At 40.8% G+C, this 71,293-nt stretch overlaps 4 protein-coding genes across 4 annotated transcripts; 1 reads left to right on the top strand and 3 right to left on the bottom strand.

Moving 5' to 3' along the window:
* Positions 1-10,592: 10,592 nt before the first annotated feature.
* On the top strand, positions 10,593-12,599 carry DEFB135 (defensin beta 135). Its single transcript, XM_020282775.2, has 2 exons — positions 10,593-10,656; positions 12,344-12,599. Exons 1-2 carry the CDS (start codon positions 10,593-10,595, stop codon positions 12,511-12,513), a joined length of 234 nt encoding a protein of 77 aa, XP_020138364.1. The 3' UTR covers positions 12,514-12,599.
* A 2,524-nt stretch (positions 12,600-15,123) lies between these two features.
* Positions 15,124-17,395, bottom strand: DEFB134 (defensin beta 134). The gene is made up of 2 exons (XM_020282804.1): positions 17,338-17,395; positions 15,124-15,266 (listed from the first exon to the last, which is right to left on the bottom strand). Exons 1-2 carry the CDS (start codon positions 17,393-17,395, stop codon positions 15,124-15,126), a joined length of 201 nt encoding a protein of 66 aa, XP_020138393.1.
* A 14,659-nt stretch (positions 17,396-32,054) lies between these two features.
* On the bottom strand, positions 32,055-37,598 carry DEFB130B (defensin beta 130B). Its single transcript, XM_020282773.1, has 2 exons — positions 37,541-37,598; positions 32,055-32,236 (listed from the first exon to the last, which is right to left on the bottom strand). The coding sequence occupies exons 1-2, from the start codon at positions 37,596-37,598 to the stop codon at positions 32,055-32,057; spliced, it is 240 nt and encodes a 79-aa protein (XP_020138362.1).
* Positions 37,599-62,603: 25,005 nt separating this feature from the next.
* Positions 62,604-68,427, bottom strand: DEFB108B (defensin beta 108B). Its single transcript, XM_020282803.1, has 2 exons — positions 68,370-68,427; positions 62,604-62,767 (listed from the first exon to the last, which is right to left on the bottom strand). Exons 1-2 carry the CDS (start codon positions 68,425-68,427, stop codon positions 62,604-62,606), a joined length of 222 nt encoding a protein of 73 aa, XP_020138392.1.
* Between the last annotated feature and the right edge of the window lie 2,866 nt (positions 68,428-71,293).

The following is a 71,293-nucleotide window of genomic DNA, read 5'->3' on the forward strand; positions in this document are numbered from 1 at the left end:
CTCCTGTTTCTGGTGGTTGATTTATTTACCTGGCTGGAGGCAGATGCTGCAAAAATGTTCCCAGAAAAGTTCACGGACGGACTTCTTCTTTCAAATGGCTGGCATGAAATGCTGGCTAGGATTTGAAGACTTTGAAGGCTCCCTTTTTGGAGTTGCTGGGTTGGAACTCTCCTCTGGTCTCTCACAAGAAGAGCCAGTTTAGTGCTGTGTGCAAGGTTGGATGCCCAGTATCGGGATGGAGCCAGGCAGAGCTTCCCTGCGGCTACAATGAGCCAGCTCTGGGGAAGGGTCATTAGGTCTGTCCCCCCTTGGGGTAGTGATGGATGAGTGAGAGTGGAGAAGACACTAACTTTGGTTTTGTTCTGCCCCTTGAGGCAGGTTTGTACCCAAGGGGCCCACGACTATAGGAATCTGAGTCTGTAACGTGGCAGGAGAGCACAGTTTTGCTGGTTATGCTCTGTTGGCCGACTCACACCGTCAGATACATTGTTAAGTATCTCTGAGCCTCAGGTTCCTCTTCTCAAAAAGTGCAATGCAAGAGTTTTTTGAGGATGAAATGGGATAAAGCTTATAAAATGCTCTGCACTTAAGTCAGTATACATTAGGGTACTCATTATTGTTATTAATATTAAATTCCAACCCATTCTACTAAGTGAAGTATCCCAAGAATGGAAAAACAAGCACCACATGTACTCACCAGCAAATTGGTATTAATGGATCAACACCTAAGTGGACACATAGGAATAACATTTATCGGGTGTTGGGCAGGTGGGAGGGGAGGAGGGGACGGGTATATACAAACACAATGAGTGCGATGTGCACCGTCTGGGGGATGGTCATGCTTGAAGCTCTGACTCGAGGGGGGATGGGGGACATGGGCAATATATGTAACCTGAACATTTGTCCACCCATAATATGCTGAAATACAAAAAATATTAAATTCCACCACTATAGCTATATTCCTTTCTCCTTTGCGGACTCTCCCCAGATACTTTGTTAGTGAAGGCAAAATATTGCTGAGAGAGTTTTATCCTGGGTTCCAGGGATGCTTACAGAGCTGAGGGCACCTCTGTGGATTGGAACGGAGAGGGGCAGAGACAGTGGATTAGTGCAGTGGAAGTAGGTCGGTGCTGGGTCGGGGCTGGGGATTCCCTAGCAGGAGACCCTCTGTGGGACAGACAGTCCCTGCCCATAAAGTTCAGATCTTATCCTAACAATCTGCTGACAGGCGTGGCACAGGCTCAGGCCGCCCCATCCGTTTAGAGATGGAGAAATCAGGGCTCACAGAGAAAGGGTGCATGCTATGGCGGTGCCGGGTCAAGGATTCCGGTCTCTTGATTCTTGGTTCAGAACTCTGTCCTCGGCTGGGTGTGGTGGCTCATGCCTGTAATCCTAGCTCTGGGAGGCCAAGGTGGGAGGATTGCTTGAGCTCAGGAGTTTGAGACCAGACTGAGCAAGAGCGAGACCTCGTCTCTACTGTAAATAGAAAAAAATAGCCAGTCAACTAAAAATGAAATGAAAACATTAGCTGGGCATGGTGGTGAATGTCTGTAGTCCCAGCTACTCGAGAGGCTGAGGTAGGAGGATTGCTTGAGCCCAGGAGTTTGAGGTTGCTGTGAGCTAGGCTGATGCCACGGCGTTTATTCTAGCCTGGGCAACAAATCGAGACTTTGTCTCAAAAAAAAAAAAGAACAAAGAAGTCTGTGCTCCTTATAGTTTTAAGTTGTCCAATCACATGTGAGGGAATGTGGGAAGCCTGAACCTAACATTTTCTCACTACATCGGAGCCCCCTCCTAGACAGTTCTGGAAAAGCAGATCGGTATGTGTTCAGGACATGCCCTTTCCTTCATGCCCATGTGTGTCCTTGTCAATGAGTCGCTGATCTCACCTTGTGGCAGGTGGCTGTCCTGATGGTGCCGAGTGTGCCCCACCCCTGGCTGAGGTCTTGTTGGAAAACGTTGCCAGGGAAATAAAAACCATTCCCTTTTCTTCCCTTTGGGGTTGCTCTGTTGGTTGATATTTTCTTCCTTTATCTGTAGTCTGCTAGATTTCTCATGCTCTTTCTAGCGCACATCTAGTGAATTACCATGTGGGAGGAAGACCCTTCTCTACCCTTTCAACAGTCATTCGCCAGTCTGGTATTTCCTGAGTGCAGTGACTTCCCTGCTTGTTTTTCTCCCAGGTGCAAATTAATTTTTTCCATGGCTTTTGCTTTTAAACTTTTAAAATAAATCGTTGCTAAAAGATGACATTTAACATGCCTAAATAAAAACAAGCAAATTCTATCCATAGCTTAGCAATGTCACGTAACGTAAACACTGTGTCAACGCTGCTCGGATCAAGACGGCCGAACTTTCCAGCACCAGAAGGCCTGGGGTATTGCACCCTGTCCAGTCACGGCTGGCTTCCTCCCCGTAAGGGAGCCACTGCTTTGATTTGGAGAGTCCCCACACGTTTGCTCCGTTTTGTGGTTTTCCTTCTAAACTGATCAATGCTTTCCACGTGCACACATGAAAGTAACATTTGTCAGGTGTCAGGCAGGAGGGACGGGATGGGTATATTCACACCTAATGGGTGCACACCATTTGGGGGATGGACATGCTTGAAGTTCTGACTCGGACGAGGCAAAGACAATTATATTTAACCTAAACATTTGTACTCACATAATATTCTGGGAAAAAAAAGTAGCAATCAGTTTTCAAATCAGGAAAAAAAAATACATCTAATCTGTATTCAGTTATTGTTTACATAAACCAAAAAAAAAAAAACATTACTAAATAGTGTAGTTTAATTTGCCTGTTTTTTTGCCTATATAGAAATGGCAGCACAAATGTATTATTGGTGGCTGGCTTCTTTTCCTTCATTCTTTTCTTTTTTTTTTGAGACAGAGTCTTGCTTTGTTGCCCAGGCTAGAGTGAGTGCTGGGCGTCAGCCTAGCTCACAGCAACCTCAAACTCCTGGGCTCAAGCAATCCTCCTGCCTCAGCCTGGGACTACAGGCATGCGCCACCATGCCTGGCTAATTTTTTCTATATATATTAGTTGGCCAATTAATTTCTTTCTATTTTTAGTAGAGACAGGGTCTCGCTCTTGCTCAGGCTGGTCTCGATCTCCTAACCTCGAGCAATCTGCCCGCCTTGGCCTCCCGGAGTGCTAGGATTACAGGCGTGAGCCACCGCGCCCGGCCTTAACATGCTTTTAAATAAGATCTGTCTCTCTCATCTACTTATCCTGTTTACAGCAATTTTCTGTCAATCAGTCATCATCCTTATTAAGTCAAGTCCATACTTTATTCAGGTTCCCTTAGTTTTCACCTGGCGTCCTCTTTCTGTTCCAGTGTCCCATTCGGTATAGCTCACATTTACTTGTCATGTCTCTTTTGGTTCCTCTTGGCTGTGACAGTTTCTCAGATTTTCTCTGCTTTTGATGACTTTGACCATTTTTGTGGGAGTGCTGGTCCTGTACCTGGGAAAGTTCAGAAAGGGAAATAAGATCTGGTTGTCCCAAGTGATCAAGGAACGCACCTGGCTGGAAGGGGCTGTGTAACCAGGTGAATCAGTATATTATCCTCGGTGGGATTTGATTGTGTTAGGGCTCTTGGGACATTCTGTGACAGGAGATGGCTTGGAACTGATTCGTGGGCACTCACAGGGCAGAAAGACCTCAGCCCTTGCTTTCAAGACTGAGTGCCCTGTTGATACTGGGACTGTGCCCAGAAGTCCTCAGGGCTGGCTTGTGTTCTTCCTTGGCTTCTGCCACATTATCTACGGGACATGATTCATTCCTTTGGGCATTTTAGTGCCTTCTCCTTCCTCAAATTTTTTACCACAGTTCTAACAAGCAAGGCTGTCCTTACCTCCGTGGAATCCTGGGGATGACTGAGGGCTGCATGGGACAATCTCATAATGTTGGTCACAAATCTGGCTTGCGAAAAATATTTAGCCTTATTTATACCTGTGAGCAGATCCTCAGCTCCCTCTTCCCCTGTGCGGCCCTGGGGAAGGTCTAGGATACATTCCCAAGGCCCTGCTTATCTTAAACTTATCCCTATAGCTGGAATCACTGAAGTCAGAAGGCAGAGCAGAGTCAGTGCAAGGAGGTAGCCTCTCATATCTGATGTGGGGATCTCAGAGCCCAGAATTTCTGGGAGGCGGTGGGCATGCCTTCCCCACTGAGCAAGGGTGGGTGATTGGGGCTGCAGGATCACTTCATTCTGCCCTATAGAGCTGATGGGAGAACCCAGGAAAGTTAGTTATCTGCAATAAGTATGACACAGACCCAAAGGCTAGGATCACTATGGATGTGGGGGAGAAGTCCAGAGGGGAAATGGAAATAGAGAGCTCCAGAGATCAGGAGAAGGGCAGGAGATTTAGTTCAGTTTACTGTGACCAACATTTGTGGCACACTACTTTATGGTAGACCCTGTGCCAGGTTCCAGGGATGTAGAGAATAGAGTAGATTCTTTCTCTCACAGTCACCTGGAGCAGAGAGAGGCTGTAAGTCTATACTTTTAATATAAAGAGATAAGAACTAGAATAGTTTTGTGTACAGGATTCTATGGAGTGCCGAACTGAGCTTTGGAGAAAGCAGGAAGAGATTCCTGGAGATGACGCCCCAGGGTAGAATCTTTAAGGGTAAGTAAGAGTTATCTAGAAATCCAGGAAAGAGGGATCACAGGGGCCAGGCATGGTGGCTCACGCCTGTAATCCTAACACTCTGGGAGGCCGAGGCGGATCACTCAAGGCCAGGAGTTCGAAACCAGCCTGAGCAAGATCCAGATCCTGTCTCTACTAAACCTAGAAAGAAATTGATTGGCCAACTAAAATATATATATAAAAAATTAGCCAGGCATGGTGGCACATGCCTGTAGTCCCAGCTACTCAGGAGGCTGAGGCAGTAGGTTCGCTTGAGCCCAGGAGTTTGAGATTGCTGTAGTAAAAAAAAAAAAAAAAAAAAAAAAAGAGGGATCACAGGGATATTCAGTGGGTCCACAGAAGCAAAGGCACAGAGGCACTGACATCACTGAAATATTCTTATGTCAGCTTGTTTATAGCAAGGGAACTTTGTGTGAGCCCCTTATACCCTGTTGGAGGATAGAAATAATTGAAATATTCTATGCTTGTAATTACACTTTTTTTTTATGAATATGAGTTTGAAGTCTACATATCCTACATTGATTTTCCTTGGTTTGTGTTCTAGTTAATTTTGAGGCTTATGTGGTAGACAGAGTACATTTCCATACATTCTGTGATTCTTAAAGACAGAGGGCTCCTCACCGTGTCCAATAATTTGTTGGTCATAGAGTGCTGTGGAATGCAGATGGTCTCCTCCCAGGCTAAAAAGATCTAAGTATTTCCTGAAAAAGAATTCCAGTAATTATATAAAAGAAGCTCAATGAGATGCAAGAAAACAGAGCTATACAGCTAAACAAAATTAGAAAAATAATGCATGAACAAAGAGAGAGGTTTACTAAAGAAATAGAAATCATTAAAAACAAACAAACAAAAATCCTGGAACCAAAGAATACAATAACAGAATTGAAAAGTTCAGTAGAGAACTTTGACAGCAGACTCAATCATTCAGAAGAAAAAATTAGCAAACTCAAAACCAGGTCATTTGAAATTAGCCATTTAGGCTGGGTATAGTGGCTCATGCCTGTAATCTTAGCACTCTGGGAAGCCGAGGCAGGAGGATCACTTGTGCTCAGGAGTTCAAGACCAGCCTGAACAAGAGTGAGACCCTGGCCCTACTAAAAATATAAAAAATCAGCTGGGCATGTTTGTGTGTGCCTGTAGTCCCAGCTACTTGAGAGGCTGAGGCAAGAGGATTGCTGAAGACCAGGAGTTTGAGGTTGCTGTGAGCGAGGCTGACATCATGGTACTCTAGCCCATGCAACAGAGTGAGACTGTCTTAATAATAATAAAAAAAGAAATTAGCCATTTAGAGAGGAAAAAAGAAGAAAAAGAGTGAAGAAAGCACAGGGAAACTATAGGCCACCACAGAGTGTATGAACATATGAATTGTAGAAGTCTCAGAAGAAGAAAAAGGGGCAGAAAACTTATTTAAAGAAATACTGACTGAAAACTTCATGAATTCTGGACAGGATGTGGATATCCAATTTACTGAAGTTCAAGGATTCCAAGCTCCAAGCAAGATCAACCCAAAGAAGATTACTCTGAGGTACTTTATACTCAAATTGTCAAAAGTCAAAGACAAAGATAATTTTGAAAGCAGTGAGAGAAAAGAAACTCATCAAAAACAAAGGAATCCCCAAAGACCATTCATACTTCTTATATGATGGCTAAAAGACAAGCTTATCAAAAATAATAATGACTACAGCAATTTTTTAAAAGATAGGCAGTATTTTGATGTAAATTGAGACAACCAAAAGTCAAAATATGGAGGGTAGATGGAGTTAAAGTGTAAAGATTTTTAGTTTTTCATTTGTTTGTTTCTATTCTTTGTGGTAAAAGATAAGTTGTCATCTGTTTCAAATAACTTGTTATATCTCTAAGATTTCTTTTTATTTGCAAAATTAAGTCGATTTTCTTTGATAACACATAGCAGTTTACACTCTTTCATTTGGGGTTGATGGAGCCCTTGGCTTAGTCTTGGATTTAAGACTCCTACCCCACAGGAACAGTTAACACTTTATCCTGGCACACTCTCTTCTTCTATTTTTTTTTTAATTTCAGCATATTATGGGTGTAAGATGTTTTCTGTAAGCCTCATGGTAACCACAAGGCAAAAACCTATAATAGATAGACTAAAAATAAAAAGTAACAAGTCAAACCCAAAGAAAGTTACTTAACCACAAAGGGAAAAAGAAAGAAAGAACAAAGGAAGGAAGGAAAGAAGGAAGGAAGGATGGAAGGAGTTACAGAACAACCAAAGCAAGTTTCAAAATGGCAATAATAAGTCCATGTCTATTAATAACAACACTGAATATAAATGGACTAAATTCTCCAATTAAATGACATAGAGTGGCTGAACGGGTGAATAAAACAAGACCCAACTGTATGCTGCCTACAATAAACCCACTTTACCTGTAAAGATACACACACACACACACACACACACACACACACACACACAGACTGAAAGTGAAGAGATGAAAAAAGATATTCTGTGCAAATGGGGACCAAAAAAGAGGAGGAGGAGCCATATTTATATAAAATAAAATAGACTAAAAGTCAAAGAATTTAAAAAGAGATGAAAAAGGTTACCATAGAATAAGAAAGGGGTCAATTCAGCAAGATGATATAACAATCATAAATATACATACATTCAGCTCTGAAGCACCCAAATATATAAAGCAAATATTAATAGATCTAAAGGGAGAGCCAGACTGGTATATAATAATAGTAAGTGACTTCCACATCCCACTCTCAGTAACGGACAGAGCATCCAGACAGAAAAACAACAAAGAAACATAAGAGTTAAACTATACACTAGACCAAATGGACCTAGCTGACATCTATAGACCATTTTACCCAACTGCCACAGAATACACATTCTTCTCACCAGCACGTGGAACATTCTCCAGAATAGACCATATTTTAGGGCCCAAAAGAAGTCTCCACAAATTCAAAAAAGTCAAAATCATATCAAGTACCTTTTCTGAAGACAATGGAATAAAATTAGAAATCTATAAAAAGAGGAACCTTGTAAACTACACAAACACTTAGAAATTAAACAACACGCTCCTGAATGATCAATGGGTCAATGAAAAAAATGTAGAAACAAATTAAAAAATGTCTTGAACTATGGGATACAGAAAAAAAAACAATACTAAGAGAGAAGTTTATAGCAATAAATGCCTACATAAAAAAGGTAGAAAGGCATATTTAAACAACCTGATGATGCATCTCAAGAAATTAGTAAAGCAAGAACAAACCAAATCCAAAATTAGTAGAAGGAAAGAAATAATAAAATCCAGAGCAGAAATAATGAAATTGAGGGTTAAAAAATATAAAAGTTCAACAAAATGAGGCTGGGCTTGGTGGCTAACGCCTGTAATCCTAGCACTCTGGGAGGCCGAGGCGGGAGGATCACTCAAGGTCAGGAGTTCGAAACCAGCCTGAGCGAGACCTGTCTCTCCTAAAAATAGAAAGAAATTAGTTGACCAACTAAAAATATATATACAAAAAATTAGCTGGGCATGTTGGTGAATGCCTGTAGTCCCAGCTGCTTGGGAAGCTGAGGTAGTAGGACCTCTTGAGCCCAGGAGTTTGAGGTTGCTGTGAGCTAGGCTGACGCCACAGCACTCACTCTAGCCTGGGCAACAAAGTGATACTCTGTCTCAAAAAAAAAAAAAAAAAGTCCAACAAAATGAAAAGTTTGTTTTTCAAAACAATAAACAAAATTGACAAATATTTAGACTAACCAGGAAAAAAAGTAGTCACAAATAAATAAAATTAGAAATATCATAAAGGAGACATAAGAACTGATACCCTAGGCCAGGCATGGTGGCTCACGCCTGTAACCCTAGCACTCTGGGAGGCCAAGGCGGGAGGATCACTCAAGGTCAGGAGTTCAAGACCATCCTGAGCAAGAGTGAGACCCCTAAAAATATACAGAGAAAAAATTAGCCAGGCATGGTGGTGCATGCCTGTAGTACCAGCTACTTGGGAGGCTGAGGCAGGAGGATCGCTTGAGCCCAGGAGTTTGAGGTTGCTGTGAGCTAGGCTGATACCACGGCACTCTAGCTCAGGCAACAGAGCAAGACTCTGTCTCAAAACAAAACAAACAAAAATAAAAACTAAAAAACTGATTCCCTAGATATACAAAGGATCATTGCAGACTATTATAAACAGCTACACACTAACAAATTGAAAACCTAGAAGAAATGGGTAAATTCCTGGACACCTACCACCTACGAAGATTGAACCACCAGGAAGTAGAAAACCTAAACAGACCAATAACAAGTAGTGAGACTGAAGCAGTAATACAAAGTGTCTCATCAAAGAAAAGCTCAGGATCTGACTGCCTCACCACTGAGTTCTACCAAACATTTAAGGAAGAACTAGGGGGGGGGGGCGGGGCCTCGCGGCCCTGCAGCCTCGTCAGGCTCAGTCCCCTCCCGATAAAAAAATAAAAAAATAAAAAATAAAAAAAAAAAAAGGAAGAACTAATACGAATTTTACCCAAACTATTAACAAAAACCGAAGAGGAGGAAACACTTCCAAACTCGTTACCCTGATACCAAAATCAGGCAAGGACACAATGACAACAAAAAGGAAACTAAACACCAATATCCCTGATGAACATAGATGCAAAAATCTTCAGTAAGGCCGGGCGCTGTGGCTCACGCCTGTAATCCTAGCTCTTGGGAGGCCGAGGCGGGCGGATTGCTCAAGGTCAGGAGTTCAAAACCAGCCTGAGCAAGAGCAAGACCCTGTCTCTACTATAAATAGAAAGAAATCAATTGGCCAACTGATATATATATATATAAAAAAAAAATTAGCCGGGCATGGTGGCGCATGCCTGTAGTCCCAGCTACTCGGGAGGCTGAGGCAGAAGGATCACTCGAGCCCAGGAGTTTGAGGTTGCTGTGAGCTAGGCTGACGCCACGGCACTCACTCTAGCCTGGACAAAAGCGAGACTCTGTCTCAAAAAAAAAAAAAAAAAAAAAAATCTTCAGTAAAATACTAGTAAACCTGATTCAGCAACACATTAAAGAGATCATTCACCCTGATCAAGTGGGATTCATCCCCAGAATGCAAAAATGGTTCGACATATGCAATTAAATAAATGTAATATGTTACATTAACAACTTAGATAAAACAGAAAAATTCTTTTAAAGACACAGCTTAGCAAGATGGGCACAAGAAGATATAGCCTTGTATCAACTAACGAAATTCGCAATTAACCCTCTTCTCCTCAATGCCAGGCCCAGATGGCTTCATTAGGGAATCCTGCCAGATATTTAAGGAAGGAATAGTACCCACATTACACAAAATATTTCAGAAATTAAAGGAGGAGACATTTCTGAGATAATTTTTTGAGGCCAGCATAGTCTTGATACAAATCTGGAAGGATAATGCAAGAGAGGAAAAATACAGAGCAGTATCATTATATTATATTATATTATACTACATTATATTATTTAAGTAACTGCAAATAAATTTCTATTAAGGACTTTAGAATAGTCCTTTTCTTTTAAAAACTAAGCTGGAATTACTTAAGTCAATTTTTAATGCCATTCTGAAAGTATACATATGTAGGGAATTAGTATTGAAAACACTTTGTCAACTAAATCAGGCGGTCTTATGATTCTCCGCATGCCATATGCATCTGTTAAATGGCTGTACAATGAGGGTGCAAAGGCACCTACACAGTATCCTACCAGGGCCTAGAATAGGGCTGTTACACAGTGTGAATTCAGTTGCTAGCACACAAGTGGCCTCCAGGGAGTGTGCCTTAATGGTGCGATGCCATGTTCAAACAGACCTGTCGCTCATTGGACAGCTCAGTGGAGCAAGCAGATGTTCTTGTTCTGAAAGCTTCACTAGCCATGCAGCTCCCATCTCTGCAAAGCTACGCGGGGAGTGCCTCGCCCTTGCGCTTCAGCTGCGTCTTTGCTGCTGGGCATGGCCATGAGGAGCGTGCTCTTGGTCCTTGTGGTCCTTGTCTTGCTCTCCTATGTTCCACCAGGTAACACAGAAGCCCCTCCCCTGTAGAATTGGGAACAGCGACGGGAAAGGGGGTGTGAAGAAAAAAGCAGGGCTTGGAAAAGGAAGCTGAAAGAGGGAGGAACATGAGCAGAGGTGACACTCTGGGCTGTTTTGGAAATGGAGAAAAGACACTAAGGACATAGAATAGAAGGTGGCCTCTTCAGGGAAACAACCGGTTCTAGATTTGGTCTGTGAAGTCTGTGAAATTTGACAGGAAGGTTGGAGTGATGGTATTGCCAGAAGTGGGGCAGAGCAAAAAGATGATCTCTTAGAGGACACGGAGGACCTGGGCCTGAGAGGCAGGCTGTTCCTTAAGGAGTCTTAGAACTTGCCTCCCCACATTGGCCACCCATGTTATTTTACACTCATTTAGAAGCCAAGGCAGATTTTATGCTGAGCAGAATCCACAAACAGGGCTCATTGCTGAGATGTATTAAATCAACTTATAGCATAATGAGATTCTATGGATAATCAATTTGAGGGGTCAGAATTGATGTTCTCTGGACAGAAAGCAGCAAGTTGGTAACATTGAGAAGTGTCCACTTAAGTCACTAAAGTAGAGGTCCTCAAAATTGTTTGCTTGTTTTCTGAGGTCTGCAGAAAGCTCCCACCCTTTGGTTCAAACCTTCATATTTAAAAATGTATCCCTCAAGGGCCTCGTATGAAGGACTTAAAAGACAGATATGGATGAGGATCATTTTGAGACTATTGTTGCTATCCTGGCTGGTAGGACCTCCGGGTAGTTTGCACTGTCTCCACACTGGACCCCTCTGCCCCCAGAAAAGTGCCCAAGAGCTAGCAAGCATATGGCAGGAAAGTTTGCTTTCTAATGGCCCTTGGCCATTGGTATGACCATTGATTATTTTCATGCATTGATAATTTTCACACCACAAAGGCCCAACCCATGGTCTCATGGGGGCCGCGGGGTGGAGATGGTGATAGACTTAGCATGCAATCGTGGGTGATCAGCGGGTGACTCGGGGACATCCACCACCTCTTGAACCACTTTCCTTCTGCCCTTCCCCTACACCTTGGTGTCCAGAGGCACCTAGGTTTTAAGGTCTAGGAAAATCACTAGCAAGAGATCTAGGTCTATGTTCCAGGTATTTCAAACCATTTCATACTCATTATCCCACGGGATGCTCTTAAGTACCAGGCAATTAAGCACCTGCCAAAAAAGTCATGCAGAAGGTTATTGGGTGAATACGGGGTTAGAACCTTAGGCTTCTGAAATTCCAGTTTGGTGATCTTTTCTTCTCCTTCATGCTGGTGCTTTGATAATTACAAGCTGCCTTGAATAGCTATTCCAGACCCTGCATATCTCCTGATATGGGGCCTCTGCAGATTCCTGAGACTCCTCCGGTGTCTGAATGTCCTTTCTATAGCAAATAGTTCCAAGACAAATCTGTTGCACCCCGGTAATGGCACATAGTGGATGTGTGATTTGTGTAATTGTGGATTCATGTCATGGCTTATAATAAAGCCTCTGGAAAGTAAGGTAAGTGCAGGTGAAAAGGGAGCTTCTAGCCGTGAAACGTTTTGGCTATCTTAGGTTATGTCCAATGTAGCATTGAAAAATTAAAAGTATAGCTTTAAGTCTCACTTCTCCCTGGCAACGTGATACTGCAGGACATTAACTATGCATTTTCCTCTGTTTCTGTTGGCAGTTAGAAGTGGACCCAATGTATACTTAAGACGTGCTTTTGCTTCATGTTGGCGATTGAAAGGTTCTTGCAAGACAAAGTGTGGAACAAAAGAGCTGTATCATATTATGTGTGATACCAGAACTTTGTGCTGTATAAATAAAAAGGATTTGCCGATATTGGTTGGGAAATAGTTGGGATTATCTGAAATCTCCTGCTGTTTTCTCTTTATTGCCTCTCCTATGGAAATACTCCTCTAATTAAACTCCTTGTGTTCAGTATTCTCTCTTCTTATTAATTTATTACTCACCCAAAGTCTCAAGGACTTTTTTGAACTATAATATACAATTAGAAAAAATGTACAAATCCTAAGTGAGCATCTTGATGCATTGCACAAATCTAATGCACTGTATAACCAGCAAGTAGATCAGAAAGAAAGACAATCCCAACATCCCGGGTACTGCCAGTCACTGTGCCACACAGGGTAATCCCTGGCCCAGGTGTTTTTTATTTCTATAGTTTTAGGTAGTACAAGTGGTTTTGTGTTACATATATGTATTGTATGGTGGTGAAGCCTGGCTTTTTAGTGTACACATGACCCGAATAGCATACATTGTACTTAATAGGTAGTTCTTCATCCCTTACCCCCTCACCGTCTCCCCTTCTGAGTGTCCAATGTCCTTTACACCACTCTGTGGGACCATGCATACCCATAGCTTAGCTCCCCCTTATAAAATCGTCTAATTTATCTAGACAATTGTCTTCCAAACTGGTTGTACCAGTTTATACTCCCAACTACAGTGCTGCAAGTTCTTGTTGCTCTACCTTCTCATCCACGACTAGTATTTTCTGCCTTTCCCCCCCATTTCTAGAGAGTACAGAAAGATGAAATGTGGTGGTTTAATTTGTGCTTTGCTGATGACTAATGCAGCTGAGCACCTTTTCAGAGATGTTCATTGGCCAATTAGTTACCCTTATTTGTGATGCACCTGCTTGAGACTTTCATCCATTTTTCTACTGGGTCGTCTAACTTTTTCTACTCGGGAACCTACTAAGGAATACTCATTATTTGACATTGAAAACAATGAAAGATAAATTGATATTAAAAATATTTAAGTTGAAATTTTGAGTATGTTACAGTTTATAATGCATGGTTAAAGACATTTTGTACTGTTTTCTATGACCAGGCCATAAACATGTTTCTTTCTTTCTTTTTTTTTTTTTTTAGACAGAGTCTTACTCTGTTGCCAGGGCAAGAGTGCCATGGCATCAGCCTAGCTTGCAGCAACCTCAAACTCCTGGGCTCAAGTGATCCTCCTGCCTCAGCCTCCCAAGTAGCTGGGACTATAGGCACACACCACTGTGCCTGGCTAATTTTTTTCTACATATTTTTAGTTGGCCAATTAATTTATTTCTATTTTTAGTAGAGACTCATTCTTGCTCAGGCTGGCATAAACATGTTTCTATTCTTAAGTATTAAAATTTCTCATCATAAGCAAGGTAAAATAGTTAAGTTAATAAAGATTTAGCCTCCTTCTTTTTGAAAAGATTTCAGAAAGAATAAGGCAGTGAGAGAGAAGCAATGCTTCCACTATAACAAGGAGAAGAAGAATAGATTTGCTTTTGATTGGCACACTCCTAGAAGGTGACGCTATCAAAGTTTGGAGCTTTAAATAAACAGCAGCTGCTGTGATGGGTGAAATAGCCATCCTGTGCAGATTAAATCCTGAGACCTAACTCAACTCTTTTGACTCTTCCCAGGAAGGGACAAAGGCGATTATGCACATAGCCAAGTCATGTTCTCTATTTGATTTATTTCTGCTCTGATCTTTATTATTTCCTTCCTTCTGCCAACTTGGGGCTTACTTTGGTCTACATTTTCTAGTTCCTTGTGGTATAAAGTCAGGTTGTTGATTTGAGATCTTTCTTCTTTTTCAATGGAGGCATTTATTGCTATAAACTTCCCTCTTAGAACTGTTTTTTGCTCCATCCTCGTGTTTTCCTGTTACACCTTCATAAGGTTGGCTGGTAATGAAAACAGGGAGTCCAAATGGATTGAGACAGTTTATTAGTAACACATATGGAGAAGCCAGATCAGCATGTTGTTAGCTTCTTGACCCATGGGGTGACACCCAACCAGTGGGGTCAGACAATGGGCAGCCACGGTGGTCGTTACTTCGTGTCTGAGGGTCCAACATGAAACCCCAGCCAAGCAGTCTTATGGCCCGCAGCTGAGCCCTAGGGACTGACATGGACAGTCCCATTGCTCAACTGAAACCAGGGAGGCAGATGAGGAGTTACCCGTGACAGCCCGTCACACGGTGGCCTCTCTCCTTCTGTTTCAAGAAGAACTTCTGGGTCAGGCCCAGTCAAAACTCAGGCCGGCCTGCTGGTACACCCTGCAGGAGAGATGTGCAAGGTGGTCTGCAGGCCAGGGCAGACCTGCTCCTCTGCAGATGGGAGGTTCATAGAAGAGATAAACAGGGAGCTGAAGGTTTGGTGGGGCAGGAAGATGTTTCTGTTGAAGCCTCTCTGAACAATTACGATATCCTTTCTGTGATTAGAGGGAGAAATAGGCACTGAAGAGGGCATTGGATAGTATTTTGAAGGGAGAAAATATATTCTAAGTTGTTTTCGTGAAAAGCCTAGCTCTCTTTAAAGAAGGCTACGGTTCAGCTCTTCAAATCTGAGGTTGTAAGACTCTGGTGCCTTATAAGAAATGCTGAAAAATGATCTGAATTCGTGGCTTGGTGGAAGATGGGAGGGTTGGGGGCCTTCAGGTTCGGTGACACGAGTCTCCCACATCAGGGCTCAGGATTTCCTGTGATGCAACATTCCAGCTGAAAGGTGCAGTAGGCAACTAACATTTCACTGGAGTAGCACTCGAGTCTGCAGGTGCCCCCTTTGTAGCATTCCTTGTGCATTTCTGATGATAGCGGGTTTAAACCTGGAAGGAAAGTGAATAACTCACTACAGCTCTTTTTTGGCTATCGAATGACTAGGCCTTTGAGTTTTATCCAGTTGGATTCCAAGGGGACTTGGTCAGAAGGATTGATTCTGTAATTAAAAAAAAAAAAAAGAAAAAGAACTAGTGCTATAGGCCGAATTGTGTCACCTCAAAATTCGTATGCTGAAACCCTAACCTCGATGTGACTATGTTTGGGCAAAGGGCCTTTAGGAGACAATTGAAGTTAAACAAGGTCATAAGGGTGGAACCCTAGTCTAGTAAGATGGGTAGACTAACCCCATAGGATTGATGGCCTCATTGGTGGAGGACACAGCAGGTAGATGGCCTCCACAAGACAGGAAGAGAGGCCTCACCTGAAACTGAATCGGCCAGCACCTTGATCTTGGACTTTCCACTTCCAGAACCATGAGAAAACATTTTGTTTAAGCCACACAGTCTGTAGTATTTTGTTATGGCAGCCTGAGCTAATACAACTAATAACTAAGGAGTCTGTCTGAGTTGGTCAGTTAATATAATCCAAACAATCAACTTAGCTACTATGCTCATAGTCATTGATTCATTATTAATTATTCAAATATTTAATTGTTTAATCATTATTATTTATTCATTTCTAAAACAGTTTTTATGAATCCTGTGAATTAGGTACTGTTGAGGTACAGATCTAAGTATGACACAGACCCTTCTGTCCAGACAAAAAGAGAAGAAACACAAAATATCTCTGAAAAAAGACAAAAATGTGACAAGTGCAGTGAAGTATTTACAACGTGGAAAGGTCTTATGAGTTTGGAGGAGGATGAAATCAATTCTGAAGAACTGGGAAGTCTTACTGGAGCTCAAGGCATTTGAGCAACGCTTACAATTTTGTAGACAGGCTACTCCTCACAATGATCAAACATGGTTGTTTCTCTATTTTTATATGCAAGAAGGTAAGAGTGCCAATATTTGGTCATCCATAGAAATTTTGAGCCCATACACCCGCTATCCAAGTCATCATGCCCTGGAGGATAATTATTCTACAGGAAAAAGAAGGGACCAAGTCTAGTTAGTTGGCAAGATGGAAGCCCAAGAGGATAATCTGTGACACTTTTGGGAAGATGAGATACAATGCAATGCTGTATGCAATGAGACAATAAATGCCTATGGAAATGACATGCTGTGGGAACTAGAAGGCACTCTAGGGAATGTGGTAGACTAGATAGGGTTGCTGAGTGTCTGGGGGCCATAAATGCTTCACCATAAGCCATAGCAGAGCTGGTCCCACCCACAGCTTCAAGAGGCCTGGGACCTACGCATCCTTAAATTCGGGTCGCATGGCTCACCCAGCCCTGAGGCTTATGCTCACGGCATGAACACTGGGGCTCAGTCAGTAATATCAGGTGAAGAGAACATTCAAGATGAGACTTTGAAAGTCAGAAAGAACATGGTCAAGCTAGAGGGCAAGGCCAGTCCTGTTTCCCTGGCTGCCACCTCATCAGATCAGCCATTTCTCCTACTGCAGAAAGCTCAGTAATTCCCTTGAAACAAGCGGTTCCAAATCTGTTTCTCATGTAACTAAGGGACTCCTAAACAATACATTGACTGTAAGCAATCTGGTATATTAGAAAGCCTAGCAAATTGTCTTATCACTATTTACTGGTTTTAACTATTATACCGGGAAACATTCTTGAACTAGAGGTAGAACCGCAGTGGCAAAACAGGACAGGTATTAATAATGAGAATATAATGATCATCATCACGAGCCCGGTACTTTTCATATTACGTATAGGCCTGTTCTGTGCATTATCCCATTTGATCCTTGCAAGACTCTTAATTTCCATTTTGTAAATGAGGAAACTAAGGCTCAGAGAGGCTCAGACCTTTTCCCTAAGTTGCACAACTCAAGGGCTGGATAACCAAGATTCAAACTTAGGTCTTGCTGACGTCAAAGCTGGTGGATGCTTTTTCTACTTTGGAAATTAAAAGGCCCGGGGCAGGAGTACATGTAGAGGGTTGTTTAGTGGCATTGTTCTTCCCGATGAAGCACCCCTCCGCCAGGAAGATTCCCATTTACCTGCTGTCACTGGATCCCAAAGGAAGAGCCAGGCAATCACAACCAGGAGAGGTTTCATGGCCGGGAGCGTCTGTGGAGGAGGTGGCTGGCAGGGTCTGAGACCCGCCTCCAGGGAACAGACAGAAGGGCAGGTTGAGCACCCTCCTGTGTGCACCTCTCAGGTCTGGGGAACGCACTGCTCAAGGTAGATACGCTACACTGAGCACGCCCAGCAGCTGTGAACCTGACAGCCCTTTCCTGTTTGACAGCTTTTGCCATCCACAAAGGCGCTGCTACCCGACCTGGGCTTTCCAAAAGTATTCACGGATGCCTGAGAACTATATGCTTTTTCTTTTTTAAGTGAATAGAATTAAATTGTGTTCAGTTTTTATTTTACAATAAAAATTAAAATGCTAACTTTAGAAAATTTGCAAAATATTAACAAGAATAAGGAAGGAAAAGTTATACTAGGACATCATCTCTCAGAGACAACCTGTGCATTTCTTAGAGTTTCATCTACACCTAGCTTGTTGTTTAATATTTTGTTTTGCATAGTTACAAACTTATTATTCTTGTAATTAGGTATCTTTCTTTTGTAACTTGATATATACTATGTATCAGTGTCTCTAGAAACTCTTCATAAATAGTAATTTTAAATGAACAAAATTTCATCAAGGTCATCCTTAAATAATTGTCACTATTTTAAAGAAACATCTTTATTGAAGTGTAAATGACATACAATAAACAATATAAAATATTTTAAAAGTATACAATTTGATACATATTGACATATGTATAATTTTGTGAAACCATCATCATATTCAAGATGATGAATATATCCATTCCCCCCAACATTTCTTCATGCCTTCTGTAATACTTCTCTCCTGAGCCACCTCCTTCACCCACCCCTTTCTCCAGGCAACCACTTTTTATGTGGACACTATAGATTAGTTTGCATTTTCTTGAAATTTTACGTGAATGAAATCATACATTATGTACTCTTTCTTGTTGGGTTTCTTTCACTCAGCATAATTATCTGAGATTCATCCATTCTATAAAATGTATCAGTTGTTCATTGTCATTGCTGAGAACTGTTGTATGGCTATACATTGGTGTGTTTATTCAGTCACCCAGCGATAGGACATTTGATTGTTCCCAGTTTTTGGCTGATTTCCCTCTTGGCTAATTTCCCCCTGTGGGAGGTGGTCCTGAGTGAGTAGTAACCTAAATAAATGCAAGCACTCATTTTAAGGAACTGTCAGCCTTTGGTCTTGCAAGCTAAAGCCTTCCACAGTTAGGAAAAGGAAAACTTCAGGGTCTGGGCTTTTAGAAGGACCAGAAGGGCAGAAAATCTCCAGGAAAGTGGGGCCCATTATAAAGGACACCATTTGCACTTCATTTTTACAATTATGACATTGTTTGGTGGGCTGCTTTGTTTATGCATGTTTCTTACATTAGCAATTGAGCTCGTACAGGATAAGGGTTCTTCTGTGTAAGTCACTTTTGTAATCTTTAGTGCTGGACATCTTCTGTTTGCCCTTCACACCTGCCCTCCTGCCTCCCCTACCCTGCTCCCTAAAGGTACAATTTGGCCTCTCATCTGCCTCTATCCCCCCCCCCCCGCCCACTAGCAAATGCTTGTAAATAAAATCATCTTGATGTCAGAGCTTAATGCTGTGCATTGTTCTTATCTTTTTGAATTAACACCTATTGCTCTGTAGCAAGGTAGCCGCAAAATTTAGCAGCTTAAAACACTAAACACTGGCTGGGTGTGGTGGCTCACATCTATAATCCTAGCACTCCCTAGCACTCTTGGAGGCTGAGGCAGGATTGCTCAAGGTCAGGAGTTCAAGACCAGTCTGAGCAAGAGCAAGATCCCATCTCTACTAAAAATAGAAATTAATTGGCCAACTAAAAAAATATAGAAAAAATTAGCCAGGCATGGTGGCGCATGCCTGTAGTCCCAGCTACTTGGGAGGCTGAGGCAGTAAGATCACTTGAGCCCAGGAGTTTGAGGTTGCTGTGAGCGAGGCTGACGCCATGACACTCTAGCCCGGGCAACAGAATGAGACTCTGTCTCCAAAAAAAAAAAGACACTAAACATTTATTATTTCATGGATTTTTTGGGTCTAGGGAATCCAGATTAAGTGGGTGCCTCCGCCTCAAGTTCTCTCACCTGCTGTGGGCCGGGTCTTGCGTTTCATCTGCAAACTTGGCCAGGGGAGGATTCGCTTCCAACCTCACTCACGTGCTTGTTGGGAAGACTCAGTCCTTTGTGAGCAGTTAGACCAAGGTCTGTATTTCCTCACTGTCAGCTGGAGGCCTCCTTCTCTTCCCTACCGAGTTTACCTTTGCATGGGGCAGACCACAGCATGGCAGCTGGCTTCTGTCAGTGCCAGGGAAGAGAGAGTGAGAAGGGGTGAGCACCACAAGAGTCATTGTCTTTTTGTAATCTAATCTTGAAGATGACGTCCCATCGCTCTTGCTATGCTTTATCCATTAGATGTGAGTCGCTGTGTTGGCCTCCATTCCTGGGGAGAGGGTTACCTACAGGCATAAATCCCAAGAGGCAGAGATCATTGGAGGCTCTCCTAGAAGCAAACTAAGCCACATCTGGATTTCTTTTGGGAAATTTCTCACTAACTTTTTAGACCCCCATTGCTTTTAGAAACATTCTGAAACATTTCTTCTGCTTTATTTTTTTCCTATTTTCAAAAGTCTAAAAACTTAGTTCATCATTCCTGTATTCTAAATGTCGTGTACTTCTTGCCCTCCACAATAAAGAAGGAAACAGAGGGCTTCTGCCTTTCCAGAGACTATGTTTTCATTGGGTACTGGAAGGAACTCTTGTATTCAGATTTTATGATATATTTTGGAGAATGCAGATGAATTAAGAGGGCAGTTCAGTCCTTAAACCATGTCTTTTTTTTTTTTTTTTAGTTATCAGATGGAAGTTTTTATAATGTAATTTTCCAAAATTTTTACTTACATAAGGTTTCAAGCATACAGACTATCTCTGCTCAGTGAACATGCATTTGTACGTACATACATGTCACACAGACACACACATCGTTACCATTACCACGAAAGGTAATTGCTATCTGGAAAATAGTACATATATTTTCTGTACATGTTTTTGTACTTTCTAGCTTGCATGCATTCATACACATACATGCAATACAAACACATAAAAGCACAAATCTATGTATATATATGCATAAGCAGTATATCATATTACTTTTTATGTAAGATGCATATTCATATTATATATTGAAATATGTGCATTACCAGTATATCATATTACTTTGTGTTTTATTTATTTATTTTTTATTTATTTTTTTTTAATTTTTTAATTTTTTTTTATTTTGGCATATTATGGGGGTACAGATTTTAAGGTTTCAATAAATGCCCATTTCCCCCCTCCCCCCAAAAGTCTGAGTCTCCATCATGACCATCCCCCAGATGGTGCACATCTCACTCATTATGTATGTATATACCCGCCCCCCTCCCCCCTCCCACCTCCCTAATACCCTATTACTGTAGCACCTATGTGTCCACTTAGGTGCTACTCAGTTAATACCAGTTTGCTGGAGAATATATCTGGTGCTTGTTTTTCCATTCTTGGGATACTTCACTTAGTTGTATGGGTTCCAGCTCTAACCAGGAAAATATAAGATGTGCTATATCACCATTGTTTCTTAGAGCTGAATAGTACTCCATGGTATACATATACCACATTTTATTAATCCATTCTTGGATTGCTGGGCACTTGGGCTGTTTCCACAGCCTTGCAATTATGAATTGTGCTGCTATAAACATTCGAGTGCAGGTGTCTTTTTTGTAGAGTGTCACTGGATCATTTGGGTAGATGCCCAGCAATGGGATTGCTGGATCAAATGGTAGATTCACTTGTATCGCTTTAAGGTATCTCCATATTGCTTTCCACAGAGGTTGAACTAGTTTGCAGTCCCACCAGCAGTGTGGGATTGTTCCTCTCTCTCCGCAACCACGCCAGCATTTATTGTTTGGAGATTTTTTGATAAAGGCCATTCTCACTGGGGTTAAGTGATATCTCATTGTGGTTTTGATTTGCATTTCCCTGATGATTAGCGATGTTGAGCATTTCTTCATATGTTTGTTGGCCATTCTTCTGTCTTCTTTAGAAAAATTTCTGTTCAAGTCCTTTGCCCACTTTTTAATAGGGTTATTTGATTTTTTCTTCCTAATTTTCGTGAGTTCTAAGTATACTCTAGTTATCAGTCCCTTATCGGATGCATAGGATGCAAACATTTTCTCCCATTCTGTAGGTTGTCTGTTTACTTTCATGACTGTTTCTTTGGCTGTGCAGAAGCTTTTTAGTTTGATCATGTCCCATTTATTTATTTTTGTTGCTGCTGTGATTGCCTTTGGGGACTTCTTCATAAACTCTTTGCCCAGGCCGATGTCTAGGAGAGTGTTTCCAACTTTTTCCTCTAGAGTTCTAATAGTTTCATATCTTAGGTTTAAGTCTGTTATCCAGCGTGAGTTGGTTTTTGTGAGAGGTGAAAGGTGTGGGTCCTGTTTTAGCCTTCTACAGGTGGCCATCCAGTTTTCCTAGCACCATTTATTGAAGAGGGATTCTTTTCGACAGCGTATGTTTTTGTCTGCTTTGTCAAAGATTAGATGGCTATATGAGGATGGTTTTATATCAGGATTCTCACATCTGTTCCACTGGTCAATATTCCTGTTTTTGTGCCAATACCATATTGTTTTAATTACTACAGCTTTGTAGTATAGTTTGATATCTGGCATATTAATGCCTCCCATTTTGTTTTTGTTGCCTAGAATTGCTCTTGATATTAGGGTCTTCTTTGGTTCCATACGAAGCGTAAAATTATTTTTTCTATATCTGTGAAGAATGCTGATGGGATTTTAATAGGTATTGCATTGAATCTGTAGATCAGTTTGGGTAGTATAGACATTTTGATGATATTGAGTCTGCCGATCCACGAGCATGGTATGGATTTCCATCTGTTTACATCCTCTGCTATTTCCTTCCTCAATGTTTCATAGTTCTCCCTGTAGAGGTCTTTTACCTCCTTGGTTAAGTAAATTCCTAGGTACTTTAATTTCTTTGTTGCTATTGTGAAAGGAATTGAGTCTTTGATTTGGTTCTCAATTAGATTGTTGTTGGCGTATATGAATGCCTCTGATTTCTGTGTATTGATTTTGTATCCTGAGACTTTACTAAATTCATTGATCAGTTCCAGGAGTTTCCTGGTTGAATCCTTGGGGTTTTCTAGATACAATATCATATCATCAGCAAACAGTGAAAGTTTGATCTCTTCTGCCCCTATTTGGATACCTTTGATTCCATTTTCCTGTCTGATTGCTGTAGCCAAGACTTCCAGCACTATGTTGAACAGAAGTGGAGATAGTGGGCAGCCTTGTCTGGTTCCAGTTCTAAGTGGGAATGATTTCAATTTTTCCCCATTCAGTATGATGTTGGCTATGGGTCTGTCATATATGGCTTGTATCATTTTTAGATATGTCCTTTCTATGCCTATTTTCTTAAGTGTTCGTATCATGAAAGGGTGTTGAATTTTGTCAAAAGCTTTTTCTGCATCTATTGAAAGAATCATGTGGTCTTTGTTTTTGCTTCTGTTTATGTGGTGAATTGCATTTATAGATTTACGTATGTTGAACCATCCCTGCATCCCTGGGATGAAGCCCACTTGGTCGTGGTGGATTATTTTTTTGATAAGTGTCTGGATTCGGTTAGCTAAGATTTTGTTGAAAATTTTTGCATCTATATTCATTAGGGATATTGGTCTGTGGTTTTCTTTTTTTTGTTGCATCCTTTCCTGGTTTTGGTATCAGAGTAATATTCGCTTCATAAAAGGTGTCAGGGAGGTTTCCGTTCTTCTCGATGTTGTGGAATAGTTTCTGCAAGATAGGTACTAGTTCTTCTTTGTAAGTATGGTAAAATTCAGGTGTGAAGCCATCTGGACCGGGACTTTTCTTTTTAGGGAGATTTTTAATTGCTGTTTCTATTTCAGCTGTTGAGATTGGTCTGTTCAGGGAATCTATTTCTTCCTGGTTGAGCCTAGCGAGGGTGTGTGTTTCTAGAAATTTGTCCATTTCCTCCACATTTTTCAGTTTGTGTGCATAAAGATTTTTGTAGTATTCATAAATTGTATCTTGTATCTCTTTGGGATCAGTTGTGATATCTCCTTTTTTATTCCTGATGGAGCTTATTAGAGATTTCTCTTTTCTGCTTTTCGTTAGCTTAGCCAACGGCGTGTCAATCTTGTTTATTTTTTCAAAGAACCAACTTTTTGTTTTATTAATCTCCTGAATAGCTTTCCTGTTTTCAATTTTGTTTAGTTCTGATTTGATCTTGTTGATTTCACTTCTTCTGCTGGGTTTGGGGTTGGTCTGTTCTTCTTTTTCCAGCTCTTTGAGTCGTTTCATTAGATTGTCTATTTGTGATCTTCTTGCCTTTTGGTTATAGTCATTTATGGAGATAAACTTTCCTCTCAGAACTGCTTTAGCTTTGTCCCAGAGGAGTTGATAACTTGTCTCTCCATTGTCGTTTTCTTCATAGAACTTTTTTATTTCCGTCTTGATTTCTTCATTTATGAAGTAATCATTTAGTAGGAGGTTGTTTAATTTCCACGTTTTTATGTAGAAATGTGTGTTTCTGTTAGGGTTGATTTCTAGTTTTATTCCACTGTGATCTGAGAAGGTACATGGTATAATTTCTATTTTTTTAAAGATCTTGAGATTTTCTTTGTGTCCTAGGATATGGTCAATCTTAGAGAATGTCCCGTGAGCTTATGAGAAGAACGTATATTCAGTGGATTTTGGGTAGAATGTTCTGTAGATGTCTGTCAGACCCAATTGTTCTAGAGTTTTGTTTAAGTCCATTATTTCTTTGTTAATTTTCTGTTTGGAGGATCTGTCTCGTGCCGTCAGTGGGGTGTTGAAATCTCCGGCGATGATGGAGTTGCTATTAATCCATTTGCTTAGCTCCAGTAAGGTTTGCTTTATGAATCTGGGTGCACCTAAGTTGGGTGCATATATATTTAAAATTGTTATCTCTTCTTGTTGGACTGTGCCCTTCACCATTATATAATGACCCTCTTTGTCTTTCACTACTTTTGTGGGTTTAAAAACTAAATCGTCTGAAATTAGAACTGCCACACCAGCCTTGTTTTGGCTTCCATTTGCTTGTAATATTGATCTCCACCCTTTTATTTTTAGTCTAGATGCATCCTTGCAGGTTAGATGTGTTTCCTGAAGACAGCATATACTTGGCCTGTATTTTCTTATCCATTCAGCCAGCCTATGTCTCTTGAGAGGAGAGTTTAAGCCATTCACATTTATTGAGAGAACTGATAGGTAAGGTAGATTACTGATCATTCTGTTGGGTTGGATGTTGTTGCTATGATTTCTGTCTTGAGCCATTGTAATATGTGGCCTTTAACATCTTTGGGTTTTGGTTGTTTTTATATTCGTGGGTTATTATTATGATGTTCCGTGCATAACGCTGTTGTAAGTACTTCTTGTAGGGCTGGTCTTGTCTTGGTGAATTCTCTGAGCCTTTGCTTGTCTGAGAATGTTTTTATTTCTCCTTCATATACGAAGCTTAGTTTTGCAGGGAATAATATTCTAGGCTGGGCATTGTTTTGTTTCAAAAGAGTGAGAATGGGGGCCCAGTCTCTCCTTGCTTGTAAAGTCTCATTAGAGAAGTCTGATGTTATTCGAATTGGCTTTCCCTTGTATGTTACTTGCTTCTTTTGTCTTACAGCTCTTAGAAGGGCCTCTTTAGTTGATACTTTGGTCAGTCTGATGACTGCATGTCGTGACGTCTTCCTGTTAGCGTTGAATCTCCCAGGGGTCCTCTGAGCTTCTTGAACTTGTATATCAAGATTTTTAGCAAGGCCTGGGAAATTTTCCTCTATTATATCTTCAAACAGCTTGTCCAACCCTTGAGTGTTGTCTTCTTCCCCTTCTTGTAACCCTATGACCCTCACATTAGGTTTCTTCACATAATCCCACATCTCTTGTAGGCTTTGCTCTTTTCTCTTGTTTCTCTGCTCTATTTCTGTGACTGATTTATTTAATTGGAGGGTGTTATCTTCAAGCTCTGAGATTCTTTCTTCTGTTTCATCTACCTTGTTCTTGAGACTTTCCACTGTATTTTGTAGTTCCTTGAATTGATTCTTCATTTCCAGGAGTTCGGTTACACTTTTCTTCAATGTGTCTATTTCTTTTCCCATATCCTGGAGACTTTTTGTGGCTCCTTTGTGTTGGTTATTGAGTTGTTGTTGCAGCTGGGTGAGTGTTCTTATGATCCACATACGAAATTCCTCTTCTGTCATATTGGTTGCCTGATTTTGGCCGGTGTCCGTTTCTAGGGGGCTGGTGCTCCTCTTTGGGGGTGTGTTTTCCGTTTGGTTCTTCATATTTCCTGAGTTCTTTCGCTGATTTCTTCCCATGTCGATCAGTTGTTGTTTCTTTCCTTAGGTTATTGTTTGGGTATTCATACACCTTGTTTAGTTTCTGAGGCGTTAGGTGGTGCCTGTGGGTGAAATTGGACCACTCCCTGTAGATTGAGTCAGTGGGTGCCGTGGAAAGGCTGTGCAAGATGCCGTCCCTGTCAGTAGGTGGCGTTCGCTTGGAGGAACAGGCTATGGTGTTGATTTTGAGTCCTGTTATCAGCTCTCGTTCTGGGCGGAGCTGGGTTGGGTAAGCCTGCCCTCAGGCCGTTAGCAGGGATCAAAGTTCTGTTCTTTGCTTCCAGGGAAAGCTGTCAGGGCGGGGCTGGAATGGTCCCGCTCAGCCAGAAAATCTGTGTGTGGGGGTGGGGCTGTCTGAGACCCGCAGTCTGGAGCGGGCCTTGCTTCTTTCCACCCTCCCCAACTCCGCAGCTACTCCTGGGCCTCTGCCAGCAGGCCAGACCACAAGCCACCAGGCCTCCCCGGACTGTGATGCCGGTGGGGAGGTTCCCTGCACAGGAACGCCACCTGGGTTGGGCGCACGGCCTCCTCCTGGAAGGAGGGTTGCCCTCTAGGACACCGATCCACCCCTGGAGGCACACACACCTCAGTAGGCTGTTCACGTATAACCCTTCTGTGCCCCGGGCAATGCTATCCCTCGGTGCAGGGGATCTGGTCTGCAGGTCTGACCTCTGGGTCCCAGAGTTCAAACTGTATTCCCACCAGGGAGAGGATTTCCGGTCCTAATTCACCCACAGGGAGCCCAAGCTGGGTCTATGTCTCTCAGCCTCTGAGTTGGCACCGTTTTCCTGGGAACACGGTGCCAGCAGCACCTGGGAGTGCGGGCGGGGTCCCAAATGGGAAGGTCCCATTCCCTGGAGGTGCCTCTGGCTGGTGGCTGTATTGTCTCTCTGGGCAGCCGCGGGTAGGGTCGGCAGAGGGGAGGAGGAGGCAATATGGCGCCTGTCGCGCGGCTCGGGTCTGTGCACACGGAGGTGCCCGGAGGAAGTTGGGAACCTGGTGCCACGTCTGCTACAGGCTCACCGTTGGCAGGCGGCGGCGGTATCTGGGCTGGTGTCCGCAGGTCTCTCCACCCGCTGGGGAGCCCACCAGCAGTCCCAAATACAGGGGAGGGGAAACAGCAAATCCACCTACCCTTGCCGCTGGTCTCCGGGCTGCTCCGGTGGTCTCAGTCTCCATTTCTCCTCCGCAGCCTCCTCCCTTGGAGTCTCCCGGGGTCTCAGGTACCCCTCCTTCTGGCCCTTGTCTGCTGTATGCTCGTCTTCTTGCTTCTTTCCTCTAATTTCTGCTAGAATCTGTCTTTTATGCAGAGACACTCTGTCTGGTGGTGTTATTCGTACGCCATCTTGCTCTGCCAGGGGGTTGTTTAATTTCCACGTTTTTTTGTGTAGAAATGTGAGTTTCTGTTACGGTTGATTTCTACTTTTATTCCACTGTGATCCGAGAAGGTACATGGTATGATTTCTATTTTTTTAAATTTCTTGAGATTTACTTTGTGTCCTAGGATATGATCAATCTTAGAAAATGTCCCATGAGCTGATGAGAAGAATGTATATTCAGTGGATTTGGGGTAGAATGTCCTGTAAATGTCTGTCAGACCCAATTGTTCTAGAGTTTAGTTTAAGTCCATTATTTCTTTATTCATGTTCTGTTTGTAGGATCTGTCTTGTTCCGTCAGTGGGATGTTGAAATCTCCGGTGATTATGGAGTTGCTGTGAATCAATTTGCTTAGATCCAGTAAGGTTTGCTTTATGAAACTTGGTGCACCTCAGTTGGTTGCCTATATATTTAAAATTGATATCTCTTCTTGTTGAAGTGTGCCCTTCACCATTATATAAAGACCCTCTTTGTCTTTCACTACTTTTGTTAGTTTAAAAACTAAGTCGTCTGAAATTAGAACTGCCACGCCAGCCTTCTTTTGGTTTCCCCTTGCCTGGAATACTGATCTCTCTTTTACTTTTAGCCTAGATGCATCCTTGCAGGTTAGATGTGTTTCCTGAAGACAGCATAGACTTGGCCTGTATTTTCTTATCCATTCAGCCAGCCTGTGCCTCTTGAGTGAAGAGTTCAAGCCATTCACATTTATTGAGAGAACTGATAGGTAAGGTAGATTACTGTTCATTCTGTCGGTTGGATGTTGTTGCTTTAATTTCTCTCTTGAGCCATTGTATTATCTGGCCTTTAATCTTTGGGTTTTGGTTGTTTTTATATTCGTGAATTTTTATTATGGTCTTCCGTGCGTAACACTGTTTTGAGTACTTCTTGTAGGGCTGGTCTTGTCTTGATGAATTCTCTGAGCCTTTGCTTATCTGAGAATGTCTTTATTTCTCTTTCATATACGAAGCTTAGTTTTGCAGGGAATAAGATTCTAGGCTGATCATTGTTTTGTTTCAGAAGAGTGAGAATGGGGCCCCAGTCTCTCCTTGCTTGTAAAGTCTCATTAGAGAAGTCTGGTGTTATTCGAATTGGCTTTCACTTGTATGTTACTTGCTTCTTTTGTCTTACAGCTCTTAGAAGGGCCTCTTGAGTTGATATTTTGGTCATTCTGATGACTGCATGTTGTGACATCTTCCTGTTTGTATTGAATCTTTCAGGGGTCGTCTTTGCTTCTTGAACATGTATATCGAGATTTTTAGCAAGGCCTGGGAAATTTTCCTCTATTATATCTTCAAATAGCTTGTCCAACCCTTGAGTGTTGTCTTCTTCCCCTTCTTGTAACCCTATGACCCTCACATTAGGTTTCTTCACATAATCCTACATCTCTTGTAGGCTTTGCTCTTTTATCTTGTTTCTCTGCTCTGTCTCTGTGACAGTTTTATTTAGTTTGAGGGTGTTATCTTCAATCTCTGAGATTCTTTCTTCTGTTTGATGTACCCTGTTGTTGAGACTTTCCACTGTATTTTGTAGTTCCCTGAATTGATTCTTCATTTCCAGGAGTTCAGTTAAACTTTTCTTCATTGTGTCTATTTCTTTAGTGAACTTTTGTTCTAGGTCCTGGAGGCTTTTTGTGGTTTCTTTGTGTTGGTTATTGAGTTGTTCTTGCAGGTCGGTAAGTGCTCTTATGATCCATATACGAAAATCCTCTTCTGTCATTTTCGTTGCCTGATTTTGGTTGGTTTCTGTTACTAGGGGGCTAGTGTGGAGCATAGTTATTCTTTGAATTGCTGCAGCTCATGGGTAAGGGGCATAGAGTTGGGAAATTTGTTGTAGGCTTCATGAATCTGGTAATCCATTTCTCTTCCTAGGTTTGAGAAGTTTTCAGTTATTATTTCTCCAAATATGCTTTTTGCCTCATTCTCTTTCTCTGTTCCTTTGGGAGTCCTATATGCATATACTTGTTTATTTGATAGTGTCTCATAACTCTTGTAAGCTTTATTCATCCTTTTATCCACCTCCAACTAAAATTTCAAATGTCATGTCTTTTGAGTTCACTGGTTCTTTCTTCTGCTTGATCAGGGCTGCTATTGAAACTTGCTATTGAATTTTTCAGTTTAATCAATGTATTTTTCAGCCTTAAAATTTCTCTGTGCTTCTTATTTTACGGTTTCTGTGTCTTTATTGAACCTCTTTTTTGTTCATGAATTAATTTCCTGATTTTTTTGTTTAGTTGTCAATTTTTATTCTCTTTTAGTCAATGAGCTTTTTCAGGATGATTATTTTGGATTCTTAGTCAAGCAGTTCATGAATTTTTATTTCTCTAGAGTCTGTTATTGGTGCTTTTTTAGTTTTCTTGTGTAGTGTCCCATTTGCCTGATTCTTCATAATCCCTATAACCTTGCATTCGTATCTGTGCATTTGAAGGAGCAGTCGAGTCTTCCAGTCTTTCCAGGATGATTTCAGTGGGTATAGACCTTCATCAGTCAGCCCAGTCAGAGATTCTTGGCTGGTTGCCTGGCATAGTCTGAAGAATCAACAGCTGGTGTGTCATAGGGTAGGCCTACTGCTGAGATTTTTGTGTGGGGCCATTAGATCCATGAGCAAGTGGAGCTGGAACTATATTTGTGGGTGTATGTGTTTGGAGTCTATACTGAGAATAGTTGGGCCTACCTCCTAGATCACAAACCAACAGGTCTAAAGCCAGTCCTGTGGGTGAGCTGGGCTGGACCTGGGTGCATGGGCAGTTGGCATTGTCTCTAAGTCTGTAATTAAGTTTGTGGTTGGTGGACATTTTATTGAGGGCCACGGCAAGTGTGGTTTCTCCATGGTTCCTGGGCATATGGGGCCACATCTGGGACCATGTCTAAGCAGGGATGAAGTGGGTAAATGGAAGGTGGTGTTTCTGTGTTCACAGTCAAATTTGTGATTGGCTGACCAGCTACCAGGGTCATGGACCTGCTTTCTCAAAGCAGCTTTCCTTGGTCTTGGGCTCTAGTGGGGTGTCATAACCTCCTAACTGGGTCCTAAAATTCGCACAAAGACATTTCTGTCTGTGGATGGTTGCCAAAACAGTGCTCTATAGAAGGATAAGATCTGGGGACTCCCCCCCCCCATTTAGCCATCTTACCTGATGTCCTATCCTATGTGTTCTTTGTTTCCTTTTTCTTCTTTTTATTTATTTATTTAATTTTATTTTTTTGAGGCAGAGTCTCACTCCATCACCCTGGCTAAAGTGACATGGCATCAGCCTAGCTCATAGCAACCTCAAACTCCTGGGTTCAAGCAATCCTCCTGCCTCAGCCTCCGTAGTAGCTGGGACTACAGGCGTGCACTACCACGCCCAGCTAATTTTTCCTATTTTTAGTAGAGATGGGGTGTTGCTCTTGCTCAGGCTGGTCTTGAACTCCTGAGCTCCAGCAATCCTCCCATCTCAGCCTCCCAGAGTGCTAGGATTTATAAGGTAGTCTTGATGATTTCATTTTATCTCTTTTTTTGTTATTGGATATCAATATTGTTATGCTATGTTATGTTATTTTCATGATTACTTTAGCATTCATAGTATTCCTCTTTAATTTCTCACAGTTTATTACTGGGTATTATAATCCTTTACATGTAATATAAAAACCTTACAAAAGTATATGAGATGTGACTTGGTGTAGTTTTCTTCATGATTTTTTCTACTTAAAGTTCACTAGATCTGTGCATTTATTTTAAAATTATATTTGAATTTTTTGGCCATAATTTCTTCAAATATATTTTCTTCTCTGCCTCTTCTCCTTCAGTACTTCAAATAAACATGTACTAAGCTGTTTAAAGTGGTTCCACAGGGCTGGGCGTGGTGGCTCACGCCTATAATCCTAGCACCCTGAGAGGCTGAGGCAGGTGGCTCCCTCAAGGTCAGGAGTTCGAAACCAGCTTGAGCAAGAGATCTCACTTTACTAAAATAGAAAGAAAATTAATTGGCCGACTAAAAAATATATAGAAAAAATTAGCCGGGCATGGTGGCGCATGCCTGTAGTCCCAGCTACTCTGGAGGCTGAGACAGAAGGATTGCTTGAGCCCAGGAGTTTGAGGTTGCTGGGAGCTAGGCTGATGCCATGATACTCTAGCCCAGGCAACAGAGTGAGACTCTGTCTCAAAATAAATAAATAAAATAAAAATAAAGTGGTTCCACAGTTCACTGATGCTTTCTTGCTCTTTAATTTTCTTAGCCCCAGAAAGTCAAGTTATGAAATGGTGATTTTGGAAAGAGTTAACTGGGCATGCTGAATTAGCTCCTCAGCTCTCCAAGTAGGTGATCCTACTTGTAGCAAGCAGGTATTCTACTTATCAAGGAGCAGGGTGCTGCAGAAGGGAGACCTACTTGAGTTTTATGTCGAAATGACTGGGTCAGTAGTGTGCCTAATTCTCAGCTGCAATGTTAGCAAGGCCACATGATTCGCAGACTTTAACCCATATTCTCCAAGTAGGTCTCTATTAGTAACAAAAATGACCTATTTTTTCAGAACCAGAGAAAGAAGAGTGTTGATGCTCTAAAATCACACACTACTTACTGCTATTGTGTACACTTATTTGAAAGTTTTAACTGTATCTTTTCCCCAGAAAATCAAATTTTATATTAATACCTCTAGGGCATGAGATTTCTCTATTATTTTGTTTATTCATGTAGTTCTTAAGTGGCTTGCATGTGCAACAAGAAGAAATGCCCCAGAGATCAGTACATGTGGAATTAAGACAACATTTATTTCCAATCAAGGGAGAAGAACATGTTGGGTTAAACAGGAGCCCACAAAATTTATCCATTCATTCTGGAGTCCGAAGTGCTTACATCTTTTGTGATTATATCTTTCATCCCATCTAAGGAGATTTTCCTTTGGGAATCGGCGTTGGATAAGGATTCAATATCCACCACTTTCTACAACATTTTTTTTCATAATTACACACACCAAGGGTATCATCTACGCTGGTACATCCTCCAGTTTTGCACACTCCTTTCAAAGTAATACACTGTTTTAGCCCTGGGATAACGCCAGCCTTTCCTGTACAGGAAGATATTTGATAACATAATCAATTCACCATCAAATTATTGGAAATGCACATAAAGCAATAAACCCCCAGAAGGATGGTTTTGGGATAGGACAGATAATATTATCAGACACTTAGATGAAAGTAATGCCTTTTTTAGGGAGGGAGGCCAAGAGTGTGGACTACACGCATCTTGGAGAGGACAAGCTGATTTCTAAAAGCCTTTAGAGAACTTTTTCTCAACTGGAGCTTTTTCCCAGATTTTGAAATGTGAGTGACTGTTGTTGCCACCACGACTGGGGAGGGTATCTCTGGTATTTAGTGAGTAAGGCACAGGATTGCTAGATTTTCCACCTGATGGATTGTCCTGCACCAAATGTCCACAATGCCCTCACTAAGAAGCTTTGTTTCAAAGGAAGTACCTGTCATTCCACCTTCCCATCTGTGCTTACATCATCCTCATCATAGGGTACATGTTCTCATCTTCATCTTTTTTAGAAAGCCCATCAAGCCTTCAGTTTTTATCTTAACTGATTTCCCCACTTCAAGACTAAGTAAGAAATACCCTTCCTATGTTGTTCCATGCTCCTTGTATATAGATATAGGGAGGGGATTCCTCTGAGATCTGAGAGGTATTTTCTCTTAAATGGGTCCATATGTTTTCTTAATTTGTTTGGCTGCTGAGATGCACGTGGCTAAGTGTGTGCTCAATAGAGTAGCCTCCTTTATGCTCAGTACTTTTCCTCTTACCTTCTCTGCACAACTGAGGTTCATTCTTTCCACAGTGAATTACAGTCAGTGTTACATCACGGAGACACTTCTGCTTATGTTCGTTAATAAGATTTTCCTTCCTCGCCATCCTATTTACCTGCCTTGTGTCATTTTGCTTTTACCATCCTGTAATATACTAACCCTGACTGGCACTTTTTTGCTGCCTAACTACTACAGTTTGACTCACAGTTTGATGCCTTTGTGGCTCTGAATCTTTTTGTTGTTGTTATAATCACTTTGCATTTAAACTAGGCTCTCATTGTAGAAAAATATCCATAGCCAGATAAGCCAATGCAGCGTTTTGCAGTGTTTGCTCGCAGCCTGTGCAAGACTGTGTCATACCCTTATTGGAAGGTTTCAACTGGTTCAGTCTGCTATTACACTCTGCTCTCCAGCTAGTGGTGCATAAACTCAGTCTTTGTGTAGCCAGAAAATGGTACAATGGAGGAGATGGAGGAGCATATCTTGTAATACTACCTCTGCTTTGCCAAGACTATTCTGGAAGAGAAAGTGGCTGTCTTTCAGTGAGAGAATTGAAATCTCCACAGCCATTTGTGGAAGGCACTGGCCCAGCTTCACTGTCTACACAGAGCGCAGGCTTCACGCTCAGCAGCACGGCAGTCCTGTTGCCAGCTGTTGGTCTTTCCTCTAATAACTTCATCCATGCATCCAGTGTAACATCTGGTAAGATCGTCAGGTTTTTTTTTAAATGAGGCTAAAATTGAAGGTTATCAGTATTGGGAGAGACACAGTAAGTGGCAAGAGTGTGGTGTCAAGGATGCTTCTGTGTATGAACTTAGACGAGGCATCCTGTGCAGAGGGAGGTGGAATGTGTGAGTCTTCAACTGAAACCAAGAGAGCTAACTTCTGCCTGCAGGGTAGAGAACCATAACCTACTACACTGTAAAGTTCGGCCTCCTGGTACTAGTCTGGGATAGTCTTGTTTTCTCTGCTTGGAAGATGCTTCTTGCATCAATCAAAAGGAATGGGACAATTCATTCCACCAGTGCTGTGCTTCCTGCTAAATGAAGCTTAATTTAAGGAGATGTTCTCTGAGCAGGAAGCCAAGAGTTATAATCTCTGTTATGCCAATGGTTGTGACATAGCTTCATGCCCAGGGCACTAGTTCAGGTCAAGAAGATAATATTAAAATTGCCAGGCTCATAAAGATTGGCATTTCGTCCCAGATATTGGCATTTATTTTTAGACTTATTGGTAAAAGGATACATATCTAGAGCAATAAAAGAGAATGGCTCTCTAATACACTTCAAAATTGACATGATATTAATATGTTATAAGGGTTATATCACAGGGCATTTGGAGAAAGGATACATATTTAATAATTGCTGCTAAAAAAGAAACAAAATAGATGAGCAATTCATATTCTAACATAAATTTCTGTGGATAAAGTGAGAAGAACTTAGAATCACACTAAAATAAAAGACCTTATAGTGATACATTCATTTAATCTTTAAAAGGATATGACTTGCTCAGTATTAGAGCTCATTGAATTATTAACTTTTCAATGTTTCTGGTGATGGTAGTGGATAGAATTTGGATGAAATAGGCTCTTCTTGGAATTTTATCAATCAAACAATAAAATGGCAGTTTTCTATACATAATGTAGACTTCAAGTTGTCTTTTGCACCTGTCCAATGTGATCTATTTAAATGTTATGATGTCCAAAGTCTACCCAAAGTTATTGTTAGAAGAATGCTATCATTGTCCTAATTCTCAGATCAGGGGGCTAATGAATCAATTGAAGATTTATGCCATTTTAGCCCATATTTATGCCTATATTCTCAGCATATATATGTATGCATATATAAATATGTATATAAATGTTTCCAATCTTTTCCAGGATACCACAGATTCTTTTTTGGAGAAATTTAAGGATATATGAAGATACATATTCAAGTATTGATTATTTAACATCTTAGACTGTAGGTTAATAAACCAATATTTTTGATTATGTAGTTTCTTTGGAGAAATTTCTTCATGAAAACAGTGATTTTTTCCCACCTGATTATATATTTCTTTTGATAAATGCCTTTAATCAAACTATGATCCAGCCACTCAATTCTCCTGAAAACAAATTTTGTGAATTGAAATTCATACAGCATTAAAAAAGTTTCTAAGATTATCAGATTGATTCCAGACAACTGATAGGTTCCAAACACCCAAAGGTCATAGCAGGGATTAAAATCAGGATTTTGAGGATTGTAATGTTATTAAACTCTGCAGATAGCTTGGACATTAACTATCTAGTACTAAGAGACAACATACAGCTGTTAACAAAGAAATTCCTCTTCTTTTACCCACAGAGTGTTCTGGATCTAATTTCATAATATGTTCTAAGAACAACTCAGTATGCAAAAGTAAGGCATTCTGACCTTTTCCACATGGCTTTAATATCCTCTGATTACAAGAGACCTGGGCTTTTGAAAATGATTCCCTTCTGCACAGAATTATAGGACATTTTTACAATCCATCCTCCAGGTACAGTTGATTTGGGAGGAACAAAGGAGGGACTATCTTGCCTGTTTTGGAGGAAGGAGATGTCATGCCTTGAAAGGCTGGTCTCTGGAAGATTCTTTTCATATTTGTGGGGTGACTAACTCTGCTTCCAACCTCTGATAACCTCCTGTTGTTTGCCTTTATTTTATTGTGGTAAGAGCACCTAACACGAGGTCTATCCTCTTAAAAAAAGTTTTTTTTTTTTTTTTTTTTTTTTTTTGAGACAGAGTCTCACTTTTGTTGCCCAGGCTAGAGTGAGTGCCGTGGCGTCAGCCTAGCTCACAGCAACCTCAAACTCCTGGGCTCAAGCGATCCTCCTGCCTCAGCCTCCCAAGTAGCTGGGACTACAGGCATGCGCCACCATGCCCGGCTAATTTTTTGTATATATATTTTTAGTTGGTCAATTAATTTCTTTCTATTTTTAGTAGAGACGGGGTCTCGCTCAGGATGGTTTCGAACTCCCAACCTCAAGCAATCCGCCCGCCTCGGCCTCCCAGAGTGCTAGGATTACAGGCGTGAGAAAAAAAAGTTTTAAGTGCTACAGACACAATGCCGTACAGTGAGTTGATCTCTTCATCTTGTGTAACTGACACTTACACCCATTGAATAGCAACTGCCCTTTTCCTCCTACCCTTAGCCCCTGGCAACAACCATTCTACTATCTGTTTGTATGACTTTGACTATTTTAGGTACCTCGCATAGGTGGAACCAGACAGTTTTTGTCTTCTGTGATTGGCTTATTTCACAGAGCATAATATCCTCCAGGTATAAAATCTCCTTACTTTACTCAATAGGAGATTTTGAGACAAAATGTCTGAGAAAAATCAGGGTGGCCATTTTTATGTGCATACTCACACCTGGGGACTGATGAAAACAATATTGACCCTGATTAAAAATACTTGGTTCTAGCTGCAGTGCGGCCACTACCTGTGTGGCCATAGTAAAATCATATTCTTTATGTGGACGTGGTGGGTTCTATGATCTGCAATGAAAAAAATTGAGCATTCAATTGCTATATAATTTTAAAGTATTAACACCATATAATTTTACATTATATGTCACTACACAGTTGTCTCACTTCAGCTGTGTCTTCTGACTGAAGCTTAGCACCAAATGAGAATTAATTACATGAACTCCTTCAGGAGGAGACAACCATATTTCAGGTAGATTCTGACATGTCCACAGATTGGGCGACAGTTAAGCAATTGAGTAACTTTATATGTAAAAGAATCTCAGAGATGAACCAAGGAAGAAATCTATGTTCAATGATCATTGACATTATTTTGACGGATATGAACATTATGCCATTATCTATGGAGAGAAGAATTTCTCAGATCTTTCTAGTATCTGGATGAAACAATCTGAATATGACTATATTCTTTTCACTTTGATTCTACATTTTGATATTCAAACCTCTGAATCATGGACTCTAAGGCTACAACTAAGATTGTTAAAATGCTTCCTATATTATTTTCTTATGCTTAAAATTTTGCCAGTGAAGCTTCTTCATACCACTGTTTATACTTTTTCCAAATTCCTCTGCTCCCAGATTTCTCTATTGCTCTTTTATAACTTGATGTAGTCCTTTCTTCCTGAGCTCTGTCTTATTTACCTAACTTTTACCATTTACAAATATTCCTCACCAATAGACTCTGTATCACTTACATTCTCTACCCAAGTCTGAACTAACAGCTGGCATCTTCACTCTCCTTATTGCAGAGTGGGGCCCTGATGGCCATTTGCCTTATTTGCTAAGCTGTAAGTCACATTTCAAAGCTTCTATACCTCTATCTCTTTCATGGGGACCCATTTTCTAGCTATGGAGGCTTTAGATCCCATTTTCTGTTGATGGAACTGCTAGTCTTGTTTCTCAATTTCGACTTCATCAGTTCCAAAAGGAGATGATCATGTTGGACTTCTGAATTCCTAAGGATGTGCACTGGAGTCTCTGTTAGGATGACCACAGTATAACTGAGCACCCTAATAGGGCCTCCTAAGAAACCTACCTCTACAATCATTCCCAGTCTTACCTTCTGATATTATAGTCACAAAGAGGAGGAAAACAGAAAGGAGGGAATGGAGTCTCATGGTTGAGTGCCCAGTAGAGAGATGAGTGAGCAGTGTTGGTGAAACATGGGGCCTTTTATTTGCTTCTGGGGGCCTGAGGTTCCTCTTGGTCAATGAAGCTTAACAAATAAGGAAATAAAACAGCTTCCATTGGAATATTTCCAAACCACAGAGTGTCTAAATTTGGTAACAAATTAACCTAATTACAGGAAACCAGATGGCTAACGCTTTTTTTTATGGGTTCCCAATTTGACCACAGGATAATACTGGAGCCAAACTTCTTTTTGAAGGGGGCCAAGGAGTAAGGTCATGTGAGTATGTAAAGTTCTATCACTCCAAGTCCTCTGACTGACAAAGGAACTCTTCCACAAGATATTCTTTTCCACAGTAGGGACAAGAGAATTGCCTAAGATCCATTTGTAAAAGAATGTCTTTCATTGAGTTATTACTTAAAAAAGAGGCTGCTGTCATGTGTCTACAATGGTCTTAATGACATCAGAAAGGTGGATACACTTAGTTCACGTTGAAAACTAATATTTTCTCATCTGCTACTGATCCTCTATAACTACCTCACTTAAGAAGGGTAGTGAGGCCGGGCGCGGTGGCTCACGCCTGTAATCCTAGCTCTCTGGGAGGCCGAGGCGGGCGGATTGCTCGAGGTCAGGAGTTCGAAACCAGCCTGAGCAAGAGGGAGACCCTGTCTCTACTATAAATAAAAAGAAATTAATTGGCCAACTGATATATATATATCTTAAAAAAATTAGCCGGGCATGGTGGCGCATGCCTGTAGTCCCAGCTACTTGGGAGGCTGAGGCAGTAGGATTGCTTGAGCCCAGGAGTTTGAGGTTGCTGTGAGCTAGGCTGACGCCAGGGCACTCACTCTAGCCTGGGGCAACAAAGTGAGACCCTGTCTCCAAAAAAAAAAAAAAAAGAAAAAAAGAAGGGTAGTGAGATCAGGAAAGCTAAAAGATCAAAGACAGTGCAAAATGCTCATTATTTTCTCAAAAACCATGTCTTGTTAAAAGACCCTATTAAAGAGATTCTCTAACTTTTATCCCATCCCACCATATATCAACAAAGTATTGAGAGCCTAAGAGTGTGCCTTTTTTTTTCTTTTTTTTTCCTACTTTCTTTCTTTCTTTTTTTTTTTATTTCGGCGTATTATGGGGGTACAGATTTTAAGGTTTCAATGAATGCCCTTTCCCTCCCTCCCCCCACAAGTCTGAGTCTCCAGCATGACCATCCCCCAGATGGTGCACATCTCACTCATTATGTATGTATATACCCGCCCCCCTCCCCCCTCCCACCTGTCCAATATCCTATTACTGTAGTACCTATATGTCCACTTAGGTGCTGCTCAGTTAATATCAGTTTGCTGGTGAGTATATGTGGTGCTTGTTTTTCCATTCTTGGGATACTTCACTTAGTTGTATGGGTTCCAGCTCTAACCAGGAAAATATAAGATGTGCTATATTACCGTTGTTTCTTAGAGCTGAATAGTACTCCATGGTATACATATACCACATTTTATTAATCCATTCTTGGATTGATGGGCACTTGGGCTGTTTCCACAGCCTTGCAATTATGAATTGTGCTGCTATAAACATTCGAGTGCAGGTGTCTTTTTTTGTAGAGTGTCATTGGATCATTTGGGTAGATGCCCAGCAATGGGATTGCTGGATCAAATGGTAGATCCACTTGTATAGCTTTAAGGTATCTCCATATTGCTTTCCACAGAGGTTGAACTAGTTTGTAGTCCCACCAGCAGTGTAGGAGTGTTCCTCTCTCTCTGCATCCACGCCAGCATCTATTGTTTGGAGACTTTTATTTATTTATTTATTTATTTTCCCCAAATTCTGTGGGTACAAATATTGTTAGGGTTACATATCTTGCCCCTGCCCCCCTCCCCATACCACTCTGCCAGAGCTTCAAGCGTGTCCAATCTTCAAGTGGTGCGCCCTGTACCCACCATGAAAGTGTGTACCCTTCCCCTTCTCCCCCCTTCCACCTGTTCACCTCCCATTAACAAAATTTCTTTCTTTTTTTTTTTTTTGACATTTTGGTTACAGTGTGTTTCTTTTTGATAAAGGCCATTCTTACTGGAGTTAAGTGATACCTCATTGTGGTTTTGATTTGCATTTCCCTGATGATTAGAGATGTTGAGCGTTTTTTCATATATTTATTGGCTATTCTTCTGTCTTCTTTAGAAAAGTTTCTGTTCAAGTCCTTTGCCCACTTTTTAATAGGGTTATTGGATTTTTTCTTGCTGATTTTCATGAGTTCTAAGAATCAGTTGACCATAATTCCAATTTACCTAAAACTAATTTGCCTACTGATCAATTGCTTAATGGCATATTTCCCTTAATTGATATATTTTTAATTGGTAATACAGTTTGAGTCAATGTTATAAGTGTGCCCATCACCAAGATAGTGTGCATAGTACCTGTTAGGTGTGAAATTGCCTGTCCTCTCTTCCCCCTTCCCACATGCTTGGTTTTTGCTGAGTTTTATTATCATATGCGCATGTGAGTGTTGGTCGATTAGTTCCAATTTAATAGTGAGTACATGTGGTATTTATTTTTTCATTCTTGCAATTCGCTTAGAAGAATGGTCTCCAGTTCTATCCAGGTTGTTACAAAAGGTAACATACAAAAGGTTCACCATTTTTTATGACTGGATAGTACTCCATACTATACATATACCACATTTTATTAATCCACTATTAATCCATAGTGTACATATACTGCATTTTATTAATCTATTATTGATGGGCACTTTGATTATTTACACATCTTTGTGATTGTTAATTGTGCTGCAATAAACATTCAAGTACATGACTTTTTTTTCTTTGGGTAAATAGCCAATAGTGGGATTGCTGGATCAAATGGTAGGTCCTCTTTTAGTACTTTGAGGTATCTTCATACTATTTTCCATAGAGTTTGTGCTAGTTTGCAGTCCCAGATAGGGTTGCCCACTATCACCACTTCTATTCAACATTTTTCTGGAAGTCCTAGCCAGAGCAATCAGACAAGAGAAGGAAATCAAGGGTATCCAAATAGGGAAAGAAGGGGTCAAACTATTACTCTTGGCTGATGATATGATCTTATATCTAGAAAACCCCAAAGATTCTGCCAAGAGTCCCCTGGAATGGATAAACAAATTCATCAAAGTCTCAGGCTACAAAATCAATGTATGCAAATCATAGTATTCATATATGTCAGCAACAGTCAAGCTGAGAATCAAATCAAAGACTCAATACCTTTCATAATAGCAAGAAATAAAATAAAATACCTAGGAATATATTTAACTAACAATGTGAAAGACCTCTACAGGGAGAACTACAAAACACTGAGGAAGGAAATTGCAGAGGATGTAAACAGATGGAAAGACATATCATGCTCATGGTTCGGCAGAGTCAACATTGTTAAAATATCTATACTACCCAAAGTGATTTACAGATTCAATGCAATCCCTATTAAAATACCAATGGTATTTTTTGCAGATCTAGGAAAAATAGCTGTATGCTTCATATGGAATCAGAAAAGACCCCCAATAGACAAAACAATGTTAAGTAATAAGAACAAATTGGGAGGTATCACTTTACCATACCTCAAGCTATACTACAAGGCTATAGTAACCAAAACAGCATGGAAATGGCACAAAAACAGACATAGATTTGTGGATAAGAACAGAGAACCCAGATATAAAACTATCTTCATATTGACATTTGATCTTTGACAAAGCAGACAAAAACATACATTGGGAAGAAGAATTCCTATTCAATAAATGGTCCTGGGAAAATTGGATAGCCACATGTAGAAGACTGAAACTTGATCCACACCTCCCACCACTCACAAAAATTAATTCATGATGGATAACAGACTCAAATCTAAGATATGAAACTATAAGAATTCTAGAAAAAAGGTTGAAAAAACTCTTCTAGATATCAGCAAAGAATTTACAAAGAAGATCCCAAAAGCAACCACAGCAACAGCAAGAATAAATACATGAGACCTGATCAAATTAAAAAGCTTCTTCACAGCCAAGGGCACAATCAATAGAGCAAATAGCCTACGGAAGGGGAGAAAATATTTGCATGTTATACATCCGATAAAGGGATGATAACTAGAATCTACAACGAACTCAAGCCAATCAGCAAGAACAAGTCACACAACCCCATTAGAAAGTGATCAAAAGACATGAACAGAAACTTTTCAAAAGAAGATAGACTAATGGCCAACGAATACATGAAAAATGCTCAACATCTCTAATCACCAGGGAAATGCAAATCAAAAACTAGAATGAGAAATCATTTTATCCCAGTGTGAATGGCTTTTATCAAAAAGTCCCAAAACAACAAATGTTGGCATTTATGTGGAGAGTAGGAACACTGATACACTGCTGGTGGGATTGTAAGCCAGTAAACCTCTGCAGAAAGCAGTGTAAAGATACCTCAAAGAACTAAGCAGAACTACCATTTGATCCACCAATCCCACTACTGGGTATTTACTCAAAGGAAAAAAAGACATTCTATCAAAAAGACACCTACCTGAACTCAACTGTTTATAACAGCACAATTCACAATTGCAAAGATGTGGAAACACCCAAATGTCCATCTATACATGAGTGGATTAATAAAATGTGGTCTGTGTATACCATGAAGTACCACTCAGCCACAAAAACTATGGTGAACTAATACCTCTATTATTATCCTGCATGGAATTGGGAGACCATTCTTCTAAGTGAAGTATCACAAGAGTGGAAAAACAAATACCACATGTACACACCATTAAATTGGAACTAATTAATCAACACTCATGTGCATATATGGAAATAACATTAATTGGAAATCAAGCAAGTGGGAGAGGAGGAAGGGATGGGTAAAATCACACCTAACGGTACAGTGCACACTCTCTGGGGGATGGGCACGGTACAAAAGCAATTTATGTGACCAAATCATTTGTACCCCTGTAATATCCTGAAATAATAATAAAAAAACAATAAGAGGATAAACAACCCAACTAAAAATAGGCAAAAGAGTTGAACAGACATTTTACCAAGGAATGTGTACAGATGGCTAATAAACACATGAAAATATTTTAAAATGTTATATAATGTAGGATTCCATTTATATGACATTATGGAAAAGGCAAAAATTGAGAGAAATAGCAGATCAATGCTATCTAGCACTTGGTGGAGTGGGGAGGGATTGACCTCAAAGGAGCATAAGGGAACTTTGTTGGAAGATGCAAATGTTTTGATTATTTTGGTGGCTCCATTTCTATACACATTTGTCAAAATTTGTTGAAATGTATGTCTACAAACAATGAATTTTACTAGATGTAAATTCTAACTCATCATTCTTTTAGCTAGCTTGGCATAGAATAACATCTTCCAAATCTTTAATTTCAAATTTTCTGTATCCTTCCTTCTTTATCTTAAAACAACATAGAGTTTGATTTTGTTTTATTTTATTTATTCACATCTAGTATCAAATATTTAGTATTTAAATGAGAAAATAATATATTTAATTTTTACCCTATTTATTTATTTTCATTCATCTTTTGGAGGGTTTTTTTTTTTTTGGAGACAGAGTCTTGCTCTGTTGCCATGGTGTCAGCCAAGCTCACAGCAACCTCAAGCTCCTGGTCTTAAGCAATCCTTCTGCCTCAGCATCCCAAGTGGCTGGGACTACAGGCATGGGCCACCACACCTGGCTAATTTTTTCTATATATTTTTAGTTGTCCAGCTAATTTCTTTCTATTTTTAGTAGAGACGGGGGTCTCACTTTTGCTCAGGCTGGTGTTGAACTCCTGACCTTGAGTGATCCTCCTGCCTCAGCCTCCCAGGGTGCTAGGATTACAGGTATAAGCCACCACACCCAGCCAATTTTGGAGATTTTTAAAACCATGGATATTATATTATGCTCAATTACTTAATGTCTACCTTCTAGATATTGAACCAGTATTGAAACACCTCTGTGACCTTTACAGTCTACCATAATGGTATCATCATCTTTTAATTTACCTGAATTGCACTTTAAAAGCTAAAAAGATGCCATCAGAGATCTCTTTTCATGTTTGAAATTCAACCTTCATTGTCTTTTCTAAATTTTTCAGTTTTTAGTTTTTTAATTGACATGTAATAATTGTACATATTTATGGGATACAGAGTGATATTCTGATACATTTATACAATGTATACTTAGATACATGTATACAAATGGGGTAATTAGCATATCTATCACCTCAAACATTTATCATTTTTTTGTGTTGGGAACATTCAAAATCCTCCCATCTAGCCATTTGGAAACATACAATAGTGTTAGCTATAGTCACCCTCCAGTGTGGAACACTAAAATGTATTCTGCTTGTCTAGCTGTAATTTTGTATCCATTACCCAAGCTCTCCTTTTCTTCCTCTTTTCTCCCCTTCCCTTCCCACCTTCTAATAACCACAATTCTGTTAATATCTTCATCTTCACAACTTTTTTGTTAATCTTTTGGTTTTTCTGTGATAATTTGAAAAAGGCTCCTTTTAAAAAATACGTGGGATCTCTCACTTTTAAAGATACAGTTTGGATCTGCAAATAAGTCACAAAACAATCGAATCTGGGTATATTTAAAATTAATATTTGTTTATTTTAATTTACAAGGGAAAATAGAAGCTGGTTATGAAGCTGGAAGTGTTTAATATGTATATATTCTAAGGTTTTTAGGTACAAAAAACTTTCCTTTGGATGCTTTTCCTAGTTTCATTTCAACTTAGGCTTTTTTGGTGGGTAATAATCTGAAAGCATAGGTGGTGTTGGAATTGGTTGAAGAATCCATCACATTCTACAGCATTTCCACCTTCTTTTGCAGGTGCCAACTTCGTCTTCTGTTGCTTTGCAGACGTTTTTTCTGCGGACACCAGACCAACTAAGACATTGCATCTCATAGGAAGGCACACCACTTATTACTGCAGTGGGAGAGACCCAGTGAGATAATTGGCCAATGGATGGAGCATTAAACCATACACACTCTTAAGTAACAGAACAATTCTTGTATGAGCATTTCTATTAAATATATGGGGAAACATGCTGGAAAAAGGATCCAGTTTCTTCTGCTAGAAGCTTCCTCAAAAGAGGGTAAAGCCATTGCTCCTTCATTCTGACCCTCATGTTCACTCTCTTTCTTCTTTAACCAGTAGCTCAAATATTAAGAAAAAACCTAGGGGATAAACTCACAGCTAAAACACACAGTGAACATTGTAGAGGGGAAGGGCATGCCTCTAACCCTCTCTTGGGTGAGGCAAAGACATACAATATAACCAAAATATTTGTACCCTCATAATACCCCAAAATAAAAATTAAATTAAATTAAATTTAAAAAAGAGTAAAACCCTTTTTTTCTTATAATTTTAGGGCATGTCTAATTTAGAGTTCCAAAAAGAACTTTGGTAAATATCAAATAAAACAAAAGGGGATGAAAAAATATATGTACTAAGTACATTAATTTCTTCATTACTTTACTTCTTTATGGGGATCTTCAACAAATACTCCTGAGTGTCTATTTACCAGTCATTTTTGTACTAATAATAGAACAATGAAAATAGCAGAAATATTTCTTAATTCTCACAGAACTTACGTGCAGTGAAGAAAATCTGACCATACCAAAAATAAGGGGTGAGGAACCTTCTATTTTAATAAAATCTTTTATTTTTATTAATACTTCTTTTATTTTGTATATTTTTATTTTATGTTAAAAACAAATCTAGGATTCTTTTCTGTAAAATTTGGATTCAGTCAGAGGTTACACTTAAAGGACCTAGAAGACCACATGTGGCCTTAAGTCCACAGGGACCATCCCTTGCTTAGTTTATTTGGAGAACAGAAATGGAACTGTGTGGGTGGAGCATATTTGAAAAGTAACGAGGTTTATCAGAAATAAGGTGAGACAAAATAGGATAAAGATCGTCGCATACGACTCTAGGTCACAGAAAGCTTGTAGATTCATGTATCTGATGTTGCAGTTGCCTCATTTCATCTCCCTTAACAATCCACATGGTAATTCTTCTTTTAAGTGTTTACTGTTTTACTTTTTTCACCTCCTTTCCCCCACATTGGTTAGACAGGGATAGGGTGAAGGTTTCAAGAAAAATGATTGTGTGGGAACTCAGTTGTTGTGCTAGTCTAATGCCCAAGTAGAGGTATAAGTTATGCTGTTGGATAATTTATTACAAGCTTGGAGTTCAGAAGAGTGGTCTGGGAGAATTTAAAAGGATGGGACTGGCTGAGAGCCCCAAGGAGTGGATGGAGAGAGAGAAGAAGACCAGGAACAGCGCCCTGGGGCTCTTTGATGCAAAGAGTTATGAGACGAGATGAGGAAGCAGCCAAGGAAACTGAGGAGGTAGCTCCAGTGAGATGGGCTGAGAATAAAGTGAATGTGGTAGCTGGAAGCCAAGTGAAGACAGTGTGTTATGAAGAAGGCATGACCATGCATGTCAAACACTGACGACAGGGCAGGTAAGGCTGGAAGGCATCTGGAAACGTGGAGATTATCGGTTGCTTTGACAAAAGCAGGATCGATAGTAGGTTGGAAAAATGGGGAGAATGCCTGATTGAGATGTATTTATGAGACAACGAGAGGAGAGGAATTGCAGGCAGAGAGTACGGGCAACTATTTTAAAGTATTTTGCTGCAAAATGGAGCAAAGAAATGAGGTGAGAGCTGACACTGGAAGAAAAACAAGGAAGTATTTTTTCTTAAGATCAGAGAGACAACAGTATATTTGTGTGTTGATGGTTATATTCCAGTAGAAAGAAAATTGATGATATAGTGAACTGTAGCAGAGAAATTCTTAAGTACACAGAAGAGGATGGAATATAGTCTACACATTTGTAATATTTTTAACAATTTTCATTGAATCTCTAGAGCGTCTGTTGTGATGTCAGCCTGAGATGTCATTCCTGAGATGGTTATTTTAAGTATGTTCTTGTTTTATTTTTTCCTGATAAGTCTCACCAGATTATTATAAAGTGTATTAGTCCTTCAAAAACCAACTTTTTGTTTTGTTGACCTTTGGTATATTTTTCTTTCTCATTTGTTTCATTATTTTATATTTTTGTATTTATCATTTTCTTCCCTTTATCTTCTTTAGGTTTATTTTGCTGTTTTCTTCTAAAGCTCCAAGAGGCATGCTTAGCCCATTAACTTTCAGTCATTTATCTTTTTCTGCACCCTTAGTTATATGTTATTCATGACTGTGTGATGAACCTGTAACACACCATGATCGGCACATCTTGCGTCTTCACTCATTGTTGTTTCCCTTGTCTGAAGTTGCTTTAATTCTCCTCTCTAGTCCTCAGGTTCACTTTGCAAATCAGTTTTTATTTATAACCATATACTATCATGATTTCTTTCGTAAAGTCTGTGTTGCGTTGTTCTTTTGTTTGTTTCTACTTTGACCAGCCTCCCAAAAAGAATGAGTTTCTTTCTTCTGAAACTTCACGTTGCCAAACAGCCATTCTTTAACTTTTCACTTATCTTGGAATAATCATTCTTTTATATCATTTTCTCTTCCCACAAACCTTTCAGACCCTGTGAAAAGAGCTCAGCACTAGGTCCATCCATCTCTCTGATGTAGCACGTGATTATAATAACAGATGTTGATACAATTCAATCCTGTCACATCTAACTGCCTACAGATAAATCTCCAGGCCTCACCAAGGCATCCCAAGATACAAAGTAAGGATAAAGCAGGATGTGATCTCATTGGGCAGTTAGGTTAATGGTAATGGAATGGTCTCTTTCCTCTTTCACCCTATTCTCATCCTGGGGAACCTGTTGATATTAGGTTTCTGAACCCATAGGACAGATTCCAGATGGCGTCTTGCCTACCAGGTAGCTTCTAAACTGCAGATCCCTAGAGCCACTTACCGACTTGCCTGAGGGTAAGAGAGTCAGGAGAAGGAGGAGAGTGGCGAGAAGCAGGTGGAGTCTCATGGCTGCGAGGCCAGTGGGGAGAGGCACTGCCACAGTGGAGCCTCAAGTCCCTGAGCGTGGCAGGTCCGGGGCTTTTTATGGTGCTGCCTGGACCTGTGGTTTGTTCTTGGTTAGTAGAGCCTGACACAGAGAGACTGCCTTAGTCTCCCACAGGAAGTCTCCAGGGACACAAAAAGACATAAATGTGGCGATAACGCAATGGATGAGAAAGCAGGAGGTTAACACTCTTCCTTTCCCAAAGTCTCAGCATATCCACACCGTCAGCTGCTTTCTTTGCTGTTTTCCCCTTGCACGCGTGTCACTTGTTGCTCACACTTCAGACACCTATTGTGTGTCAGGCAGCCCTGTAAGAGCTAGGGGCATGTCAAGTGCATCATGACCAGGTGAAGTGTTCCAAGAGTTCGTGCAATAATAGGTTGTAAGTAACCGACACAATGAGCCAAAGAGATAGTGGTGGTTTTGTAGTTATTTCTACTGAAGATTAGCCGTGGGAGAGGGTAATGAGAATGTCAGGAAAGGCTTCATAAAAGCGATGATATAGGGTGTGCTTTAGAAGAGTTTGGTGTTTTCTTTGATGGGGAAAGGGGGATCTGGGATCTGTTGTTGGATGGATATAAAGTTACAGCTACACAGGATGAGTGACTTCCAGAGACTGGCCCCACAGCACAGTGCCAGGTAACAATGAGAGATTGTGTACTTAAAAAAATTTGTAGAGAGGGTAGATCTCATGTTAGGTGTTCTGACAAAAGAGCAACAAAAGGAACTCTTAGAAGTGAATGGTTATATTTATTACCCAGATTATGGTAACATGAGTAATATGTATGTCCAAATTCACCGAATTGCATTCATTAACTATGTGCAGTCTTTTTTTTTGTATAGCGATTATACCTCAATAAATCTAAAAAAAGAAAAGAATTTGGTATCTTATTATTATAGCAACACTGTTGAGTTGACAGCATATTTCAATCTCTATTTAGATATTATGACTTTTTAAAATAGATTTTTATTTTATTTTTTTATTTCATCATATTATGGGGGTACAAATGTTGTTAAGGTTACATATATTGACTTTGCCCCCCCTCCCCCCTTGAGTCAGAGCTTCAAGCGTGTCTATCCCCCAGACCATGCGCATCTCACTCATTATGTATGTATATACCTGCACCCTCCTCCCTCCTCCCACCTGCCTGACTCCCAATAAATATTTGGAGTTTTGTTTTGACATTTTGGTTACATTTTATATCTTTGTCTCTCCCTAGGAAGGGTTAGAGGTCTGCCCTTCCCCTCCACAGTGCTCACCACATCCCTCAGATGTGGGTCTATCCCTCCCTACCCCCGAATCCCTGGTGAACACCACCACTCTTTTGAGCACTATAGTGTTGATTAGTCAGTACCAATTTGATGGCAAGTACATGTGGAGCCCATTTTCCTGATCTCATGATCTTCTGATTTTCTGATCTTCCGATCTTCCTCACTTTGGATAATGGGCTTAAGCTTAATCCAGGATAGTATAAGCAGTGCTAGCTCGCTGTCCTTTCTTAGAATTGAGTAATATTTCATTGTGAACATATACCAAATTTTAATTATCCACTCATGAATTGACGGGCACTTGGGTTGTTTATTAATATTTATATTTCAATTAAATCATGGCTTTAAAAAAGACTGTCCACTACTTCTTTGAGTTTGGATGTGGGTAGATCATTGCATCTTCTGATTCACTCACAACTTTGCTACTTCACTTTTGCTCACCTTCCCCCACTCTCTACCCAACCCCCTCCTTGCACCATCAAACCTCACTCAGGCAACCATACCTTTGGCCATTTAAACAATAGCATCCTGTTTATTTCTTGTTTTGTTTTGCTAAATGTTATTTGCATTCATTTCTGTACCTTTACCATATTGTTTTATTTGTTTTTTTTGTTGTTGTTGTTGTTGTTTTTTTTGTTTTATTTTTTATTGCCACTCCAACAGTATGGATTGCAGTGCAGAATGAAATATAATTTCTTTAAGACGATGTGTGTACTGTTACATATATGTATCTTCCAAGGTGTTCTATGTTGAATAATTAGGAAATTGACATTTTAAATGCTTGATATTAAAATTCTTCATGAATATTTAAATAGATAGAGATTTTTGTAATATTTGGAGAAATTTATTAAGGTTTTAGTTGAATAATCTGGTAACTCATGAATATTTTTTCAATTTGTAGGAACAGAATATAGTATCCAGTTGTTTAGACATACACTTTCCATTATATTTTTAAAACTACATTATATTATGACAATGAAGAATGTCTGCATTTTCTTTCAGGGTATTAAGTCTCCGTGTTTCACTTAACATTTTCCTGGAAACACTTCTCATCTCCTCTTCCCATCATCCCTCTCCCTTCATGCTCCCTTCCTTCTTCTCTTAAGTAGGTCAAATTTGCATCAACTTTTCTGGCTGACTGGTTGTTTGATTTTAAATGTTAACTTTCAGTTAATTACCTTTCCTAATTCTCTCTGCTTATTGGTTACCGATGGAAGCATAACGAATTACCCCAACACACAATGGCTTGAAAGAACTTTTCTGTAATTACAGTTTCTGTAATTATTGTACAGAAATTAATTTCTGTATTATTGTATAGTTTTTGTAGGTTGGGAGTCTCTCACAAGTTTGCAGTCATCTCAAGTCTTGATTCTGAGGGATCTGCTTCCGAGTTCATTCACATGGTGTTGGCAGGACTCAGTTCTTCATGGGCTGTTGGGCTGAAGCCTCTCTCAGCTCCTTGGGCTGTGGGCCTCTCCATAGAGCATTTTACAACATGGTAGCTGGATTTACCAGAGAAAGCAAGTGAGAATGCCAGAGAGAGAAAGAGAGAGAGAGAGAGAGAGAGAGAGAGAGAGAGAGAGAGAGAGAGAGAGAACAAGAAGAAAGTTTTAGTCTCTTAAAACCTAACCGTGGGTTGGTGACATCCATGACTTTTTGCTGTATTCGACTCGTGAGATTCGATTAGATTAAAATAGTCTCTTTGGCCTTAATGCTTAGTCTTTAAGAGTTCCTTTCCCTGACCCTGTTTTCTCCCTAAATTGTTTCATTTTGTGTTTGTGAGTGGAAAGGATGGTGTGGGTGACATTTTGTGAGTCGGAAACTTGGAAATCATGTTTATGTGGATACACTACAGAAGCTAATCATTGTCAGGACTATTCAATTTAGTAGAATAAAATTTTACATTTTATATTATAATTCTAAATGTTAGGTAGGAGTTATGTTAGCTTATCCGAGCAGCAAACCAGTATAAGAAGTATTTTCATTATCATTGTCCTTGTGGTTATTAAGGATGTTTTTGAATGACTTTGTTTTCTTATTTTAGTTTTCATTTTGTTATTAGATTCCAATTACATTGCATTATGATAAAATAGCCTTGTCTGTGCTATTTCTACTCAGAAGAAACTATTGGGAGGGCTCATCTGTAGCCAATTCTTCTATATGTTCTGTAGAAAATAGAAATTAACTTATGTCTTACATTTTCAATGTTTAGAGTTGAACTTGTATATTCTAGGTTTTACCCAATGAATTGTTGTTTTATATTACTTTTGGCTTTAATATATTTTCACCTACTTGATCTACCAATTACGATGATGAAATATGGTCTGCATTACTCATTTGCCCTGTATCCACTAGGTGCCTCGACCTGTTTATCATATAGACATGTAGGATAAGGCAGTGGCAACAGCAGCAGCAGCAGGGAAAAGAGGTACCACCATGGGAGCAGTGTTTCATGTTTTGAATTGTCACAATTTTCTTTTGACACCCAGGTGTTTTAAGTGACTACATTGTAAACTCACTTGTATCTCTTTGACAGATTTTAAGTGATCTGGAGAAGCAACGTTCTAGGGTGAAATATAAAGAAAAGTACAAAACTAGGGGAATGAGTTAAGTTGGATTCATTTGGGCAATCAGATCTGACACTAATCAAGTCAGAAGTTAGACACTTTCGGGAGACGGAGAAGCAAAAACAAGAGAGAAACCATATGCAAGAATAAACATGTCCATGATTATGCCGGAATGTCCAGGAATCACTTTCGGATGTTGTGTGTCTATGAAGTAAAGGCACTGCATGCCAAAGGGATGGGTATGGGTGAGTGGCTTTGACCTCTTCGGAGGTGGGACTTGGGCTTCCCTAGGAAGGACACAACGTGCTCTATTTTTTTTTATTTTTTGAGACAGAGTCTCACTCTGTTGCCCAGGCTAGAGTGAGTGCTGTGGCGTCAGCCTAGCTCACAGCAACCTCAAACTCCTGGGCTCAAGCCATCCTTCTGCCTCAGCCTCCAGAGTAGCTGGGACTACAGGCATGCGCCACTGTGCCCGGCTAATTTTTTCTATATATTTTTAGTTGGCCAATTAATTTCTTTCTATTTTTAGTAGAAACAGGGTCTTGCTCTTGCTCCGGCTAGTTTCGAACTCCTGACCTTGAGAGATCTGCCTGCCTTGGCCTCCCAGAATGCTAGGTTTGCAGTCATGAGCCACCGCGCCCGGCCCGCAACTTGCTCTTGAGGCAGGACGTTGGTCTTCCTCTGGAGCCTCTGGTTCTTATCAGTGTGCAAGCCTACAGGAGGGTTTCTCAGTCTCAGCACTATTGACATGTCGTAGGATGCATAGTAGCATCCCTGGCCTCTACCTGCCAGATGCTGGCAGCACCTTTCTAGTCATCAGAACCCAAAATGTGTCCAGTTATGTGCTAGGGGCAAAACCATCTCTACTGGAAATACCTGGGTCTACAATATCTAAATCTTCATCCAAGGTTTTTTTTTTTTTTTTCTTTCCCTCTAGTCATTTGAACTAATAATTAGGGTTTAGGTTGGACTCTAGGATTGTCAGATTACAGCTGACTTTGAATGAACCCAGAGAAAAGTTTGGGTTATGTGAATATATTATATCAGGTGCAAAGACAAACTGGATTCTCTGGGGCTGCGCATTATTTTATACTTTGGATTACAAGAGAGAATTATGCAGAGTTTTTCTGCATGACTGGGTCTCCTCCAGGTTTTTATCTGCCCTGTAGTTGTGCCAAGCCTCAAGAGACAGGAAAGTTATGGGGGTGGAAGCTATGCTTATTCTAGAAGGTCATGTTCTGGGTGGAGGAATACAGCAAACTCTCGTAAATCATTTTTTTAATGAAGTTTCTTTTTTTTTATTTTGGCATATTATGGGGGTACAAATTTTAAGGTTTCAATAAATGCCCTTTCCCTTCTTCCACCCACAAGTCTGAGTTTCCAGCATGACCATCCCCCAGATGGTGCACATCTCACTCATTATGTATGTATATACCTGCTCCCCTCCCCCTCCCACCTGCCTAATACCCTATTACTGTAGTACCTATGTGTCCACTTAGGTGTTGCTCAGTTAATACCAGTTTGCTGGTGAGTATATGTGGTGCTTGCTTTTCCATTCTTGGGAAACTTCACTTAGTAATATGGGTTCCAGCTCTAACCAGGAAAATATAAGATGTGCTATATCACCATTGTTTCTTAGAGCTGAATAGTACTCCATGGTATACATTTAACACAATGTATACATGGTATACATTATACCACATTATATTAATCCATTCTTGGATGGATGGGCACTTGGGCTGTTTCCACAGCCTTGCGATTATGAATAGTGCTGCTATAAACATGTGTCTTTTTTGTAGAGTGTCATTGGATCATTTGGGTAAATGCCCAGCAATGGGATTGCTGGATCAAATGGTAGATTCACTTGTATCGCTTTAAGGTATCTCCATATTGCTTTTCACAGAGGTTGAACTAGTTTGCAGTCCCACCAGCAGTGTAGGAGTGTTCCTCTCTCTCCACATCCACGCCAGCATTTATTGTTTAGAGATTTTTTGATAAAGGCCATTCTCACTGGGGTTAAGTGATATCTCATTGTGGTTTTGATTTGCATTTCCCTGATGATTAGAGATGTTGAGCATTTCTTCATATGTTTGTTGGCCATTCTTCTGTCTTCTTTAGAAAAGTTTCTGTTCAAGTCCTTTGCCCACTTTTTAATAGGGTTATTTGATTTTTTCTTCCTGATTTTCATGAGTTCTAAGTATATTCTAGTTATCAGTCCCTTATCGGATGCATAGGATGCAAAAATTTTCTCCCATTCTGTAGGTTGTCTGTTTACTTTCATGACTATTTCTTTGGCTGTGCAGAAGCTTTGTAGTTTGATCATGTCCCATTTATTTATTTTTGTTGCTGCTGTGATTGCCTTTGGGGACTTCTTCATAAACTCTTTGCCCAGGCCGATGTCTAGGAGAGTGTTTCCCAATTTTTCCTCTAGAGTTCTAATAGTTTCATACCTTAGGTTTAAGTCTGTTATCCAGCGTGAGTTCATTTTTGTGAGAAGTGAAAGGTGTGGGTCCTGTTTTAACCTTCTACAGGTGGCTATCCAGTTTTCCCAGCACCATTTATTGCAAAGGGATTCTTTTCCCCAGCGTATGTTTTTGTCTGCTTTGTCAAAGATTAGATGGCTATATGAGGATGGTTTTATATCAGGATTCTCACATCTGTTCCACTGGTCAATATTCCTATTTTTGTGCCAATACCATATTGATTTAATTATTACAGCTTTGTAGTATAGTTTGATATCTGGCATATTAATGCCTCCCATTTTGTTTTTGTTGCCTAGAATTGCTCTTGATATTCGGGGTCTTCTTTGGTTCCATACGAAGCATAAAATTATTTTTTCTATATCTGTGAAGAATGCTGATGGGATTTTAATAGGTATTGCATTGAATCTGTAGATCAGTTTGGGTAGTATAGACATTTTGATGATATTGAGTCTGCCGATCCATGAGCATGGTATGTATTTCCATCTGTTTACATCCTCTGCTATTTCCTTCCTCAGTGTTTCATAGTTCTCCCTGTAGAGGTCTTTTACGTCCTTGGTTAAGTATATTCCTAAGTACTTTAATTTCTTTGTTGCTATTGTGAAGGGAATTGAGTCTTTGATTTGGTTCTCAATTAGATTGTTGTTGGCGTATATGAATGCCTCTGATTTCTGTGTATTGATTTTGTATCCTGAGACTTTACTAAATTCATTGATCAGTTCCAGGACTTTCTTGGTTCAGTCTTTGGGGTTTTCTAGGTACAATATCATATCATCAGCAAACAGTGAAAGTTTGATCTCTTCTGCCCCTATTTGGATACCTTTGATTCCATTTTCCTGTCTGATTGCTGTAGCCAGGACTTCCAGCACTACGTTGAATAGAAGTGGAGATAGTGGGCAGCCTTGTCTGGTTCCAGTTCTAAGTGGGAATGTTTTCAATTTTTCCCCATTCAGTATGATGTTGGCTATGGGTCTGTCATATATGGCTTGTATCATTTTTAGATATGTCCCTTCTATGCCTATTTTCTTAAGTGTTCGTATCATGAAAGGGTGTTGAATTTTGTCAAAAGCTTTTTCTGCATCTATTGAAAGAATCATGTGGTCTTTGTTTTTGCTTCTGTTTATGTGGTGAATTGCATTTATAGATTTACGTATGTTGAACCATCCCTGCATCCCTGGGATGAAGCCCACTTGGTCGTGGTGGATTATTTTTTTGATAAGTGTCTGGATTCGGTTAGCTAAGATTTTGTTGAAAATTTTTGCATCTATATTCATTAGGGATATTGGTCTGTAGTTTTCTTTTTTTGTTGCATCCTTTCCTGGTTTTGGTATCAGAGTAATATTCGCTTCATAAAAGATGTCGGGGAGGTTTCCGTTCTTCTCGATGTTGTGGAATAGTTTCTGCAAGATAGGTACTAGTTCTTCTTTGTAAGTGTGGTAAAATTCAGGTGTGAAGCCATCTGGACTGGGACTTTTCTTTCTAGGGAGATTTTTAATTGCTGTTTCTATTTCAGCTGTTGAGATTGGTCTGTTCAGGGAATCTATTTCTTCCTGGTTGAGTCTAGGGAGGCTGTGTGTTTCTAGAAATTTGTCCATTTCCTCCACATTTTCCAGTTTGTGTGCATAAAGATTTTTGTAGTATTCATAAATTGTATCTTGTATCTCTTTGGGATCAGTTGTGATATCTCCTTTTTTATTCCTGATGGAGCTTATTAGAGATTTCTCTTTTCTGCTTTTCGTTAGCTTAGCCAATGGTGTGTCAATTTTGTTTATTTTTTCAAAGAACCAACTTTTTGTTTTATTAATCTCCTGAATAGCTTCCCTGTTTTCAATTTCGTTTAGTTCTGATTTGATCTTGTTGATTTCACTTCTTCTGCTGGGTTTGGGGTTGGTCTGTTCTTCTTTTTCCAGCTCTTTGAGTCTTTTCATTAGATTGTCTCTTTGTGATCTTCTTGTCTTGTGGTTCTAGGCATTTATGGAGATAAACTTTCTTCTCAGAACTGCTTTAGTGTGTCCCAGAGGAGTTGATCACTTGTCTCTGCATTGTCGTTTTCTTCATAGAATTTTTTTATTTCCATCTTGATTTCTTCATTTATGAAGTAATCATTTAGTAGGAGGTTGTTTAATTTCCACGTTTCTGTGTAGAAATGTGAGTTTCTGTTACGGTTGATTTCTACCCTTATTCCACTGTGATCTGAGACGGTTGATTTCTACCCTTATTCCACTGTGATCTGAGAAGGTACATGGTATGATTTCTATTTTTTTAAATTTCTTCAGGTTTACTTTGTGTCCTAGGATATGGTCAATCTTAGAGAATGTCCCGTGAGCTGATGAGAAGAATGTATATTCAGTGGATTTGGGGTAGAATGTCCTGTAAATGTCAGTCGGACCCAATTGTTCTATAGTTTTGTTTAAGTCCATTATTTCTTTATTAATTTTCTGTTTGGAGGATCTGTCTCGTGCCTCAGTGGGGTTTTGAAATCTCCTGTGATTATAGAGTTGCTGTTAATCAATTTGCTTATATCCAGTAAGGTTTGCCTTATGAAACTGAGTGCACCTAAGTTGGGTGCATATATATTTAAAATTCTTATCTCTTATTGTCGAAGTTTGCCCTTCACCTTTATATAATGACCATCTTTGTCTTTCACTACTCTTTTTGGTTTAAAAATTAAAGCATCTGAAGTTAGAACAGCCATGCCAGCCTTCTTTTGGCTTCTACTTGCTTGGAATACTGATCTCCACCCTTTTTCTTTTAGTCTATCCGCATCCTTGCAGGTTAGATGTGTTTCCTGAAGACAGTATATATTTGGCCTGTATTTTTTTATCCATTCAGCCAGCCTATGTCTCTTGAGTGGAGAGTTTAAGGCATTCACATTTATTGAGAGAACTGATAGGTAAGGTAGATTATTGATTCTGTTGGGTTGGATATTGTTGCTTTGATTTCTTTCTTGAGCCATTGTAATATCTGGCCTTTAATTTTGGGCTTTGGTTGTTTTTATATTCATGAATTTTCATTTTGGTGTTCCATGTGTAACACTGTTTTGAGTATTTCTTGTAGGGTTGGTCTTGTCTAGGTGAATTCTCTGAGACTTTGCTTGTCTGAGAATGTCTTTATTTCTCCTTCATATATGAAGCTTAGTTTTGCAGGGAATAAGATTCTAGGCTGATCATTGTTTTGTTTCAGAAGAGTGAGAATGGGGCCCCAGTCTCTCCTTGCTTGTAAAGTCTCATTAGAGAAGTCTGGTGTTATTCGAATTGACTTTCCCTTGTATGTTACTTGCTTCTTTCATCTTACAGCTCTTAGAAGGGCCTCTTTAGTTGCTATTTTGGTCAGTCTGATGACTGCATGTCGGGACGTCTTCCTGTTTGTATTGAATCTCCCAGGGGTCCTCTAGACTTCTTGAACTTGTATATGGAGATTTTTAGCAAGGCCTGGGAAATTTTCCTCTATTATATCTTCAAATAGCTTGTCCAATCCTTGAGTGTTGTCTTCTTCCCCTTCTGGTAACCCTATGACCCTCACATTAGGTTTCTTCACATAATCCCACATCTCTTGTAGGCTTTGCTCTTTTATCTTGTTTCTCTGCTCTATCTCTGTGATGGTTTTATTTAGTTTGAGGGTGTTATCTTCAATCTCTGAGATTCTTTCTTCTGTTTGATGTACCCTGTTGTTGAGACTTTCCACTGAATTTTGTAGTTCCCTGTATTGATTCTTCATTTCCAGGAGTTCTTCATTTCTTCTCATTTCGATCAGTTGTTGTTTCTTTCCTTTAGGTTTTGGTTTGAGTATTGACACCCCTCATTTAGTTTTTTAGCCAGTAGGTGGTTTCTGTGGGTGAGATTCGACCAAGCCCTGTATAATGATTCAGTAGGTGCCATGAAAAGGGTGTGGAGAATGTCCTCCCTGTCAGTAGTTGGCGGTTTCCTGGAGGAATAGGCTACGCTGTTGTTTTTGTGTCCTGTAGCCACCTCTTGTTCCTGTAGAGAGGCACTCTAGTGCCTCAGGTGGTCGGTGGGGCCGTGGGACTTCCAGGTGTGTTCTTTTCTCCCCCTCAGTGAGGGCTGGTCTAGGAGAGAGTCTGGTTGGAGCTGGGTTGGGTAAGCCTGCCCTCAGGCACCACCAATGTCGTTACCAGAGGTCAAAGTTCTGTTCTCTGCTTCCAGGAAAAGCTGTCAGGAAGGGGCTGGAATGGCCCCGCTCAGTCAGAAAGTCTGCCTGTGGGGTGGGGCTGTCTGAGACTCATAGTGTGGAGTGGGCCTCGCTTTTTTCCACCCTCCCCAACTCTGAAGCTACTCCTGGGCCACTGCCAGCAGGCAAGATCACACGCCACCAGGCCTCTCCTGACTATGATGCGGACGGGGAGGTTCCCTGCGGAGGAATGCAACCTGGGCTGGGTGCACGGCCTCTCTTTGGGAGGAGGGTTGCCCTCTAGGATGCTGATCTGCCCCTGAAGGCACACACACCTCAGTAGGCTGTTCACGTATATCCCTTCTGTGCTCCAGGCCATTTGACACCTCGGTGCACGGGATCTGTTCTGCAGATCTGACTTCTGGGCCCCAGATTTAAACTATATCCCCACCAGGGAAAGGAGTTCCAGTCCCAATTCACCCCCGGGGAGCCCAAATTTGGTCTATGTTTCTCAGCCTCAGCATCTACCCCGTTCTCCTGGGATCACCGGGCCAGCAGCTCCTGGGAGGGCTGGCGGGTAGGGAGCTCACAGTCTGAGTTCCCGTTAGTCAGCTGTAGGGCCCCAAAAGGGAAGGTCCCATTCCCTGGTAGTGCCTATGGCTGGTGGCTATATTGTCTCTCTGGGCAGCCGCAGATTAGGTCAGTGGAGAGGAGAATGAGGCAATGTGGCTCCTGCCGCGCGGCTCGGGTCTGTTCACACAGGTGCCCCGAGGGGTTTGGGAGCCTGGTGCCGCATCCGCTACAGGCTTACCACTCACTGGCGGTGGCTGTCTCTGGGCTGGTGTCTGCAGGTCTCTCCACCCACTGGGGAGCCACCAGCAAGCAGTCCGAGATGCAGGGGAGGGGAAGGTTGACCGATCAACCTACCCTTCATGCTAGTCTCTGGGCTGCTCCCGCGGTCTCAGCTTCCAGTTCTCCTCCGCAACCTCCTCTCGTGGAGTCTCCCATTGTCTTAGGTACCCCTCCTTCCGACCCTTGTCAGCTGTATGCTCATCTTCTTGCTTCTTTCTTCTAATTTCTGTTAGAATCTGTCTTTTCTGCAGAGACACTCTGTCTGTTGGTGTTTCTCGTCCGCCATCTTGATTCTGTCTCGTAAATCATTTTTTAAAAATTATTGTATTTTATTCTTTATTGTGACAGATAAAATTATATGTATTTGCTGCCTACAACACGACTCCCCCCCTTTTGTAATATGTTATTTTGTTTCCAGTAGTTTGAATATTATACACGTGCATGCGTGAGAGAGAGAGAGAGAGAGAGAGAGAGAGAGAGAGAGAGAGAGAGGAGAGAGAGAGAATGTGAGTGATTTATACTGCTTGGAGTATTTTTTTAATCTGATTTTTCAGATGTTTGAATCTGTGATTTTTTTTTTTTTTTTGAGACAGAGTCTCGCTTTGTTGCCCAGGCTAGACTGAGTGCCGTGGTGTCAGCCTAGCTCACAGCAACCTCAAACTCCTGGGCTCAAGCAATCCTCCTGCCTCAGCCTCCCGAGTAGCTGGGACTACAGGCATGCGCCACCGTGCCCGGCTAATTTTTTTTCTAGATATATTAATTGGCCAATTAATTTCTTTCTATTTATAGTATAGACGGGGTCTTGCTCTTGCTCAGGCTAGTTTCGAACTCCTGACTGCGAGGAATCCGCCCGCCTAGCCCTCCCAGAGAGCTAGGATTACAGGCGTTAGCCACCGCGCCTGGCCTGAATCTGTGATTTAATGTCTTTCCTTATTTTGAAAAGTTTTCTAGTCATTATCTCTTTAAATATTCCCCCCTGCCCTGTTATCTTTTTCTCCTCCTTTTGAGATTCTAAATACACATGCATTAGACCATTTGATATGGTCCCACAGAGTCTTTGATACTGTGTTTTTAGCATCTGTTGTTTCTCTTCATATGTTAGTGTGGGCTCCTTGATGGAGTGTGCAGGCGCTGGTGGTGGCAGGATGGCAGTTAACTCTCCCAGCCCCAGACAATGCGTGTGGGTGCTGGTGGTGGCAGTCTGCAAGGGAGCCTAAGCCCAGGTGCCCCGGTAGCGTGTGTGAGTGACAGCTGCAGTGAGCAGGAGCTTGTACAGCAGGCTCGGATGGTGGTGGTGGTTGTGGTGGTTAGGGTCAGCCTGTCTTCAGGCCCTGGGACAATACCCAGGAAGGCCAGTCCCCAGGCCCTTTGAAGGTGAGGGCAGGTGTGTGGTGGCCAGGTTTGCTGTCAGCAGCAGCAGCAGCCCCAGGCAGGTGGCTCTCTGCCTCTGGAAAGTGCACACTTTGGCTCCCTTTGCAGCCTCTGTGGTGCAGTGCACTGCCCCTTCCCCAGGACGATGGGACACTGTGTGGCCAGAGTGTTGGGGGCCAGGCTGCACTGCTAGGTCCAGAAAAGGGGAGACTCTACAGCCCTCTGGGTGGATGTGGGGGGTGTCAGCGGAGCCCCAGGGATGAAGGGGCTGTTGGGCCTCAGAGCAGGACGTCGTGTTGTGGGGGTTGGGCTACCAGAAGGGTGCTGAGCTACAGCTGTTTGGGTCTCAGGGAGTGTACAGGATCCAGTGTGAACTCCCTTGCTGGGACAGCGCTGTCACATGGACACCAGGCAGCTCCCGAAACCAGTTTCAAGGCCTTTGAGGGCTGAGGGACTCCTGTGTGGCTGAGGCTGCAGGGAGTCCGCAGTGGGAGTGTGGACCACTGGGCATCTCTCACTTGCCTTTCCTCCCATCCCTGCATCCGTCCTGGCTGGGCTGGCTGCTGGCTTCTCTCAGAGGTTCCCTGTCGCTTCCCTGATGAACCCCAGGGTTCCCTCTTAGGTGCTCTTTTGGATGCGTAGTTATCTATCTACTCATAGTTTTGGTCTTTGTGGGGGAGGTCAGTGCCAGGGGCCTTTATTCAGCCACCTTGAAGCTCCCCCAACAATGGAAAAATGAAATTCATTTCGATGGCTTTAGTATACTTGTCCTAGCTGCTTCTCTTCTAGGCAGGTGCTTACCCCAAGGAATACATAACATACAGTGCAAAAACATATTAAAGGGTCATTTGGTGATGTGATGTCCCGAGTAGCTCTGAAGAGAATTGGCACTTCTATTAAAGCAGAGGTGGTTGGAGTTTGTAGAAGTCTCTGAGAGTTTGAGTCCAACGTTTTGGACTTTCTGAGAGTTTGAGTGGCCCAGAGCGGCACAACTTTACCTTCCTTGTTGGCCAGATCAGGCGAATCAGAGTTAATGAAATGAAGTTAATATCCTTTTAAATGTCTTGATTCTATACTCTTTCAATGGCCAGGGTGAGGCCTCTATAACATTCCATAAAAAAAATTCTATAGATGACAGTGCTTTTACACAAAGCAGCTAAAACTGAACAAAATGATGACGTGTGGAGCACACACTGGGGGCTGTGGTGGGCAGAATAATGCCTGCTCCCCTCCATAGCAGTTCATACTCTGATCCCAGGAACTTGCGACTATATCACCGTACGTGGCCGGGGGAATGGAGACCACAGGTGGAGCTAAGGCTGCAGTCAGCTGACCTTCAAACAGAGAGATTACCTTGGATTATCCAGATGGGCCCAATGCAATCAAGAGAGTCCTAAGAAAATGAAAGAGGAGGCAGATGAATTCAGAGTGATGGGCCATGAGAAGGACCTAACCCACCCTTGCTGGAATAAAGGTGGAGAAAGGGAATCACAGAGCCTCAGAAGGGAGCTCAGCCCGGCCGACTGCTTGATTCTGGCCCCCAGAGGTCCCCATCAAACTTCTAACCTACAAAACTGACAGATAATAAACTGTTTTTGTTTTAAGCCACCACGTTTGTGTTAATTTGATACAGTAGCCATAGGAAGGCAATACAGTGGTTCATAAGACAGAAAAAAATGCTGATGGTCATGCCCAGTGAAAGTCGGGAACTAGAGAAATTCCCTGCATCTCTGCCAGGAATACATGGACAGATCCAGAGCACAGCCTTTGAAGAGGCTGCAGAAGTGGCTCATGCCTGTAATCCAAGCACTTTGGGAGGCCAAGTCAGGAGGACTGTTTGAGGCCAGGAATTCCAGACCAGCCTGGCAACACAGGTGAGGCTCAGTCTCTACAAAACATTAAAAAAACTTAGCTGGGCATGATGGTGAGTGCCTGTAGTCCCAGCTACTTGGGAGGCTGAGGCAGGAGGGAGGATGGTTGAAGTTCAGGAGTTCAAGGCTGCAGTGATCTGTGACCATGACACTGCACTCCAGCCTGGGTGACAGAGGGAGATCCTGTCTCAAAAAAACAAAATAGGTATACTAAAAGTTCCCCCACCGTCCCCCAGGTCATGTTCAACCAGGAGGGCATCCAGACCAGATAGAAGGATGGATTTTGCAGAGAACCAAATAGTCATCAAGTGATCGTACATACAATATGAATTTTTAAAATAAGTTTTGTGTTTGTTAGCTTTGCTTTATTCTTTATGGAGGACTCAGTAAGAATCCCTGTAGAAAGAAAAGGACAGACAAAGAGAAAGGGAGAATATAAAACATCCAAATGAACAAAAGGCTGTAGCTTTATTTCTGGGTGGGTGTAGTATTCTCAATGACTGGTTGGTTCCCCAGGGGCAGGCAGCAATGTTGGTTATTTAAACATCTCCCAACGTGGATTTCTGTTTCGATGCAAAATTCCTGGCAGGAGCCGTTTGGACGCTCACAAATCTCCTTGAATTTGCCTCTGGCTGCACACAGAAAAGGGTCATTGCACCATCTGTTAGTCTCCCTGAATTTTCATTGAATTCCATGGAGGTGGGATACAGCGTCTCGAAACAGTCTTGTGTGGATGTGTTTTGGTTGCATTGGTTATTTTATTTCTTAAATGAACACTTAGTAATCTGCTGTTACACAAAAATTTGAATCTTTTGGCGTTCTTGAAGAATCTGACAATATTGGGTGCACCTAAGTAACAAAAGGCCGGAGCTGAGAATCCCTCCCCTTGTTTAAATTACAGGGCGTGTACACTCCGGCTTTTTTTTTTTTTTTGAGACAGTCTCACTCTGTTTCCCAGGCTAGAGTACCGTGGCATCAGCCTAGCTCACAGCAACCTCAAACTCCTGGGCTCCTGCCTCAGCCTCCCAAGTAGCTGGGACTACAGGCATGTGCCACCATGCCTGGCTAATTTTTTCTATATAGTTTTAGTTGGCCAATTAATTTCTTTCTATTTTTTTAGAAAAAAAATTGAGCCTCCTTGAGCCCAGGAGTTTGAGGTTGTTGTGAGCTAGGCTGATGCCACAGCACTCTACTCAGGCCAACAGATTGAGACTCTGTCTAAAAAAAAAACAAAAAAAAACATTGAGTAGTATTTGATTTATGTCCTAAGATCGCACCGCTTTAAGGATGGGCCATAGTTCCCAAAGTGGTTGAATTCTGAGCAGACTACATATGTGATAAAGTGTACCATTTCAGTGACTACTTCTGTAGCTCTTTGCTGACAACAAGAGAGGTATCCAAACCCGCGATTCTAATTTTTTCTATTCTGGAACACAGAGACTGATTCAACAGCTTCAAATCAATACATGGCATTTATGACATACTCAGTAAATGCCTATTGAATTGAATTGGACTGAAATCCAAATGCATTAGGTTGAATTTAACTCTTCAGTTGTTACGAATGAATTAGTTAATGGATGTGAAGATCAAAATATGCAACACCATATTTTTACCTAAAATATGAATTGGGAAGTAATTTTAAGAGGAGTATTTTTTTTTAAATCAATGATCATTCTAAGTGTTGAGCACTTGGAAGAAACCAGCTGAAATCTGAGATTTTGATCCTTAAGCTTTATATGAATATCTCTTCCTTTTATCTGTAACTACTTAAGTACTATATATATAGGGCCCATTTATCACAGGCTAAAATTGGCCTTTTGCAGCCAGAAGAGTCATGTGAGATTAGCATGCTATAGAGGGTGAACCGTTGCCATGTCTTGCACTATGTGGCAAATCACTCTTTTTTTTTTAGACAGAGTCTCACTCTGTTGCCTGGCCCAGAGTGCCGTGGCATCAGCCTAGCTTACAGTAACCTCAAACTCCTGGGCTCAAGCGATCCTCTTGCCTCCTGAGTAGCTGGGACTACAGACATGCACCACCATGCCTGGCTAATTTCTACTATATATTTTTATTTGGCCAATTAATTTCTATTTATAGTAGAGATGGGGTCTTGCTCTTGCTCAGGCTGTTAAATTTCCAAATCGCAAAGGAGCTTTGCAAAAATATGGTGTTCTGTTGCTCGTTGATAAGAATTCAAGTCACCTTATGGGCATTTTAGGTTTATGAGTGCTTTTGTTTTTAATTTGTTCTTTGCTAGTGAACCTTGTATGTTGCATATTGTGGGCATACTGTCATTGCCAGCTATTTGCTTTAGAAACAAATGTGAGCATTACAATAAACATAACAGATTATTTTGCTTAGTCACTTACCTTAAAGATGAAGAAATCAGACCAAGGGAAAGGAAGAAACTTGCCCATGATCACCTAGTGATGTACTGAGGAAGGTGGAAGAGACACTTAAGCTAAAGCTTGGGCATCCTAAACCACATTCTATTTCCCCTTCTTCCTTCTTCTCTGTATCCTCCTCTCTGACCCCAGACTTTCAAAAAAAATTGCAGTCCTGCTGCAAATGTCCACCTAAGGACACCGAAGAGGACCCCACCTTCCTTCCATGCAGACTGCTGTCTTTAGCAGAGTCCTGTATTTTCTTCTCTAGTCTTGTTGCATTCCATTTTGGCTCTATTTTGCTTGGGTGAATATGAAAACAAACAAAATGAATTAGGTTTTCTAAATTTGGAAGTTTTAAAGCTTGATTGAAAGCATTGAATTTCTGGGGATATGGATACAAGACATATTTAAATATATTTTTTGCTTCTGGTTGGAATACATCACGTTTCATTTTCATTTATTTTTTGATAAATTTAGTTTTTAAAATCAAACCCATATGTTTAGCAAGGGTGACTACTTAATAAGTACGAATCAGATGGGGATTTAGGAATCAGAAGGATAATTATTTTCTAAGTTGAAGTCACCAGTTTTGTGTGCTACTCAGTTAATATAACTGGATTTGGCATCACCTTTAGCCAGTCTTTTGGGATTTGTACAAAGGAAGCAGCAGGACAGAACCCTAGGGTGGGATGTGCAGGGAAAGCCAGGAAGGAAAGACAAAGCCTTAACTCTGGTACTGAGCCCACTCTTGAGGGAGGCACTTCACTTTTTAGGGCCTTAATTTTTTCCTCTGTACAGCAAGAATAAGGAACTAGATCATCTTCAAGGCCTTTTAGAGTCTTGTCACTGACTGATTTCATAGTGTCTGCAGTTCTCATAGCTTCTCTGCTAATTGTAAAGAGGCTAACTGCTTTTGTGTTTTGTTAAAAATACTTCTGCATTTGTTTAAAAATTACTCAATCTTGAAGTCAGGAAGACTGACTCCCAGTTTGTTCTTTTTATTTAAGATTGCTTTGGCTAGACAAGGTTTTTTCTGGTTCCATACGAAGTGAAGAATTATTTTTTTCTAGATCTGTAAAGAATGCTGATGGTATTTTGATGGGCACCTAACCCCAGTAAGAATGGCCTATATCAAGAAATCCCAAAACAACAAATGCTGGCAAGGATGCAGAGAGACAAGAACACTATTACACTGCTGGTGGGACTGCAAATTAGTGAAACCTTTGTGGAAAAGAATTTGGAGATACCTCAAACAGCTAGAAATAGAAATACCATTCGACCCTGCAATAGCATTGTTGGGCACCTACCCTAAAGAGCATAAGACATTCTATTATAAAGACATCTGCACCCGAATGTTCATGGTAGCACAATTCACTATTGCACGGTCATGGAAACAACCCAAGTGCCCGTCAATTCACGAGTGGATAATTAAAATGTGGTATATGCTCACAATGGAATATTACTCAATCCTAAGAAATGACTGTGAGCTAGCACTGTTTATGCTATCCTGGATTAAGCTTAAGCCAGTTATCCAAAGTGAGGTGACACAAGACATGGAAAATGGGCCCCACATCTACTCGCCATCAAATTGGTACTGACTAAAACTATGGTTTTCAAATGGTGGCAGTGCTCACCAGGGATTCGGCGGCGGTGGGGAGGACCCAATCTTAGGGATGTGGCGAGCATTTTAGAGGGGAAGGGCATAACTCTAACCCTTCTTAGGGAGAGGCAAGGATATACTATGTAACCAAAAAGTAAAAAAACAAAAACAAAAACAAGCAAACAAAAAAGGAAAAAAAACCACTTTTTATCGGGTGGTGGGCAGGTGGGAGGAGGAGGAGGAAAGGGGTGTATGCTTACATGGCGTGTGTGGTGCACACCACTTCGGGATAGGACACATGGGGGGAGCGAGGGGGGCAGGGGCAATGTTTGTAACCCCAGCAATATCTCTACCTCCATAACATGATGAAATAAAAGGAAAAAAAATAAAAATTACTCAATCTTCTCTTCACAAAAATGAAAGCATTTTTAAGGTAGTTTATAAAATGTTGAATGAGTCTCTTACATATCAGCTCTTCACACTCTGATGGAGTAGCTTAGCCCATCCATGGGGGTGTAGGTCCTGACCAGCCTGTCCTTCCTCCCCAAACCCATGTGGGATGTGGGATGGAGGACATATGTCACACACATGCAAAGACACAACACACACACACACAGAGAAACACACAGTATTACCAAGGGAAAGGTGCAGAGGGAATCCTGGGACGGACAGCTTGAAGACTATCAATATTCACTGTTGCCATGATTTTCCTTCCACAACCTGACATACAGTCAGGATCCCCAACGCTTTGCCTTAGGATTTCAAGCCTTGTGTTACTTGTGGTTTGGCTTTCTTTTGGTCATATGTTATTTCTCTAATAACTCTAATTAATAAAACCTCTTTCCAACCTATATCAATGCTATAATTTAGGAGCTTGTTAACTTTTCCCTGGACTATACAGCAGTCAAAGCGACCAACCTATGGCTTTTTGGGAGTCAAAGGTCCTGCATTTTTGTTCTTTGCTTGTTTCCTTGTAAGACCACGTACAGTGGATGCTTAACAAATATCTAAAAAAGTGAACTAGTTTGCTACTTCTGTTCTCTCCCCAATTCAACCTCTTCCTTTTACTTCTTCCAGATTAGTTTTCCTGAAGTAAAATGGGCATTGTCTCACAAACCGCCCCTCACCTCTCAATCCTGAGGGTCTAGCTTCCCATTAACACTGTGTAGCCCTTCAAAAGTTGCTATCACAGATTAAGACAGGATGGTCTGGATTCACCAAGAATATGCATGCCTCTCATTATGTTTTCTGTTGTAAATTTTGGGTAATGTCTTTTTTCAAACAACATAAAGTACAGCAATTGACAGTTCCTGAAAATACAAAAGAATTGTCCACCTTCTCACATATCTGTAACCACTTTCTGACTCCTTCACAACCCTCAAGGTCCTGAATTCTAGGAGAAGATAAGAAGATATTCCACATGATTCAAGGCAATAAATTGTTCATTATTTTTTGGATCTACATATTCAGGAGTTTCAGGCAATGTCCAGATCTATTTTGGATATCTGGTCACTTCTATGGGTAAAAGAAAAGTGTCCTACACACACTACCCCAAAGCATGTCTGTGCAAGGTGCATTACACCTGTGACTCACACATGCATCCTGGATGCAGAATATACTCTGTTGTAGGTTCATCTCTGGTTCTTCTGTTTAAGTTCTACATTAGAAAACTAGACATTGAAAAGGAAGAGGGAAAGCCTGGAACTGGGATGGAGCCTTAAGGGACAGTCAATCCCAAAGTACCATGAATATTATGAGGCAATGGATTGGAGATTTCTTAGAGTACAGTAATCTTCTCAAGGAGACCTAGGGACCCCTAGTCCCTTCTGCCTGAGACCACTATGGCTTTGGAGTAGCTCTTACAGCAGTGAATTAGGATAAATCACTTTTGATGAAAGAAGTAAAGAAGTTTTTAAGACAAATGTTTGTAGAATAATACCCTATTCTTTTGTTGTCAAGATCTAGAAACTGCTAGCAAACCTGCCTAACTAAATTCACATTTAGTGATGGAGTAAAGAGGGTTTCAACTACTTGAAACAAACTTGCTTCCATTTCATCTAACAGAGTTGCTGTGGAGAACTAATGAATCAGGTGGCTGCAGGAATCTCAGCCAAGGGGTCTTCCAGATTCCCTACAAAACCCCCTTTTCGGTCATAGGTGATGGTCATTTTGCTTTACATATTGGATCCCTGTAAGGTCTCAGGCACTCTACTCTCACCAAGGCTTCTGCAAAGTGTATTTTGTTACCTGGTAGAACTTGGCTCATACAGAAGAGAATGGTAAAGAGGGGGACAGGAATCCTCATGGCTGCAGAGAGAAGGAGGCCTGGCTTCATTTCCAGGAGGCAGAGAGCATTTCCGTCTTTGGCTGTCTAGCACCAGTGGAATGTTTCTGTCTGGATCCTAAGTGCCTGTCTGTGCTCATTAGTGATGCTCATGGACAGAGCTGCCCTATGTGTGCAGAATGGCCCTCATGGGAACATTGAGAGTCCATGTTTTTTTGGACATTCAGTTCATTAGAAGGATGTGGGTGCACAGTTTGTCCAGAAACCCTTGTTAAATAGGAACATAAGCTACAAACATTTTGGCAAAAGATTAAAGTTTGTGAATAAACATCCATCTATATTGAGTTACAATGAGTTAGGCTATGTTGAGAAATCAGTTAGTTTAGTTAAGGACTAGACATTTTGTTAGTGAATACTTTGCAGACTTTACTAACTCTAATTACAATGAATCACCCTATTCGCTCCTGATCTGAACCTCACATTGGGAAGAAACTGTACAAAGACCATGTATGTCACAAACCCTTTAGTGAGTATTTTCACATTATACAACATGAGAAAACTCACAGAGAGAAAGCATATGGATGTCATGTATGTGGAAAAGCCTTTAGTCAGTGGTCTGTCCTTAGATGACATGAGACAGCTTACCTTGGAGAGAGACCATATCAATGTCACCTATGTGAAAAAGCTTCTATTTCATGCTGTGAACTTGGAAACCACGTTCAAATTCACACTGGAGAGAAACAATATAAATGTGATGTGCGGGAAAGCCTTCAGTCAACAATCTGGCCTTCAATCATCCAAGAGAATTCATATTGGAGAGTAACCATATAAATGCCAATCTAAGTTGGGAAAGCCTTTACCCAGTGTACTAACCTTAGGCAACACAAGACCATTCATAGTCAAGAGAAAATTACAAATGTCTTCTGAAAATTCTTTGACTTTAAATGGCATGGTATTAGAAATGATGAATGTAAGAAATGATCATGAGACTCTAGCCATAGCTTTAAAATCTAAACACACCATAGGACTTAATTGAAGAAACACTGTAATCAAATGGAAGATAACTACTGGCACTTCAGGTATCCTTATTCTTCAGTCTATACAAGTAAATTTACACAGAAGAGAATCCAGAATAAATTACATCTAGGTAGCAATAACTTGTGAGTGGTTGGATCATAGCTGACACAAGAGAACCAAAACTGTCAATATAATTAATTTTAAGATAGTGAACCACAGCTATAATTTAAAAGACACCAAAGAATCTGTAGAAGATAGAACACTTATGTGTATAATTAATGTAGGAATGCCTTAGTTTATTGTTAAATAAATGCCTTAGTTTATTGTTCTGTAGATAAGGTGAAAAAATATTCTTCCAAGCACCAGGCTTGGTGTGTACAAGAAAACTCTGAGAGGAAATAGTTGGAAAAACAAGAAATATGAGAAGAAAGGCTTTAAAACAGCAGTGAATACCCTTGTGAAATACAAAATATGTCATACTGGAGAAGTTATTTGGTGAAAAATCACGAGACACCCTTTATTCATAGAGCAAGACTTCTGGCACATGTAAGATTTCTTACAGCATAAAATACTCTTAGTGCTACAAAAGGAGAAAGTCCTCATTGATCATGTATTCCTTAGTTAACACCGAGTTTCTCACATTGAGGGGATATCTATCCAAGAATCAATGTGAAGAAATGGCCTGCTAGATTTCTGGTCAGAAAACTGGGTCAAGGATGGAAAGTGGACTCCAAAATATACCTTTAACACAATTTATCAAATCATTCTGAATTCTGAGAAAATGTCTACTCATAAAACTGTGGCGTGTTAATGTATTGATCTGAGAATATTGAATGCAGAATCGTGTAAGAAATTGAACTGTTTGTCAATATATTAATACTTGCAAATGTATTCATTTCAAACCATAAAACCTATTGCTGAAAAATCTAATCTATTGATGGAGATTGAGTATTATTTTTGCAATTCTAAGACACAGATTTGCATGTGTTCTCATTGGCATGTGGGTAGAGATTCAGCACCCCTCTCTGAGTCTCTCCAGCCTTCGACAGCTTTTTCCACACAGCACACCTTTTCTCATCCCAAATTCCACCAAAACCACTGTTCTCTATCTATCCCTGGAGTTGACATAACAGGGATCTTTAGCACCATCTGTCTGGTTCCCCAGAGTGCCATGAATTGGATTTAGTTGAGCATTGAGAGCGGCATCAAAGAAATCTGGTATAAACTGTTGTGTTTTTTTCTCTGCCCTGAGGAGCTTCCTGGGGTCAAAGAATAAGGCAGCTCTACTTTCATACCCCACAGACAGCTCCTTGGATTTGTCTCTGAACCCTAGTGGGGGTAGGAGTCCATCTCAGGACACCACACATTTTATTCAGGTCAGTTCTGAGTGATCACCCAGACAGTCACACAGCTGTGCTACCCTTACTGCAGCTCACAAGGCAAAACAGAAGAATGAAGCTCTCCAACCCTTCCGCCACCACACACGCCCATCTTATATTTCATTCAGTGTTCTTATCCACAATCAAAATGAACATTATGAGAAAGTATTCCTTCTCTTTTTTGAGCCCAGAGCTTGGAAATGTGTTTTCCTTCAACCCGCCCCCCCAACACTGACCCTAAAGATCAAGGGAAAATCTCTCAGGATACAAACTAGGATGACTTGAGTTTTAGCCAAATTGGCAAACTCCCCAAACCGTAAACCTTCCTGATACGAATTAAATGAGCACTTCCCTAGCTGTAATTGATACAGCATTATTTTAGAATCTCCACAGTGATTCTCCACTGCAGCCAGGTTTATTTAAAGTTGACTGGGAACACGAGGACAATCAACTCTAATGCTTGGCATCTTGGCTGGAGACGCAGGGCCTGG

Source organism: Microcebus murinus, chromosome 24 (assembly GCF_040939455.1).
Source record: "Microcebus murinus isolate Inina chromosome 24, M.murinus_Inina_mat1.0, whole genome shotgun sequence".
Classification (NCBI taxonomy): Eukaryota; Metazoa; Chordata; class Mammalia; order Primates; family Cheirogaleidae; genus Microcebus; species Microcebus murinus.

What these genes read in the sequence shown, in the direction of transcription:
- DEFB108B (XM_020282803.1), bottom strand. Translation starts at nt 68,427, where the DNA reads ATGAGGATTCCTGTCCCCCTCTTTACCATTCTCTTCTGTATGAGCCAA. An exon ending in TATGAGCCAAGTTCTACCAG is followed by an intron (nt 62,768 to 68,369) that starts GTAACAAAATAC and finishes TTCTGTGTGCAG; the next exon opens with CCAGAGGCAAATTCAAGGAG.
- DEFB135 (XM_020282775.2), top strand. Translation starts at nt 10,593, where the DNA reads ATGGCCATGAGGAGCGTGCTCTTGGTCCTTGTGGTCCTTGTCTTGCTC. An exon ending in GCTCTCCTATGTTCCACCAG is followed by an intron (nt 10,657 to 12,343) that starts GTAACACAGAAG and finishes TTCTGTTGGCAG; the next exon opens with TTAGAAGTGGACCCAATGTA.
- DEFB134 (XM_020282804.1), bottom strand. Translation starts at nt 17,395, where the DNA reads ATGAAACCTCTCCTGGTTGTGATTGCCTGGCTCTTCCTTTGGGATCCA. An exon ending in TTGGGATCCAGTGACAGCAG is followed by an intron (nt 15,267 to 17,337) that starts GTAAATGGGAAT and finishes CTTTCCTTCCAG; the next exon opens with GTTTAAACCCGCTATCATCA.
- DEFB130B (XM_020282773.1), bottom strand. Translation starts at nt 37,598, where the DNA reads ATGAGACTCCATTCCCTCCTTTCTGTTTTCCTCCTCTTTGTGACTATA. An exon ending in TGTGACTATAATATCAGAAG is followed by an intron (nt 32,237 to 37,540) that starts GTAAGACTGGGA and finishes CTTCCTGTACAG; the next exon opens with GAAAGGCTGGCGTTATCCCA.